Source organism: Toxorhynchites rutilus, chromosome 2 (assembly GCF_029784135.1).
Source record: "Toxorhynchites rutilus septentrionalis strain SRP chromosome 2, ASM2978413v1, whole genome shotgun sequence".
Classification (NCBI taxonomy): domain Eukaryota; kingdom Metazoa; phylum Arthropoda; class Insecta; order Diptera; family Culicidae; genus Toxorhynchites; species Toxorhynchites rutilus.
The window spans coordinates 226,517,551-226,569,115 of NC_073745.1; the positions used below are offsets into that span (position 1 = coordinate 226,517,551).

At 37.4% G+C, this 51,565-nt stretch overlaps 1 protein-coding gene across 3 annotated transcripts; it reads left to right on the forward strand.

The window, feature by feature from the left end:
* The first annotated feature begins 2,378 nt into the window (after window positions 1-2,378).
* Window positions 2,379-29,500, forward strand: LOC129768200 (protein wech). 3 transcript variants are annotated; one of them, XR_008741648.1, is made up of 6 exons: window positions 2,379-3,063; window positions 17,579-17,779; window positions 17,848-19,714; window positions 19,776-19,928; window positions 26,519-26,938; window positions 27,176-29,500. XR_008741648.1 is itself a non-coding variant. In XM_055769676.1 (6 exons), exons 3-6 carry the CDS (start codon window positions 17,586-17,588, stop codon window positions 26,687-26,689), a joined length of 2,385 nt encoding a protein of 794 aa, XP_055625651.1. In that variant the 5' UTR covers window positions 2,379-2,680; window positions 2,836-3,063; window positions 17,579-17,585; the 3' UTR covers window positions 26,690-29,500. The 3 variants fall into 3 exon arrangements, 2 of the variants coding, with proteins under 2 accessions (XP_055625651.1, XP_055625650.1); XM_055769676.1 differs by having other exon boundaries at window positions 2,379-2,680; window positions 2,836-3,063; window positions 26,519-29,500; XM_055769675.1 differs by having other exon boundaries at window positions 26,519-29,500.
* Window positions 29,501-51,565: the final 22,065 nt, after the last annotated feature.

Here is a 51,565-nt window from a genome sequence, read left to right on the forward strand (position 1 = left end):
TACTGGTCTTTTATCGAAGAGAAGAATGTATGACGACCTTCTGAATAATTACCAGATGGTAAAGGTTCTGGAATATAAAGTTTGCATATTTCTAATATTCTTTGTTTCTGTTTTCTTAGTAAACCAAGAATTAATGCCTTTTTTAGATGGGGCATAAAAAGATGATATAAAAAGATTTCTAGGAACTTCATTTTCTTTTTCTTGTTTTCTTGTCGATATTGTCCATTATAAAAAAAAACCCCGAAACTATAACTGTTAAAAGATGCCATAAGCTACCGATTAGTTTATAGTTCACTGTTTACAATTCTTCCACAAGTGAAATTTTTTGTGTGTATTTATACATGAGGGGCTTAGAATGAAAGGGGTGTAAGTGATTTGATCGATTTCGCTACATCGACTCTCTCTTTTTTGGATATAACTTAGCTGCAAATACATTCCAAGCTGTATTTGACATTGTGGAAGATAGGTCAGAACCTCATCTATCGGATTCTCTAGCAAACTCAAATTAGAACGTTTTTGCAGTTGAGTTATTAACTAAAGACAAAGTTGATGAAGAGAAATCAATCAAGTCACTTACACCCCTTGCATTCTAAGTCCCTCACATTTCATTCAACAATATACTAGAATATAAAAAATGGCACTTGTCCAAAAAAGTTACTCCTATACTCGCGTCGGTGTGTCAGACCGAAAGTGTTAAAAAAGTGGCACACGTCCCCATTGTACCAACACATGCGATACGCTAAACGATGACGAACGACGAATAACGAAGCTAGAGAGAATCGCAAAATCGTAGTGTTGATATTTTCTGAGAAATGAACGAATTATTGATTTCTCGGTCTGACAGACCAATGCGCGAGTATAGGAGTGTTAACTAAAGAGAATGTCGATGAAGAGAATCGATCAATGTAGATAAGTCCTTTTCAAAAGTTATGCGAGAATTGATCGGTCAGAGCGTAATGCATCCTCGACATCGGAATAATAGAGAAGGGATCGACGAAACCAGAATTGCGTGTGACCGATTGTGCCAGTATTATGCGGGCGCTACACAATTCGTCCAACGTTTCACTCGAATGTTGGATTCAAACATTTGACTCGGTGAATCGACAAATGTTGAGACGAATGTGCTGTTACACGGTGAAATGAATGTTCGATTCAATGCAATCGGTCAAACAATCGGCGAGTATCTGGATCGAATGTTTATTGTTTTTATTTACCATCAAGAACGTTTGGAAACTTAATGATGATGCGAGTATTGAAATTACTGCCGTAGCAACTGTACTGATATCGGGCTGTAAATCAAAAATACTTGAAATCAACATTATTAAACTGCAATATTTTGCCGAATATTTTGAATTTTATGAATCAATTTTATAGTTCCATCATCAATTTTATAGTTCCATAATCATCTATAGTTCCATCATCTTCCATCTTGTAAACAAAACAAACTGTCAATGATAGATTCGGACGAATTGTGTAGCGGTGTATCGAATGTCATCAAGTGTCGAATCAACGAATGACGAAAATCCTTTGACTCGTGCCACTCGCGTTGGAAGGTAATCCGTTCGTTGTGGATTACCTTCCAACGCGAATATTCGACGCTCGACATTGGAGGTTCGTAGCTCGTTCATCGACTACACGATGCGTCAAACCATCGAGCGTCCAACATTCGGGGTTGTTCGTAGCATCGTATAGCGCCAGCATTAGGACCATAAACTCTGTTCGCATTTACTGCCGCTTGGATTGCGTTTTCGGCTTTATCGAAGTAAAACTGTGAGATTTGGCGCATTTTCTCGTTCTCTCTCTCTCTCTCTCTCTCTCTCCATTTTTTTTGTATTTGGCAATTTTCAAATTCCCGGTCCATTGATAATTAATGTGCATACAACAAAATCAAGCACCTTAAACTGATTTGGAAGCTACCGAATAGGTATTTCAAGTGACGCGTAGGTCATTGATAAACATTAGGTGGTGCCATCTGGTGTACAAATCCGATTATAAACTTAAACTGCGAATAGTTAATATTAGCAGGGACGTGGAGTTCCCAAACTCGGCGGTGCCGAGCTCTTAGTTGCAATGCTCAATTGGGTAGATTTCATTCATTCTGTCATCTAACATTTGCACTTTGCTTTTTTTTAATGTATACGTTTTCACGAAAGACAAAACATAAAAGGATCAAGAATTGATGCTCGGGGAATGTTCTTTTTTTCCGTTCAAACTTGAAATTGTGGGCACACTATCCACAGATCTGTACAGTATTGCCCCCACATCAAGCTAGCGCAGATGCTCCGGGCGGTATGAGTCAGTCCCTTTGCCTGCGTACAATGCGTAGAAAACCCTAGATGATAGAACCAAAACAAAGTTTGGCCGTGTGAGTGCAGTCAGCATGAATCCAACCAAACTTTTTCGCTAAGAGAAAGTGAATCAAATGGGAAGCAGAAGAGATGAAAAGCGGTTCTCTACCGACCGAGGTACGAAACCGGGACAGAGACCGCTATCGAGTTAGTATTTCTTTTCGTTCCGATCTGAGCAGACAATTGGGTTTTCGCGTGCACCAGGCGGGTGGTTCACAATTTAGTTTGCTTCCATTGTGATTGTTATTCGTTGTATATAAATGTGTGTGTTGGTCGAAACACAGGACTGCGAACGGTAGAAGTCAAAGGAAGATTACTGACAAAAGAGCTAGGTAAAAGCAAAAAGGGATTGATACTTGGTGATTCGTATCTCCAATGGGTCGGTGTATGTCATAACCATTTTAGCAGTACATAAGTTAACAGTCCCTATTCCGAATTCTATTGAACCGTAGGTTGTTTTGCTGTTTTTTTTTGTATCCGTTTCCAGTTACAATGTTCTGTATTCTGTGAGTTTTGTTTTTATTAAGTGTTACCCGGGCTAGAACAATATTTTACTTACTATGATACAGTACTGCTTAAAATATAACTAGAAACTGGCTTATAAAGTTTGTGAAGAAGTTTGTATAACAGACACAATTACAAGGTGAAAGTGGCTGCTGTTCACATTGGATAAAATACAAGTGTAGCACTTATCAGTATTTTGGAGGGCGATAAGGTGAGTTATTTTTTGAAAACATCTCATTGAAATGAACCTATCTTTGGGTTAATCGTAATCTCGAAGAAGAAGAAATTGAACAAGTTTACTATTCACATTCTTTGTTTTTTTTATCTTTACCCTTTCTCTCTTGTCTGTATGTTTAGTCACATATATGCTATTCTTTCATATGAGCGCACGGTTTGTCTCGTACTCACGATTCACTTTCCGTTGTTGTACACAAAACTACATTTTCCTCCGTTCGTAGCACTTTGCCAGGGATTTTCCTCTCCCTCGCATTGCATTCATCGCAGCGCACATACACACTCACACACGCATCGCATACTGATTAAGTAAATTAAACATGGCCGAGGGGAAAGCATATACACGAACGGCAGAAATAAGAGTCAGGAAAATTTCGAGACAGGGTAGATAATTGTGGGATGCGTTTAGTAGCATATGAAATGAAACCCCTCGAACTCCGGAAAATTTTGCAATCATCCTCTGGGCAAGCTATCATCTCACTGTCATTCTAAAACAATGCAAGTAGCTCGAAGAAAATGTTCAAACATAGAATAATATCACCTGTTATTTTCAATTCAGAAACACATCCTTTCTATACAATGTAATATCCTCATATCTTGAAACAGGATCGCTTCGTCTACCAATTGAATAAACTGGAAAAAAGGAAACACTGAGCAGTCATTCCAGCATGAGAATGAATGCCTTTTGAAACTTTCTTGAACCCGGTGGAACTCGGTCATATTTGAACTTTGCAACGAATGAACAGTACCAGAAACAAATGAGATATTTTTGCTCGCTATTGGATGCAGAAAGAAGGAAATGGACGATAGAAGAAAGAGTGTAAATAACAGATGGTGTGTAACATTTATCCGGTGGTGAAGTATTTTCACCAACCTTTTTTTGCTCTTTCTTTCATCTTATGTTTTATTATAACATTTTTCTTCCGAACCCCACAACTTGGGGTGTTTTCGCAGTAAAACGATAATTTCACATCAGCATAAACTGTTACGAATAAAAAGCAACCTTCGGAGTATTTTTTTTGGGTAGGCCCTAGGTAAAGAATCAGATAAGTAAAGGACTAAAGAATAGAATGGAATTGTGTTGATATAGATTCGTAATTTTCAGAAAGGAAGAACATCACGATCTGATTTTGTTTCCAAACATAAAATTAAACAATGTGCAATTTCAGATAATCTGAATAGCTACTTATATTCGTGATCAACGAGCTCGGACCTTACACTCTGTGAAATTCCGTTCATTTACGATAGATAACATTAGATCCAGATATATTCAACTGTTAAGATAGATAGAATATTAAAGCTTTGATACAAAAATTGCTCTAGTTCGTAACGCACTGAACTTCTCAAAAATCATTGAGTTGAACTAGATTGAACTAGTGACTCAATTATTACGAACAATTAAATGAGTGCATATTTTCACGGAAAATCACCTCGAATTCGGTGCTTTCCAGAATTGTATCATTTTTCCAAAGAGTCATCCTCAAAATTTTCCATTGGTAGTAAAATTCGGTAGTGGCGCATGTTTCGCATTATTGGTTGTTTATATCCTTCAGATTTTTGAAGGGAAACACGGGCCAGAATGGGTGAAGGTGCGACGCATGCGCTTCTTATCAGCCGAAGGTTCTTGAACTCTGTTGAATACCAACAGATTTAGGATTCAATGACCCCGAATATTACGTGGTTGCTGTTTTTGTTGTTATTTTGCTTGGTATAACGTTCTGTGCGCCTTGGCAGAAGAAGCAAATGTTTTTTCTGCCATCTGACGGTTACTGTTTACCGTCCCCTTCTTGCAATGAGTGTACCTTTCTTCCCTTCAAGAAGGGCCGATTTTCGCCGGTATTTGTGTCTTATGACACCCCAAACATAGTGTTGAGCAATTTAGAACTGTATATTCAAGGCTTTCGTCACGTTCTTGCGACCAGTCTTTGTAACCGGAAAAACTAATGCCCATATTTTCGTAGAAGGAAAGGGTTCTACTTTCTTGTACTTTATCCAAGCACAAGTGAAACTGAGGCATCGAATATGGCAGGTCGGAGACGATTTTAAATTTATTAGTTACTTTTTTTTTCACGATAATCGTTTGTCCCAGCTGATACTTCATTTGAAGAAATGCATTAAATTTATTCGGTTAGGGATGTGTTGTTTATTCCGCTTTGCTGTTTCGAGACGCAAAATGAAGGGACGGACAATCAGACTCATAAAAAGGAATAAAATGCGAGAATAACCAGAACGCAGCAGCAGATGGTCCCATGGAGGTTGCCGTGGAAGTGGATAGATGGATGATGATAATAGTTCTTTTCCATACAGATGCATGCCACGAACCTTTGAAAACATCTTTGCACCGTTGCCTCACTTATGCATGTGTAGTTGTTTATCAACATTTTACGTTTTACGAAGAACTGCCGTTTCTCGAACCGTATCCTTTAGTGGGCAGAATCGATCCACATAAGATGAGGAAAAACCTTTCCCCATTCTTGAGCGAGCATCAGTTTTCTATTGAAAAGAAAAAGTGTATGAAAATGTTTGAGAGTGAGAAATCAAACTTTGTAGGGGAATTCCAATCGTCGAAGTAAAACATATTTTCAGAATCTCATTTGAAATATTGGTGCTAAAATGGTTTGTGACTCGATATGAAAGAAGAATGGTAAGCATCATTGTTGTTTTAAAACATTAAAACTTCGTGAAATAATTTGAATATATACATGGTCATTTGCTATCAAGGGCAAGTATTTTTTTTCACGTTGGATGAACCTTTCTATGAAAATATTGCAAGCTATTGTTTGTTGAAGAATGCTGAGACGAACTACGAGCCTTGTACACTTGTACACGTTCGATATTAACACGATTCTTCTTATTATTTTGCTTTTCATTTATTGAAACGTGATAAATATTTTTAGAACGAGGTTTCAACACTGAACACTGACCATTCCAAGGTACCGAGTCCGGCGTCAAGCCTTGAATTGGTTTAGTAAACTTTTTTGTGATGAATGGGGATCTTCTAAGAGTGAAATTAGTCAGTTTTCGGAGTCAGTCTTACATCTTTTTCTTTAGTTTTTTTATATCCGAAATAAACTGAAAAAGGGATAAAAGTTAAATAAGTTATCGTGAAGTTTCGTTTTTTTTATTAATATGTTTTTCCATTTAATGAGAAATTATAAACTTACCTATAAACTTATTATTATAAACGAAAGATCGAACGGAATCTCAAACGAAGTCATTCTGGAATCCAAAAATTCAAGGCCATTCTGGAAGTTTAGGAATTCGAAACGAAAGGAGGCCTTCCAACTACCTTACTGCCGTTCTACGCATAGTTGCCCATGTTCCAAAATCAGCAACTGAGAAAAACGCAAAGTTTTCTAGCATATTTGTCTACCAGAAGCTTTAAGTACTTCGGTTTAACAACATATTGGGTTTTTTATAAGCAAAAAACTAATGTTCAATGAAATGTGAAAAGATCCCCTCATTTGAATCAATCAATCTTGGTTACGAGCTTACAGACTCATGGTGGGACAGTTATGCCTAGAATATCAACATGGGACAATTGAACTTGATGTTGTTTTTTGAAATACTGGGAACAAACGATAACTGTTTTTGTGTTTTTCTAAAAGATTAGGCATAAAAACATCGTTTTATGAAGAAAATTGTCAAAAAGTAACATGGGACAACTATGCGTAGAACGGCAGCTTATCCATTAATCAAAAAGAAACGGACATTAGTTTGGAGAAATGCGAGGTGTGTTGAAAACTCATTCAAAGAGCTTTTCAAACCTATTAAGATACCGAAACCGTCGAATAGTTTCGGCTCAGATGGAATTACTGCATGTGTTAAAAATATGTTTGTCCAACTTATGAAGCCACTGTTGCGTATATTCAATTTAATTATGTCCTTGGTACAAGTTTGCGTTCCAGAAGAAGGGAAGCAAAATTTATGTCAGATATTACCGTGGAATCACGCGAAATTTGTGCATGTTCGAAATTGCTTGCGATAATTGTCTCCAACGTTATATTTAACAGAACATTTCTAATTTAACAGGTCCCATTTCTACAAGCCTACAAATCATGCTTTCTAATAATATCCTTAAATAATCCTTAAATTATGCTATGCAGCACCTTTTGCAAAACGGAAACAGAAAATCCGAAATTAATAGTATTGTGGTTGTTATAGCAACCGCAGTTGAACTAATTTACACCTTCAGTTTCCAACCGAAGAACACGGCTCTGATTGCTGGAAAATATCTTTTTCCCATACGGCTTTCAATGTGTTGTACCCTAAAACCACTACTGACACAATGCATGACTTTGCGAAAATTGAATGATCGACAGGAAAATCACCAACCCCCAATAATCCTAAAAACATTTCTTTGGCTAGAAAATACAGGTATGCCCACGTCTGTATCTTCTCAGATAGCCAAGCGATTCTTCATACAGTAAAAGCATACACTTGTCAGTCAAAGCTAGTTTGGGAATGTATTCTATCCTCAAAACAACTAGGAACTTCATAAAGGAAGTTATACCTTCGTGGGAGGGATATGCAAAGTCCTGGTGCGACTATCACTTATTCCCTGAGTGATCGAACGAACTGACACTGCATACATAGCAAACTGGAGTGCACTACAATAGATCAAACTAAGTGTCGCAGTGGTACAATGTTCCTACAGAAGAAGAAGAAGAAGCTCAAAAACATTCTTAATTCACACAAAAAATGCGGCCTTGAAAAAAGTTTTTGCACAGCATTGTCGTATGTGACCCATTTCCCATTTCTAGTCACCATCCGTTTAAGAAATGGGTCGATTTCATTCCGTTTGCCCAAGGCTTCGCAGATGGGAATTCGATCCATCATGTTTTTTGGTGTTAATTGGTGTGGCACCCGAACATGAAGCTTGTATAGATTGTTAAAATGACAACAAACTATACAACAAAACGGGGTATATTTCACCCAAACCGGACAATCCGAAACATCTTGTATGAAGTTTAGAATTTCACGCGAAAATAATGGATTGTACTTTCCCCAACCTAATTTTTGAACCGCCATATTACATTGACAAACTGCTAGAAGTGGAAAAGGAGTACAACAGTAGAAATTCATAGGGGTGCTCATACACTGTTTGGCCGAAGCCAAATATTTAACTTTTTTTTGACATATAAAATTTGAACAACGTGTACTGATCAAATATACCGTTCTGAATCATATTTGGGACGCTTAAGGCATATGATGCAGAAAACAGATCTAAACTTTATGCACATGTATTATTTGGTTGATATTTTTAATAAATAAGTTCAATATGCTTTTAAGCTTTCTACTTTGGTACCTATTTGATTGAAAACATAAAAAAAATCGTCGAATAAAATGCTTTTCAAATGAAGCGAATAAAAATCAAACTTCGGAGACTAAATCAAATTGTGGACAGATTGAATTCAAATTTCGGACACTTTATTTTGTATTTTTTGGGACGAAAATTGCATTACACTTGATTATATTTTATAGTCAACTGCGAAACACTTACCAAGCAATCAAAGTAAACTGTTAATGATGATGAAAAATGATGAAACACGACAGAAATTTAAATATCGATGAAGGGGTAAATACTACGGGCTCACGCTAAACGAACGTCAAGCACAAACGATAATAAGTAGTGTTGTAAGATTTCTGCCGATTATGTTATAATTCAAATGTAGTTCTTATGTGAAATGATAGTGTAACCAAGGGATTACTCTATAGAAGAAATTGTGATATAAATTTGATAGTTATATCATCAGTGCATTAAGCTTTTCGAGATATTAGAACAAAGTAAAGAACGAAATTTGATTCAGAACGGTACACTGGATTACACTTTTTTACGCGTTTTTTTACGTGGTTTTATTTTACTTTTACTTTTTTACGTGATTTTCTTGAAATTACGCCATTTGGCACTGCCTACCGCCGCTTCATTGGGAAGAGAAAGAGAAGAAAAGAAATTTTGCAAGAGCGTGTGCGAGTGTGGCTGTGTCTTGTGATGGCATTTTCACTGAAATAATACACCCGCGCGCGGGTTTTATGCCTAAACTGAGGATACGGTCATCACTCACGAGAGAGAAACCATGCGCTTTTTCCTTCCACCGGCGAATATATAAAACGCCATTGTGCGCTAGTTGGGAGAAATCTTGGTGTGAGTGAGTAACACTTTCTTACACTCTCTTTACTCTTGGGAGTTCGAGTGTGCGAAAACCGGTGTCCAGCACTGAAGTGCGCTGATCCGCACTCTGCCACACTGAGGAGTACATTGAAGAGTACACTGGAGAGTAAACTGAAGAGTGAAATCTCATTCGACATATAATCCACACGCATGTTTCACCTCGGTTCACCACAGCGTTAAGTTTATTGGAAGCCACTTCTGTTCTTTCACATGTGTGTATACTCCGGAGCGCACAGATAAAAGCTCATAAGAGTGTACTCTCCAGTGAATTTATCCTCTACACTGTAAGAGAGTTTGTGCGCTCTCTTTCCACACTTTAGCGCGACCGAGTGTTGAGTAAAAAAACTGATCTCTCATCATTTTGCGCTCACACATATCTAGAACTATGGTGGTTAAAGACCAAAGAGGAGTAGGGGAAAAGGGGGGAATTTGGACCACCTAAGCAAATCGCCTAATATTTCGAAACCAATACGGTCTAAATAAAAAATGTCACATTGTATACTGAGCTACACTTGTTTTCTCTCAATAAATAATGTTTAATCATTATATAAAGCTTCAATCTACCAAATATACCATAAAATGAAAAAGATGATTTTTGGACATTAAAATTTGATGCGGGGTGATGTGGACCGTCTGTGGGTGATTTGGTCCAGTGTGTGTTTCATCGAAAAAAACATACTTATGTTTATGTAAAGTATTTTGGGATAATGTTACAATCAGTAACAATGTTTTGGGATCGATACCAGGTGTCTTGGCCAGATTCCGGAACCAGAAAAGTTGAATTGACACCATCTCGAATTCTGCATGAATCTTTTCACTGTTGGTCGAGCATTTTCAAACACTTTTGCTGCTTGGTAAAAGAAAATCCTACGTTGCTCTTTCAAGCTCCTCCTTCTTCCAACGTTGTCTGTCCATCCTCTTTTTGTATTTCAGCGGCATCTGGAATCAATTAGACCAAAGAAAAGTATCAAACCTGTAGGACCAATTCACCCCACAGAAACGTGTTCATGTCACGCCACATAACACGCAAAAATTAAAATGCAATTAATTTCATTTATTGTTATTAAACTTACAGTTTCGCTACATCAAATTGTTACTCTTCTGTAGGCGAACATAACTTTACTGCACAATACACGAAAAGTTTGTTTAATTAGCGGGGACAACCACGATCGGAAAACTCACATTTTTTGACGATCTAAGTGCTTGCTGTGTTCATGCTACCGTTTCCCTCTAGTTGTGAAGTTTTACCAAAGTTTTTTACTTTAGCTACACACGGTTCAACAATAGAAGGAAATGACATTATAAAAAAATCTGAGTTGAGCCGTAATTTTTGAGATAAAGGGGTGGTCCAAATCACCCCATATGACCAAATCACCCCGTGTTACCCTACTCTCGTTGAGGACGACGGAGTAGGTGGATGAATTTAAATTTCTCTTCGCAACACAGAGGACAGGACAGGTATCATTTAAAATTCGCACAAACAAAATATATTCTCACAAATCGAGTTTTTATCCGATTATCACCAAATTTTCAGGGAGTAGAAATAAACAATAAAAATTATTTCTGGCATCATTCATAAAATTTATTTCGCCTTTAAATCCGAATGCGCGAACATTGGCCTCGACCCTAGCCATCAGATTTTGCACGACCAATAATGTATTATAGACTACGTTTGTGAGTACTTTATTATGCTTCGATATAACGTTAGATTCGACACAACGTACAATTTTGAAAGTGAAATGTACGTTATATCGAAGTTTACCTGTAGTGTGGTTTCGTTCGATGAACATGTTCTGTAGTATGAGAAAAATACGATATCATTCCTAGATGGATTAAATAAATTTTTCAACATTTAACTAACATTCGAAGTGATTAAATTATTCCTCTTGCGAGCGATAAACTTTTTCGATTCGTATATTGCACTAGCTGACCCGGCAAACTTCGTCCCGCTCAAAATTTATGTTTTGTTATCAATACCTCCAAACATTCACGTTTTCTTACTTACGATCATTGGTCCAATCGCAGAACTCGTCATTATAAAATCAGATTATTTTCAGACACAATTCTCGTTCAAGATTTTTCAATTACTTGCAAATAACATGTTTCTTCGTTACATGGAGTAAATGTTCGATACACAAAATACGTTAGAATTGAGATAGCCCTAAATCGGATAATTCCTTCTTCGAGTTTTGCTCTTATCAACACATTCGGCAATCCATTTCTGTTTATAGATGAAGATATAGGAGTGCGTTTTATCCATTTCCACTTTCGAACAAAAATCAATTTCGTTGGCGCAAACAACAAATGGACCAATAACGCTTGTCACTATGTAATTATAGAACATATGGGAATTGAATTTTCCGAATTTTCCGAAAATTTTCAATTGTCATATTTGGTTGAAATATGTGTAATATTGTTATGGAACCCCTTCACCATTCCAGAAGAGGGAGGGGTGTAATACCATCATAGAAACATTTCTCGTACTCAAAAACCCTCACATCTCAATTTTTTTTTCCGTTTTCTTGATTGATTCTCGAGTTACCCGAGTCTCGAACCACTATAGAAACATTATTGCCCCTTATGTTATTATAATTCGTTGATTCTCGAGTTGTGCAGCATCCCCCCTTGTTAATTCTCGAGTTATGTTGAAATTTGTGTTTCATTTGCATGTCAGCCTAATTTTGTGTTGTTGCCGTTTGGCGAATTTGGCTGTCTGTGTTTTCCCCAGTTCCCATTCTCCTGATTTCATTTGAAGGGGTGTAAGTGACATCGTAGATTTCTCTACGTCGATTCTCTCTTTTGGTCATAACTTAGCTGCAAGAACATTCCCAGCTGTATTTGACAATGTGGAAGATGTGTCAGAATCTCATCTATCGGACTCTATAGCAAACTCAAATTGGAATGTTTTTACAGTTTAGTTATTAACTAAAGAAAAAGTTGATCAAGAGACATCGATCATATCATTTACACCCCTTTCCTTCTGAGCCCCTCATTTGATTTTGAACCCTAATTTCTCTTGCTATTTTATGTTTTGATTACTTTATGGAGGATATGCAAAAATTTGTACGATTCTGAAAGCGTTGTTTTTAAACGTACAAATAAAAATGTATGAGAAATAATCCCATTTTTTGACAAATTTCAACTCATTAAAATCAATATTATTATTATTATTATTATTCATCCTGATTAGAGAAATTTAAACTCATGCAAAGTATGAATAATATACCTTACATAAATTTCATAAAACCCAATTGCCTTGTCCATGGTTTCATTTCTCCACCTAATGCATAAATTGCGTTTTTTTGTGATTTTGATAAATATTTCGAAGTGCTTTCGAGGAATAATATTATATCGAATGTGTTGTCAATTAATACAGTTCATCTCCGCAAATTCCTTGAACTCAAGTTGTGTTTTTGTTTATAATGTTTAATAAACTTTATAATCATACTTTCTATATGGTGGTTTCTTTTTTTGAAACAGGTTATCTTGGTACTGTCAGTTTTCATGCGAAAATTAAAATTGACAGATTCTCAGCATTGTATGTATGGGCAAAATTAGCAAAATTAAATTAGTTACAAAATTACTGCCAAAGTGGATTCTGTGTTGATACCGTTTAAAGAGGAATGGAAACACCGTTAAACGTTTTTAATAGAAAAAACTACATTTTACGCTTAACTATGTAATATTATTGCATTAATATGACTGCTATTCATTCATATGTCAAGGTCATAACATATTTTTTTAAAGTAGAAATTGTGTTTGTTTCCACAAACAATGAACGAATTCCGTCGTAAAAAAACTGAAAGCTTGCTTTCAGCTGACATCAAATTAAATGAAAAATGTTCGATATACTGGTTACATTGCTCCATATTAGGATGTAACCTACTAGTTTATTATAGTGTGAGAAAAAAGCCGCTTGCATGTTTGTTTCCAAAGAGAAAGATATTTCCAGGTATATGATTGTGATCTTTAACCGTGCTCATTGCGAACAGTTGCCCCATTTACTGCGCAGAATTTTGCCTGGTTGTCGAACTTTCTTCACAGATACCGATGATCGCTATGTTTTTCCTGCATGCCAAATGTTTGGCGAGACGATGGTACACACACAAAGGTAAACCCGATCTGGAGCCAACTTGGAATTGAGGGTGGAAAAATCGAGCGATCGGAAAAGGAAAGCCGAAAACATGAAACCAAAATGTTGAGGCAGTCTCTGCATTATTTTGGTCCCTCTTTTTTTATCTTTCTGCATCGTGCGTTCTTCCTCTCGGCATGTTTCGGTTCGCAGTGCGAGTCTCAAATTTCATTTAATGCGCCTCGGAATGGTCCCGTTTTTACGCTAAGCTACTACAATTGTATGCTGTTGTAGTTTCTGTTTGAGAGGAAACCATAAACAAGAGGTAGAAGAATATGGCAGAGGAGAACCATGAAGATGATTAATGCATATGTGTGCAATCGCAATGAATGAATGCTTCCATCCACATTCATGTTTGGCTCGATTTCTCCTAGAATTGTATGTTGAAAGCAGGCAGCAGCACTGTCTTGTTGATAATATTTCGTACTTTGCTATCCTTGTAGCAATGAAATGAATTTAACAAAATGGCTCACTAGAACGAACTTATGTTGGAAAATTTATTGCAATTTCGATACTTTTGTGTGGTGAAATCATGAGTGGCCGTTACACGATCGTTTATAATGACATTATTTTATCAGAATTGCCTCAATTATGCTCGCTTATAGTTGAAATGCTGGGCAATAATGATGTGAGTCGGATTTTCTGGTCTCGGCACAACATTACTGTAAAAATTATGTCATTATTAATGTCTACTGGTAATATTATTATTGATGAACGTGTTAGGGCCACTTTAAGGTTTAAGGAAAGGAGCAGGATTATTATGTCGAAAAAAGTTGTTCGCGGTATTGAAGAAGGATATTCATTTTGCTGGGAAAATGTGGCTCCTTCACCTCAATTGAATGCATAACAGAGAAGATGTTGAAATGTTAGAAATGGGAAACAAATGAAATAGAGGATCGTAAAAATGTGCGGGTTTCCAAAATTCATTGCCTGCGTCGTTCCACCGGATCTCTTCGTATTAAATGAGAATGGTGCATCTGGATATGGGCTATTACACACAGCAGCAACCGGAAAAAGGTGTTTACCACCAGGAAGTAGTATCGTGCTACATCTGATAAATTCATGCAACACATACTATTACATATTAGGTCCTGTTTTGCTTCTTTCTTCTTTCTAGCATTGCAATGTGTAAATGTGCCACCTAAAATATATGTTCATATGATTAGTGAATGCAGAGAATTGCATTGATGCGCCACTAATACAATCAGTCCCAAGACCTATAATAGATGCTTTGCTAATTTCTTACAAAATGGTTCGCTGTTTCTTAATTTGAAAATCAATATTATAAGCTATATAACACTAACGTAAAATGAATTGAAGATGAGAGTAGCAATATGATATTTCATTAATCAGTCTGGAACATTATTTTTAACTTGTTCATAGAATTTACGAATACTCTGTACTTCGTCAGAGAGAGATATTTTTAGAAAAATACGTTTGTGAAAAGATATACGTTCCTCTGGAAAAATATATGTTAGCGCTACTTTCTTCTTATTTTTATTCTTATGAGTTAACGGCGCAATGACTCTTTCTGACTTGAGTTGGTTTGTTGGATTCAAATGGTACATCTGTTCAAAAGTAATGAATTTAAATGGGTATATGGGGGGTCTTCGTAGCCCTATTGGTTGCGCGTTCGCTTACTAAGTGATCGATCGTGAGTTCAAAACTCAGGGTCCCCAATTGACCATCTTTGTGTTGCTATATAATAACTACATTCACGCAACAATCACCAGCGATGCAGACCAATCCACGGTCGAATGAAGATCGATTCATCCACACAACTGCCTTGCTCTGCAAGAAAGATCGGGCTGTTGCGCTATGAATAACACAACAACGATCATATCAACTGTCTCCGCTGTCCGGTGGTCTAACTGAACAATGGAAGAACAGAATGAATACGTTTTGGAATTTTGTAAATTCAAAACAAAACGAGAGTGGTCTGCCAATCTTCTTATCCCAGAATTAAAAAGTTGCAAACACTAGTTTGAAGAATGGTTAGCTTTTCGCTGGATTCTTCCGCCCTGTTTTTGAAGTTACATCGCGACTTGACTCCACTCTAAATTACGTGGTTGAGCTGGATACGTTCGAGGTCTCATCTAAAGGGTTCGTTGGAGCTGTAAAGAAAGACATTCACCCGAATCACAAATACCTGAATGTAACAAATACCCGAATGTAACTGGTACCAGAATGGAACATCTACCTGAATGAACATTCACCCGAATGCGAAATTTATCCGAATGCAACAAATACCCGAATGCCACATATACCCGAATGCGACATTTACCCGAATGCAATATTTTCCCGAAAGTAGATGGTGCGTTAGAAGGAGACAAAAAACAATATTATAACACGACGAGATTTTAGAGCATTTACGAGAAACGTGGTCACTTGAATACCATCTATATAGATAGAACGTTTAACGCCACCACAACGCACCTTTTTATGTTTATTTTTTCGTAATGAAATTTATTCTGAGGCCAATGTAATGGGGATAAAGTTTCCATTCAGCGTGGATAAGGAATCGAGGTAGGCCCAAGCCAACGAAGTGATGCAATCCAATTCGGGCACTGACCCGCTGACCGCAAGCGTCGGACGACATACGTTTGCCTGGTGCATTACATTTGCCCGGTAAATTTCTGCAATTAAATATAAAGATATATCTCAAAGAAAAATCAACCGGGCAAACGTGATGCACCAGGTAATCGTCCTAACTAAATGATCGTCTCCTATGTTTCAATCTAACCGGGCAATCATTGGAACAAAGGTTTGCTTGCGAGAGGCCGCCGCTTCCGACGGCGGGTCGGCGACTGACTCGGATTGCTCCACCTTGGCGGCTTGGGGCCGCCTCGGTTACTTATCCTCGATAAATGGGGATTTCGCCCCCATTACATTGACCTAAAAATAGATTTCATCACGAAATAATAAATTAATGATAAGCATTGCGCTGCGATGGCGTAAATACGTAAGAACCATTTTTTTCTTAACAATTATTTTCACGCTTTCATGGCATTTATGCTTTATATTTTGTTAAAATTACCTGCTTAATTTTGGAAATATTCCATAGCCCGTGCTCAGTGTTTTTGCGGGGAGTGTTCCTTTATTACTTCAATATGAAGAAAAAACAGCGGAAAGTCATCGTATTTAGGTGAAAGTTTCTGGTGACTTTGCTCCAACTAAGCGAACGTGTCAGACGTGGTTTGCACGGTTTAAAGGGGGTAATTTTGGCTTGGAAGACGAATAATGTTCCGGACCGCCAAAAAAGCTTGAAGATGAAGAATTGGAGGCTATACTCGATCAAGATCCGTCAGAAACGCAACAAGAACTTGCATATACACTTGGAGTAGCTCAGCAAATCATATAACCATATCCAATAGATTAAAAGCAATGGGAATGATCCGAAAGATGGGACATTGGGTGTCGTATGAATTGAAGCCACGAGACGTCGCACGGCTTTTTTTTTCACGTGCGAACAACTGCTCCAACGGCGTAAAAGAAATGGTTTTTTTTTGCATCGAATCGTTACTGGAGATGAAAAGTGGGTCCATTACGACAATCCTAAAAGTCGGGCAGCGTATGGATACCCTGGCCATGCATCGATGGCCGCGCGGAATATTCACGGCCAGAAGGTTATGCTGTCTATTTGGTGAGACATACTTGGAAACGCTGAAATGGGAGGTCCTATCTCACCCTCTGTATTCTCCAGACATTGCACATTACTACCTTTTACCTACCATTTTCGATCGATGCAACATGGCCTGGTTGACCAGCACTCCAATTTTGATGAAATCAAAAATTGGATCAATTCGTGGTTAGCCGACAAACCGTCCAATTATTTCCGCAAAGGGATCCGTGAATTTCCAGGAAGATGGGAAAAAGTTGTGACTAGCGATGGGCAATACTTTGAATATCAAATTTGTAACCATTTTTGCAGAATAAAGCATTAATTTTTGGAAAAAAAACAAGAAACTTACTGATAATCCTATTAAGTTTTTTAAAATATTTAAAGCTTTGTTCATAACAACATACATTTGTCACTTTAAATTGGAGAGTCGCTGGTGAGAGTTTAAAAAAAATTAAAAATGAAGTCTGAATCATAAACTTATGATTTACGTATTTCCGTTGATGTTATTTTCTTCTTATTTTCTGTTTTTAATAATAAGTATATCCTAATCTTTTCTAACATTTCAGAGCCGCTATGGCACTGTTATCGAATGGTGCTCCACCGATGCAGATGACTCCACAGTCCGGTTCTTCAGGACAGTCCAGCAATGAGAGTAATGCAGATTACGAATCGAATGATCATATTTTTCTCTCGAACCTACTCAGTTCTCTGCCACGTTTCGATGCTCCAGCTAAGATTGGAACCATGCCCAATGGCGGTCAACAAAGGTATTTTCAGAACAGATGATCGTTTTACATGAATTTGAAGCTAATATTTGTTTTCCATTTTCTTCCAGTACGAGTTCGTTCGTTGCCAATCCTACGCTAGAGAGAGGTGGTGCAGGCATTTCGGAAGACCTTACGTACTCGAACGCTCTGGGTGCAATTGGGAGTGGAAGTGCTCCAAATAGTGAAATTCTCGGTGCAATAGGGGCACAACTGACTCCAAGTGCATCACCGCAAACTAACTCATCCGGAAGTCCTCACTGCACGTCTTCGTTGGGTGCGGTTTGTGGGCGTTGTAACAGCCAAGCTATCTGTCGTTGTTTAGATTGTAACGATGTGCTTTGTCAAGAGTGTACTCATAAACATAGTAGAACATCTTTCTCTAGAGATCACTGTGTCATCTCTATTCACGCAATCTCATCGATTGGGTCCGTCAATGGTGCTAATTATAACCCTATGGGAAATGAGCCGTTCTGTGATATTCACGGTGAAGCATTACGCTATTTGTGCGAGACATGTAGAAAAATTGTTTGTCAAGAATGTACCTTTTGGGACCATAAGGATCATTCGTGTATTCCAGTAGCTAACATAATGCATGGAGCAAAGGAAAAGATTTTATCTATCATCGAAAGCGGAAAGTTGGGCACTAAATACATTAAAGCTAGTATTGATCTCGCTCTCAAGTACTCACAAGCAGTTGAAAGAGATGCATTGGACGCATCGGGTAAAATTCGTAAATCTATGAGACATTTTATTCAAGCCGCTGAAGATCGTGAAAGGACTCTTTTAGAACGGGTCGATAAATTTCGCCAGCAGAAACTTAATTCTCTTGCGGATCAAATGGCTGGACTGCGATCAGCACTAGCTGGCTTGGCTAGCACCTCTGATATGCTGTCCAAAGCGCTAGAAAGTGTTGGTTCCATGAATAACATGGATATAGCACGAACATTAACAACTGGCGAAAGTCAAATTGAACAATATGCTGCTATGTTCAAGAACTTGCAGCCGAAGGAAGAGTTCATCACATTTGTCACGCCGAATTTTGATCTCGTTCATGATATCCGTATGCAGGGCGATGTGATATTTATGAATCAACGCAGTAATTCGGTATCGAATGGTCCTAATGCATACATTCAACCACCTTGTGGGAATATACTTACTCGTCGCCCAATCATACGAAACATAGTTCCATTTCAACAGCAACGTAACAATTTAGCCTCATGTTGGGAGCATATGCCGTCATCAAGAAATGAGCGCAGCACTTCGCCAATTACGACAGCTCCGATTCCTGGAATGCCAATATTAGGGCAAAGTGTGCCCGGATGTCCGACCCATGTGTCTGCCCGACCTTCTGTCGGGCTTAGTGTAACGTTCGGATACGATGGACATAATGATGGTCAGGTTTCTCGTCCATGGGGTATTGCTGTAGATAAAGATGGTCACATTATAGTGGCTGACCGTCGCAACAACAGAGTTCAAGTGTTTTATCCGAACGGTGCATACAAATTGAAATTCGGTTCAAAAGGAACTGCAAACGGACAGTTTGATCTCCCGGCTGGCATATGCACCGACGCACAGAACCGTATAATTGTGGTTGATAAGGATAACCACCGCGTGCAGGTCTTTTCGCCTAACGGAATGTTTCTGCTGAAGTTTGGTACTTACGGGAAGGATTGTGGACAGTTTCAATATCCGTGGGACGTAGCTGTCAATATTAGGGGGGAAATGTTAGTTACGGATTCAAGAAATCATCGCATTCAACTTTTCAGTTCAGAAGGACAATTTATTTCACGCTTCAGCTTTGACGGTGTTCACCATAATCGTTATTTGAAGGGTCTTACCACACCGCGTGGTATATGCTTTACGCCCCAAGGCGACATCATAGTGACGGACTTTGAAAATCATCGTCTGTTGCTCGTTGACGCGTCTATGACAAAGGTATATAGATATATTTGCAATTCGTTCTCGCAAGAGTTCATGATAATGTGTCTATTCCTAGATTATCGCCCATAAAGGCCACGAAGGATCTGCAGTGCATGAATTTAGTCGTCCGTCAGGAGTGTGCTGCGATGATGATGGCCGGGTCATTGTAGCTGACTCCAAGAATCAGAGAGTCATGGTTTACTCTCCTCTACTAGATTTCCTCTGGGCAGTAAGTATTTATTTGTATTCATTTGTTTCTTATTTTCTGAGAAAAACAAAAAAATCTTTGATTTATGATATCTGTAGATACCAGTGTATTTGTATTTTAGGGAAAATGTTTAGAAAAAAAAACTCGCAGTTCAATCAAAACAATATTTTATTATCTTCCGCTTCTAAAGGTAGCCGGACACTGTTTGTCCGGAAGTCAAATATTTGACACTTCTTGAAAGATAAACCCCTTTATTCCGCGCGGCGAATGACGGAAGGTAGCAAAGTTCCATGCTCCATCTTCCATGAGGAAGCCACCTTACTTTTCAACACCTTTCAACGCCATTCACCCACGGGATCAACGTGACTTGAGCCATCTTCGTCGCGCAGAATAAAGGGGAATGTTTCGTTTGAAATTTGTACAAACATTATGTTGTTTGCCACTCTTCAATTATCATCAGTGGCAAACAATGGCAAACAACAAACATCGAACATGGGAAAAATTCGACTGAATATATAAAGTAACCTAGTCATGTACCGACAGGTTCGAAGAACGGACCGAAAAAATATTTTAGGCATCCAATAACTGACTATTTGCTTGTCATGTTTTGTGTCGAATATATTTGAGCAGTACACGTTGATCAAATTTTATCTGTCAAAAACAATCAAATATTTGGCTTCAGTCAAACAGTGTATGAGCACCCTAAGAGCATTTCCTTTCCCTTATCCGTTCTCGCTCAAACAGAATACAAAGCTTAACACATTAAGGACCGCACGTTTTGGGGCGTCGACTTTTTTTGGGGGTCGACGAGGTCTAAAAATCGACCCCTATTAATTACAACAAGTTCTCGTTTGAAACATTCAAGATACTGTATAAGTTGTTGAACCTTCTTGTTATAAGAATGGCTAATATTTTAGTAGAAAATATTATTGTTGTAGTTTGTATTAATAATTACAATATTATTGTTGAGAAAATGATGTCAAATTTACTCACTTAACAACCAACCGCAATGTTTTTGAATTGGTAGGTATTTTGTATGAATGAGATGAAGATAATATTTTTAAAATAATTTGGTTATTGGTAGACTGACCAAATAGTTCAGGAATAAAAACGGAACACGTAGGCCCAAAAAATCGAAAACTCATATTTTTTATGAAGAATTTGTATTCAGCAAATAAACCGACAATAAAACCAATCAATCAAACATTCTTAGATGCATGTGATGTTTTAAATGAAATCTTAGGGCAAGTATCTAATACAATATAATACTGTTATGTTTCTCTTAGACTAGCCTTCCATTTTTCAATGTACTCCAACGCAGTATCGTAAAAATTTTCCATGATTTTAAGACATGTTGCCTCCTATATTTCACCTAAATCAACTATTTTTGACGTAGGGCTACCTTCTTCTAAATCAGAAAATCTTACCAAATCAGAAAACTTGTTACGATTTTATGAAATAGTTTCAAAGTTGATAACTATTTTTGTTGCGAAATGAGTTGGAAATTCTCGGAGAATTTTTTGATAATTTATACATTACGATTCTCTAATCCTTAAATGGTTTGAATTATTAAAAATTGGAATATTCTATTCCGAGGAATGGGTGTAGCCGTGAGGTATAATTAGGCGTGCGTAAATCGCTCGCTAGAAATGTAAATGCAACTTTCTTTTGTACGGACACTGTGGAGAGAAGAGATATTGCAAATTAACTCCATCCGTTTTTAATTTTTTAGATTCAAATAAGCCGTTTGCGATTTCTAATACTTAGTCTGGCTCTAACTAGCGATCATTCAGCAGTCTCACCTAACGTTGATGTAACCCACAACGGGTTTGCTCGATACAAACTTCAAAAGCAAAATCGTTCCGCTGAATCGGTCTCAGATGCTCAAACAGTTCCAAATCTTTATACTGTAACCTTTGGAGAGTGTAAATATAATACATTGGGTTTCTTTGGATTGGCAGCCACCAAATACAGAAAGACTGTCAGACCGTCTCAATGACTGCTCAATTGTAACTAATACTCGTTACACATTTTCAGGTGATCTCCAACTCCTATGCATTTCAATTGTGCCGCCAGAATTGCGCTTTTTGTATCAATCATATAGTTTAAACTCGTTCTAATTGCTTTACGAATCCGGGACCGGTTCTGAGCGAGAAATGTCACAATGTCTCTTTGTTTCTCAATCACTGATAGTTTTGATAAAAAGGCGGATCTAACGAACCCCTAATGTTCAATCGACTAAACTATTGCAGTGATTAAAAATGAAATCACAGGACAGCATGGTACCGGTCTTTCTACCCCCTCTGCAGCTGAAATGGTAAACAAGCGTAATCCGTAGTCTTGCATCAACAATGTAATATTTTCTTGTACACAACCCTCTATATTTTTTAAGAATACTTTGGACTTCACTGGTTGAAAATACTTGATCTCTTTTATGTTGAGGAATTCTAATAAAATCATCAGAATTAACAGCAACATTAGAGGCAGATACATCGTCTCTTTCAACAAGGCGGATAAATGTTCGAAAGATCACTAACTAATAGTAGTACAACAGGACATTATTTTAAATATTTTTTATCTATGCTCAAAATACGGTACAAATTGATAAAAAGACGGGACAATTCAAAATGGTCGAAAAAACGGTACTTTTGGCCAGCCTAGCTATAGGGGTCGATGGTATCACCTCATTCTGGAAAAGGGGTCCCTTGGCCAACATAGTTTGAGAATCCCTGATATAGATGAAAGATATAGGAGAACGTTATTTCACCTAAAAATCCATTTTCACTTTCGAAAAAAGAATAATTTCGATAGCGCAAATATCGAATGGACCGACAACGATTATCACGGTGTAATTGTAATATTAGGCTGTCAAAAAAGTCCTGCGGTATTTTTTTTGAATTTTCATTTGTTCATAAAATTAGTTACAATCATCTGTTTTAAGTCAAATATGCGCTGTTTTGTTCGATGACTTGTCCCAACGAGATGCCAACTTCATAATACCCCTGTTATAGAAGCTCGCTTCCTTATTGGCAAAAAACTCGGATAGCCAATTTTCACAGGCCTCTTTTGTGGCTAACTTCTGACTACCTATCTCGTTCGCCATGGACAAAAACAGGTGGTAGTCACTTGGTGCAAGGTCCGGACTATACGGCGGATGCAAAAGAACCTCCCATCCGAGCTCCCGGAGCTTCTGGCGCGTCACCAAAGAAGTGTGTGGCCTGGCGTTGTCCTGATGGAAGACAATGCGGCCTCTGTTTATCAAAGATGGCCTCTTCTTCATGAGTGCTACCTTCAAGCGGTCCAGTTGTTGGCAGTACAGGTCCGAATTGAGCGTTTCGCCATAGGGAAGCAGCTCATAATAGATTATTCCTTGACAATCCCACCAAACACACAGCAGAACCTTCCTGGCCGTTAATGAGGGCTTGGCCACCGTCTGAGCCGCTTCAGCGGGCTTCGACCACGACCGTTTGCGCTTCACGTTGTCGAAAGTGATCCACTTTTCATTGTCAGTCACCATCCGCTTCAGAAACCGGTCGATTTTGTTGCGATTCAGCAGCGATTCACATGCGTCGATCAGTCAAAGATGTTTTTTTTGCGTCAACGTGTGTGGCACCCATACATCGAGCTTCTTTGTGAATCCAAGCTTCTTCAAATGGTTAAAAACGGTTTGATGACTTATCCCCAGCTCTTGGTCGATGCTACGGCTGCTACTATGCTGGTCTTTCTCGGCTAATTCAGCGATTTTGTCGCAATTTTCGACGACAGGCCTTCCGAAGCGTGGCGCATCTTCGACGACCTCAACACCAGAACGAAAACGTTGAAACCATCGTTGTGCGGTGGAAATGGAAACTGTATCGGGTCCATAAACTGCACAAATTTTATTGGCAGCTTGAGATGCATTTTTGCCTTTGTCATAGTAGTACTGTAAAATATGTCGGATTTTCTCTTTATTTTGCTCCATATTTGCGACACTATAACTCACGAACGACTTAACCAAACAAAACACTGTCAAGGACTATTATAGACTATTATATATATTATAGCGCGCAAAAATACCTTTCCAACAAGCTATCATATGCCTCGATACAATGAATACAACTAGAACTACGCGCTTACAACGACACCTCGCGGAAATACTGCAGGATTTTTTTGACAGCCTAGTATATGTGGGAATTTAATTTTGCGGATTTTCCCATTTTTCTGCAGTTTTTCGAAAAATTTTCGATTTTTCTCTCCATAACATTGATTTATGGGCAGAGACGAATACAACAAACTAAATAAAGACGGTTCAAATTGGACGATTCCTCGGGTTCCGTGCTTAGCAACGCATTTGGCGATCTTTTTTTTAAATTTATATAGAGCAATTCCAAATGTAATCGACAAATGATTGTGCACCCGTGGCCGAGTAGTTAGCGTCTCACATTATCATGCCGGATGTTCGGGTTCAATTCCCGTTCTGGCCGGGGGATTTTTCGTCAGAGAAATTTCCTTCGACTCACACTGTGCTCAAGCGTATTCTAGAGCTTGCCCCTCGGAATACATTCAAGGTGTGTTATTTGGCTTAAGAAATCTCAACTAAATATTAATGAATGACGCTAGTTAATGCATATGTTGAGACGGCAAATAATCCACAGGGAACGTTAGCGCCAGTCAAGAAGAAGAAGAAGAATCGACAAATGACAAAACATGAGTATTTTTGATTCGAATGAAAGTTCGTATTCCGTTTGGGTTGGAGTAAATATGAGTTTTCCGCAGCATTTGCAAATTTTTTAAAAAAAATTCACGTTTTAACATCAATACTCTATAACTCTTTCTAAGACGGTATTTGGATACAACTCATAGTTCTTGAGATATAAATTATCAAAGATTTCTCTTACTAAAATCGATACGCCCTTTTCAAAGGTTACACTTAAGTAAAAAAAAAAAATGCTGTGGAAAACTCGATTTTCCTCCAACCCAAACGGAATACAAACTTTCGTTCGAATCGAAAATACAAGTTTTTAAAATTGGCATTTTTAGTTCGATTTCACCTGGTAAACTTCGTCCCGCTCAAAATGGATTTTTTTAGTAATATTTTCAAACATTCACGTTTTTTTGACCAAGCTAACGTTCATTAGTCCAATCGCCGAACTATTCATTAATTGATCTTCTAATTGACCCTTTACAATTTTCTTTAACTATAAATTTCCTTGTACTTTTACCAAAACTGGTCATTATAATAAAAAAATGTTTTCAGACACAATTCACAGACAAAGTTTTTTCAATCACTTGCATATAACATGGTGTTCTTTAACATGGAATACATGTTTGATACAGAAAATATAATAAAATAATGACAACTCAAATTGGACTATTCCGTTCCTTCCTCGAATTTTGCGCTTTCCCTTTTGGTTGATTAGTTCTCAGGATATGCAGATATTTGTATTTCATTTGGATGACAAAAACAAACTAGACAGGGGGTAGGAGCAGTGGCGTCGTCTGGAGGGTGGGGACCGTCCCCGGGTACATGATTGTAGGGGTTCAAAAAGACCCTCAAATTCACAAATACTTCATCATTCGGCATATGTCATACACAAATAGCGAGAGGGAGGGTGTGCAACCAGACACTTGCGCCCCGGATGCGAAAGCTCCACTCGACGTCACTGGGTAGGAGTCTCGAGCCACCATAGAAACATTTATTGCCCCCTAAATCTTTCACTTGCCAAATTTAGTTCCATTTGCTTAATTAGTTCTCGAGTATTCATCCCCAATAAAAACATTCCGTGCCCCCTAAAACCTCCACATTCCTAATTTGGTTCAGTTTGATTGGTTAGTTTTCGAGTTATGAAGACATTTGTGATTTATTTGTATGACAGCTTCTCTTAGAGAGGGGGAGGAGTGTCGTATCACAATAAAATTATTTCGTGACCCTTATGGCGGGTTTACATTAGGGAGATCTATAGCTATAGATGGATTTATTCACGTGAAAATAGGTGTAAACAGGTGAGGATAAATATGATACACTTATTCGAGGTATATATAACTTGAATAAATTCAGCATATGTAAACCCTTGTGAATTTCTCACTGTTGAGAAATCACTAAAGTTGGATGCAGTTCTACTTCAGGTGAATAAATTCACCTAAGATATGAGTATATTCATTATAGAAGTTCACGCTAGTGTAAACGGTTGATATGATTTCTATAAATCTCATCATATTTCTTCACTTGAATATATCACTAGTCCAAACCCACCCTTAAACCTCCACATCCCAAATTTTGTTCCGTTAGCTTGATTAGTTCTCGAGTTATGCATAAATTTGTGTTTCATTTGTATGGTAGACCCCCCTCCCCTGAGAGAGTGAGGAGGGGTCTCGAACTATCATAAAAACCTTCCCCGGCCCCAAAAACCCTACATACAAATTTTCATGCCGATCGGTTCAATAATTTCCAAGTCCATAAGAATCAGACAGAAAGACAGACAGAAATCCATTTTTATTTACAGTAGAAACCCGATTATCCGCGGAATAGTCTGGCAATCTCACCACGGATAATCTGCTCTCGGGTAATCGGGGTTCTACTGTAAAAAGATGACAGTTTTGAATTCATACTTAATTTATGTTAAAACTTTCAGGTCGACATTCGTCCTTCAACCAATAGTCCGCTGGCTATTCCAACGGATGAAAAGGACCGCCCCAGTGACGTTACGTTACTCCCTGACGGTCGTCTTGTTGTAATGGTCGAGACATCGCCGGATGCTCGTGATCAATGTAGTCCTCAGAAGACTTTCATTCAAGTTTACTAGAGAAATACTTGTGTTTTATGTATACTGTTTTATAGTTTTCCTTGACGCTTGCTTATGTTCGTATTCGAACGAGATTGTTTTCATTTTAATCTGTTTCATATATTAACTAGAGAAAATTTACACGACACATGAACATTGCTACCTCCTGCAGAAGTGTAACTTTTTTCGTAGAATATTTTACAAACTGAAATTGTAAGCTGAAAAAGGAAATTTAGGCTGAACAACTTGAGTACAAGCATACGAGCAATGGTGAGTAAATTGTAGTACAAGTTAGGATAAAATGTTGTGGCGAATTATGGCATGGAGAAGTTTATGGTACATGCAGTAATGCATCAAAATCATGGCAAATTATCCTGACAAGCATATGAAGGTTCGCATACCTTCCGAAAAAAAGAAAAAGACTAAGCTCAAAAGACTGATAAGGCAATATAACGTGGTTTTATTATCTAAGCAAATTTTTCTTGTTTTATCTCAATTTTCTTACAGTTGTTTCTGTTCCAAAATTCCTAAATCTATAAACAAGGTACCAGTTTCAAAGAGACAACAATTGATTTATAGCAATCTCTATTTTTGAATACATCATTTCCAAGAAACAGGAATTCATTTGCGTGGAATGCACGAATTTAAATTTAATTTTAAAGTTACTCAGTAGATTTTAGATCTTTGTTTTGGAAAGTCAAAAGCATGATGCCGTTCACATGAATTGTATGTTTTGTAGCGAGTGAACTCAAAAATGATGATTCAAGTATTATGTGAAGCAGTGTGGTGATGTAATTTGAAAATTGAATTACCAGAAATTTTTACCAAGTAAAACATCCTAAAAACACATGTATAAGAAAATGTTTCAGTCAAAATTCAAACAATATTTTTTAGGTTCGTGAGCATTATAAATGACCAGTTTTCGATTATATCTCAGATGAATCGATCTAAGATAGTACGAGGATAATCCTCACCAACAAAAGCATCAACACTTTAAAAAAATGGCGAAGCAAAATACAAAAAAAAAGATACAGTAGAGTAGAAATGAGGATGTACAACCGGAAGAAACAAACAAAGGCGTTTTAGAAAAACCGCCCTGTACTTGTGATTGTGTACGCGAAACAAAGTGGAGCAGACAGTTTAAATAAAATAAAACACGCTTACCATAAGCGACATTGGTCATGGATCTAGTGCCAGTAAACTGTAGGAGTGACCAGTTTCTTTTAAAGGAAGGATAGTATTTCGATTTATAATCGATTTGAAGGCTGCACGAAGATTGATTTAGAACGAATCCAATTCGCTAAAAAAATCAAACATGCAAGTGTTGCCATAAAACTCAAAGAAGGAAGACATTTAATGGAAATAATATATCAAAGAAAATAAGCAACGTTTTTACTACATAACAGTGAAAATTGAAGGGGAATAAAAATAGCAGAATTCATAATTCAACAACAAAAAAGAAAGAGAAAAAGTCCAGTAAGTTCCTCTAATTGAATGAAAACGGTGAAATTTCTGTCAAAGCCAGATGGCCCAAGATTTTTACGGTTATTATTTAGAGCAAAAACAAACAATACATTATTTCTTGGCTTAAATTATATTCGACTTGAAAATCACTATGATAACTACTATTCGGCATGCTTATTCAAAATATATGTGTTGTCGTGTTATGGATGTATTTTTTTTTTTCTAAATTTCTATGCTATACGCAGATCTATTATATTAAGCAAATCCAGTTCAATTAAGAGCAAACGAAAAATATTGTGTGTATTGAAAAAAGCTTTCTACTAATAAATAAGATATTGCTTGTACGAGTCGATCAGCAGATTTTGACAAAAATAACTGAAAATGCAATTGAAATGCAATTTAGGATAAGTATATTCAACGAGCATTTTTATGAAAATATATTACGGAAAACTGAGCAAAACACAAGTTAACCAAAACAAATGAAACATACAATATTAGTTTTAAGCTGACTGATCGAAACCAGTAAGACTGAGCTGTTCGACTGAGGATAGAGACGGATGATACAAAAGTAAATGAAATATACCCTCGTTTTCTAGCGTCAAATATTTAGACAAATTGAATGTTGATCTGAGTTTGATGAGGATGGCGTTTTGAAAATGGGACACAAACATAGCACACACGAGAAGCAATACTGAATTTAAAATAACAAATATAAAGATAAATTTACAGTCGATACTCGTCCAACAGGCAAACCGATTGAATATCCGCATCCTCACCGAAATAAACATTACCCACCCAAAGAGAACAAAAACAAAAATAAGTCGTAACTTATAGTATATAAACCACTCGAAACAGTTTCACCTAAATACAAGTTCCTGTACGGACTAAAAGAACGGCTAATGTATTCGTGCTACTGCTTTATTTTAAATGTTTTGTACAGCGAGATCCCAACTCTCGGGATCTTCGCTTTACTCTCGAAACGCCCGAATGTGTTCAGCGAGATATCTACAAATATACACATAATAATTTTAGATAATTTAGAACAATTTTACACAACAATGAAATGCATGATGCTAAAATATATACATACATATATGAGAAAAAAACACGAAAGTACAACATTCTTTTTATTGTCAATGATTCTAAATACCTGCAGAGATGAGTGATGATAACATATATAGTGAATTATAACGATCAAAGTTATTCTAAATAATTGCTAATAGTTACCATAAGACAAGGAAAATAACAAAAACTATTTTAAATATACAAGAACAGGCGAAATAGCAATGTTTAGACGAAAAGTAACTGTCTCACTATAAAGGCATGCGAAGAATATCCCTGCATTAATAAATATTTTATAACTTAAAACTACACGAGTTTCTATTAAATGAAAGAAAACAATTCACTGTAGTTATACGGGTCGGTTGATTAAGCAATTTAATCGGTTGATTTTTCCCAAACAGTTCTCCACGTAAAAAATGGGTGGGTTATGGGCCTTATTCCAGGAAACGAGACGAGCAATTCGTCTCGTCTCGGCTGCAGTCACTGTCGAGACGAGGAAAATATCCTATTCCAGTACACGAGTTTCATTGGAATATTTTATTTGATAGACTGGAAAGGCTTCTGACATTTTATCTCGGTATAATCAGTGATGTCAGACGTGAAGACATGTTTTTATTTTGAGAAATAAAACAAACATTTAAAAAGTTTCTCAATCGAGACTCTCTTCTCAGTGCCAAAATATTAAAATCATAATAAAGAGGAATAAGTTTCATATATCTTTTTGTGTTATTGATATTTCTTTTGACTAGTATATGGTTCATCAGTCAGACATTTTATTATTATGGTTTTATTGAGGCCAATGTTTATTCACCTAATCAACGATTTCCCGTAATATATTTCCATTAACATTTCCCTTAACAGTTGCAAAACAAAGTACTCAAGTTTTGTTCATATTCATTGCAATTTTTGAAGATAAAGGCGGAACAGAAGAACATCGATGCTTTAAATCAAGGTGCAAGGTGAAAAAATTGGCGTCTGTTTTTAGTCGAGCTCGGTTTCTGGGATATGAATACAAATGAGACGAATTTTGAGATTCGCTATCGGTCTCGGAACGTTAACCTTAAACCAAAAATGATTATGTGGATCTACACTGCCATTGTGCGGCCTAGGATAACCTATGCCTCTTTAGTATGGTGGCCAAATACTAAGGAGACAATAGCTACTAAAAAGCTAGATAAACACCAACGAATGGCATGCGTTGTTATAACTGAAGCAATGCGAAGCATACGCTCAAAGGCATTGGAGGCTATCCTTCACCTGTTACCTTTGAACCAATATGTTCAGCTAGAGTCTATGAAAAGCACTCTAAAACTTAAAAGATGATTTAATAAATTGAAAAATCACTAGTCTTTTCTTTATTTCTATTCTATTAATTGGATTATATCACGAATACTAGACGGGAAAAAAACTGGTCACTTAAGCATCCTAAATCTTTTACCCGCTGGACCAGTCTCAGAGATGAACAGTGATTGGATGGAACCTAGGACTGATTATGACATTCCATACAGAGTGATCGAACTTTCTCGTTCAGTATGGGATAAAGGTGGTCCCACTGTTCGTAATGGTTCAATCCTGTTCTATACCGATGGGTCGAAAATGGGTAACAGAACAGATGCTGGAGTGTATGGTCCCAAAATAAAAATTTCTGTAGCTATGGGAAACTGGCCAACAGTTTTCTAGGCAGAACTAGCTGCAATAATAGAATGTATAAAAGTCTACCTTAATAGGAATTATTGATATGGTAACATTTGCATCTTTTCAGACAGTCAAGCGGCACTTAAAGCCCTCACTGCTTTCAAGTACTATTCAAAAATTGTCTGGTTATGACGAATGCCATGCCAACTCGTCTTAGGATTTGGCAGCACCATCTCAGATAGCAGCGAAACGTGGTGGGACTTTGCATACTTGAAATATTCTAAAATAATTGGACTAACTAACAACAACTTTTTCATGTTTTCTTTGAAAAAAATTACAACTAATCCTAATTTTGTTTAATGTCAAGATATCAATATAATGTTTTCGACAAAATTTTAAATCTCATTAAAATATGAACTTTCGTCAAAGACGTCAACTTTCCATCTTTTATAGTTTCAGGGCATCTAGGGCATCTTGTTATGGAGAAAAAAAAATGTGTTACTCGTTACATTTTTCTGTATAAATTCTCTCTTTTTTCAAAATAGTTTTGATATTTTTGTATGAAAATTTAAACAGTTTTCTACCTTTCATTCTTTGACCCGAATTTTGTAGGTATCCTTTTTTGAGTTATAATTTTTTGAAAAGAATCAAGAACAAAAAATTGGCCCTTTTAAAAAAGTAGTCTAATTCTTTTTTTAATATTTCAAGTATGCTAAGTTGCTTAAAAGACCCATGTGTTTACACCCACAACGTTCCACTGCTATCTGAGATGGTGCTGCCAACCGCCAGTCGAGTTGGTATGAAATTCGTCAAATGCATTTGCCTTTTACGGCAACTACGAGGGCGGTCCGATAAGTACTTAGCCTCATCGCTCGATGGTGTCAGTATCGCAAGAGAGATTACTTATCGTGTAGTACATTCTCATAAACGGCTTCTGTCAAAATTTCAGCCGAATATGACTCGTAGTTTTGTTTTGACAGTTTGTGGTTGGATTAATGGAAGATGGATTAAAGAAGTTGGAGCATCGCTGGTAGAGACGTCGGTTAATCGCTCGATTAATTCAAATAATCGAATATCTGAAGTTTTATTCGAATAATTTGAAATCAAAATATGAATACATCGAATAATTGTCACTGTAATCGCGATTAATGAAAGAATGCATGGTTAATGCATTTTTAGGCTTAGAATTAGGCTATATATATTTTTTTATCCAACATCTAACATCACGCGACCAGAATGACTATGTGATACGTGGTAATTTCGAGAAATAAATATTCGTTCGATTTATCGAATATTGAAAGAGAATTATTCGAATGAATCGAATATTGAAAAATGTCCCAACAATTAATCGACAATCCAATAAATGAAAAATTTAGACATCACTAATCGCTGGGTCAAGTGTATCGAGCTAAAAGGAGACTATGTTGAGAAATAAATCGCCACTTTTCCAAAAAAAGTTTGTTTTTTTTTAAGGCTAATTACTTATCGGACTGCCCTCGTATGGCAGATCAGTTCGGTACAACTGTACTGGATTCCTGGCCATTTCAGTAAATACCATTTCAAAAACATAGGTTTAGTGCAAGATGATATTTGTCGCTTTTATAATGCCGAAAGCGAAACCTCGGAATATTTGCTCTGCATTTGCGAAGCACTAACAAGACGCATACTTCAACACCTTGATAAGGCTATTCTGGAGCCCAAGGAAGTTTGGTCTGTGTTTGGACTATAAACTTAATCAAACAGATTATCCCTGTTTGGCACCTATCTCGCTATGGCTTTCAGTCTACTTCTTCATCAATAAGCAGTAGATAAGCATGAATCGTAGTAGAAAAAAAGGGGCGTACCACAATAATTCAAAATAATGGACACAGTGGTCCACACCCTACAAGGAAAAAAATGTCTCGGTGTTATTCACTCGCTTTTTTCACGCTTACTTTATAAATCAAAGGTTTCTCGATTACATACCCTTTTTAATGATAAGTTTTATGTACAAGAAAATCTGTTTTTGTGCAGTTTTTCTTGTGCGGTTTTCTGTTCTTGTGCGATTTTTTTTGAGCGGTATAGGAAAAAAAGCAGTTATCGTCCATTTAGTTTTTTTTTTCGATGGGTTAGATGCATTTCGAAAAAAGCGAAAAAGGCATATTTGCGTTTGAATTAACCACTTCTCAAATTATTCCCATACTTTCATCAAATGCTCTATGTTCCGCATGAAATGTTTTCTAATGGCAACAAGTTTCGACACGTAATCAAAAGTACAACATAGCCACGCGCAGCCAAAAAGGCAAGCTATCCAATCGCAAAGCAGGGAAACAAAAGGAAATCGAATGGTGAGTGGAGTGGATTTGCGTTATTTTCTTGGGGAAACTTATTTTATGCGGTCCCTATCCCCCGCACAAAAAAAAGTTTGTTTGTACATGGTTTGAGCTACAACCAAAACTTTAAAGCTGAAATAAACAAATCGAGTTATTTATAGAAATTGTTTCACAAATGAGAGTCATTCATTCTATTTTTTTGCATTTGATTCCTCGAACAGTCCACCCCAATAGAACACTTTCCACAGTTCCGTTTCGGTGGAAGTATTGGGACGATGTTCACTCAATCCACGGTTTATCAATTCAATTATAATTTCTAAACTCATAAAATTTAGTTCGCTTTCGCGCAATTGTTCTTCGTTCATATTTATTGAAATAAACTTCAAAACCTCATGATAAGTTTCATGAAACGTGTTGTAGAACAATATCAATTACGTAGAATAATCTATCAAACATTGCTCAAAATTAAGTGATGAATTTATGTTTCTTTCAAGACGATAGTGAAGACAATTGAAGACATTTTTTCGTACCACCTGATTGATACTTACCTTATACTTGAGATGTTCATGACATTTGAGCCACCCTGTACTTCACTTGTACTTGGTAAAGGTTTTTCACCATTTTTTTCTAATGATGGAAAATCTACTATCAAAATTTTTATAACAAATTCCGTTTGCTATCTTGAGCAACAATAAGTCCAACTACAATATTCTTGGAAAAATGAGTATTGAAGCGGTATGTGGACGTAGGAAAAGGGCACATTCCTTAGGGTGACCACTCTGTACCCAATACCCCTAACGATTATTCGAGGAGTTACTTTTGTCTTTGATTTTTATGTAGAAAAACAAAACAATTTTCTGTGTATTTCGAGTGTGTATTCGCTGAGCTCAATAAAATTGTTATGTATAATAATCCATGATCATTCTTTTTTTAAAGAGCTAACAAACATAGGTTTATTTTCGAGCATCTGAGCCAGAAAGCTATATTTCATGCGCTTCATGTCAGGAAAAAAACCGAAACCATTAAAAGATTGCTTCATTCATCTTGTGCAACACCATTGACATTGATCTATCTGATGAAATAAATAAAACAATACAAGGAACCCGTTTCAAAAATGTGGAGGTAATAAAGCAGAAAACCACTGTAAGCACTGATGGCTAAAGCGAAAGTATTGTCCCGAAAAGCCTTCAAAGAGTTCTTGAGCCGAGGGGACAGTTTGAACTTTGAGGAATGAATTTCTGGCGATTATCATGATTGTATTGGAGTCTCGTTCTCGCACATAAACTATTTATAACAAGTCACTTTACTATGATAATTAACATCAATTCAAGTCTAGCGTTTAAAAAAAACGGATTACAAGTTACATGTTAATGGGTAAAACATGATGTTTATTGTCTAATGGACATTAAGGTAATACCGGAATTCATTGTCGTAATATCAAACATTCAAATGTGGACCTATGATGGGATTTGTTCCGATGCAAAGGGTGTAAAACTGCACAATGTTCGCGCCATTCATCATTACAGGCGTGACACTAGCGGTTGATTCTAGTTCCAGTAAAGACAACACAATTAGCGCGCCAATTCTCACAGAGAAACACGTACGTGTGAAGTATGTCTCTCGTGAATATCATCCATCGAATTAAACACTGTTGTGAGCAAACATCGTAATTAAATAATTGTGTCTGTTGTTCAGTCATTGTCGAGATAGCTTCTGATTATGCATTACCCTACAAAGACACTTAGGTAAAGTTGTGGTACAGTAGCTTTGCTAATTATGTATTATTAATGAAACACACTGTTGCAGAAATTACAATCATTATTCCATTTCAGATCATCTAGATCGTGAATTTGTTTCACAATCTATTCACCATTTTTGTCGCATGACACATGTTGTTATGAATTATCAGCGGAGTATTCTCCTGCTCAAACCACGTCTTCATAGCTTTTCTAAGTGCATTGTTTTCATTTTGTTTTAATTCCTGCATTCTGGTACAGTCAACCCTCCTATAACGCGGTGAGTGCGTACCGCGTTATATGGAAACCAAGTTATGAGAAACTCGGATTTTGCATACAAACTAGAGGTGGGCAAAACAGTTCACTTTAATGAACCGTTCAGTGACCAACCATTCACCTCAGTCAACTAGTTCTTTTGAGCAGTTCACTCACTCGTTTGTGCAATGGAGGGATATGTCAAAGTAAGTATAAAAAATGTGGGATGTTATGTAAGACTGTTCATTCATGAAATGCCGTTTTAATCATTATTCGTACGATATTGGTTAGAAATAAGTTAGCACAATAGAAAATCAAACTTTGATTTTGAAATTTTTATTTTGGTCGAGTCATTATTCATTATTTTCAGCATAAACTAGCATTGTGCTGCTTTGCTTACGATGTATTGCAATGAATGCTATAGCAAAACTGCACTCAAACCGCGAACTTCCATCTCAAAAATTATAACATAAAACAAGACTATTTATATCTTTCCGCTTTCAACTATATTTTCTAAGTGAGGTAGATTTGCATATCAACTTGCTGAAATATTTACCCTGAACACCAAAATATGAAATTAAAATTTTATTTGATAAATAATTTAACAATCTAATTTAAAACCATTGTATCCTGGAATATTGCCTTTTTATGAAAGCGACAATACCGACATATTATTTTTGTTATTTCATGGGGCTATCGTTTGTTTCCATTCGTTAATTTAAGAACTATTTACCTTGCAGCACCATTCATCTATCACTCGTTCGTTTTCTTTCCTCTTATGCACCGCTTTCCGTTCACAGTTCGTTCTGAACTGCATACACAGTTCAGCCAGCGGTCAGTTCGTTCTGAACTGCATACACAGTTCATTCGGCGGTCATCGCAAACAGTTCGTTGTGAACTGTATACACAGTTCAGTCAGCGGTCAGTTCGTTCTGAACTGTATTATCAGTTCATCGTTCACCGTACACAGTTCGTTCTGAACTGGGTATACAGTTCATATGAACTGTTGCCCATCAAAAAAGAAAGTTCGTTCACTCTTTTTGGTGGACTAGTTCTTTTGATCAGTTCATGAACTGTTTGCCCATCTCTAATACAAACCAGGCTAATCCGTAGCGCGTTGTATGGAAACCATCTACCGTATTGTATGGAAACCGCGCTATAAGAAACTCAGAATGAGTACAAATCACATCATTCGTCCGGGGAAGTATGGAGAGCAATAAGGGATAATAAAAGGAAATGATAAAAAAAAACAAAAAGTAGATGGGTCTGAGCCTAGAGGCACGGACGGAAGTTTGACGTAGGACTGTTATTGTCCAGAACAGTTGTTTTTTTAAATGTTACTGTTATTGTCCAGAACAGTTGTTTTTTTAAATGTTATTCTTTTCATTGTTCAGAAATCTGTTAGTTAATTCTTTTTGTTATCTAAGAAGCTCCAAAACACGGTTTTTTAGAGTGCTATTCCAGCAGCTTTAAAGCTGTAATTTATTAAGGCATGTTACATACATCTGATGGAGTCAAATAATAAATTTCTTACATTTTCAGTGTTTCAGCTTCTCTTCTCGACTAACTCGGTTCTAACCCTACTTCTGGGATGCAACAAAGGTGCAACGAGGTCTAAATGCAAACATATAGAAATTGAAATTTCTACCAATTTCAGATGAATATTGTTTGTTACTTACTAATCTCGTCTTAGATTTTCTTTCACAGCTCGAAAATGGCAATAAACCTTATCTACGCTAACAAAATACTTCGATCTTTGATTTAAACAATCCGACTACGCTTCCAAACGATATCTATAACCTAGGGATTGCTAAGATGGCCGCCTTTTGTAGCCAGCATAGAAAATCATGAGCATAGAAATCATAACCTAAAATTAAAAATGAAGTGCTCCGCGCGATTCTCCAGCAGTGATTTTAATTTCAAATCGCCAAGAAAGCTTCCGGATAGGTATCCAAATATCGCTTTCCAAGGGAATCTATCCAACTTAATCAAATATTAACACATATGACTGCAAACATTAAACAATACGTGACCCCTCCTAAGCGCGAGCCCGTTTTATGCTGCCTACGCTCAATTTGCATTGGTTGGGATAGGGTTGCCAGAGCCCCGTCTATAACTCACTGATTATGACTTTTTTCCATTTCCGTTACAAACGTCAGAGTGACATATTTGACCGCGCGAGGGAATGGTCAGTGGATTCACTCCGATGCAGTGTGCCCAATATCCACCGCAATACTTCTGAAACTCTAAATAGTAGCCCTGAAAAGTAGCTTTTTCGGTGGAATAATGTTTGTTTGCAGACTATCACAATCAACTCGTATTGGTTCTTCTTCTCAATCTATCATAGAAGGAATTGAGTCATTGAGAATTATGAATATGATCCATTAAGATTCATATTTCATTTCGTTTCATTTTTGTGATGCGATGTAATGCCGATCTTAATAGGTCCTCGCATGAAAATCGCTGCCATCCTTCTAGTATTGATATCATTTTTCGCTGTACTACCGGGTTGCGGCAACTTGGGCAATGCCGCAGCCCGGAAGACACTCGCTTATGGTTTCTGGTGTTCTTCTCTGATAAAAACGTTGATGATGCTGAAGTTAAAGAAGTGGCTTCGCATACTCAATCTGCATTTCTGTATCCATTTTCAAAGTATACCGATTTTTTAAAAACAAAACAAAATACGCTTGTGCACATTTGTGAACTCTACAACAGTTCATGTTGCAAACGTTTATTTTCGAATAAAATACTAGTAGCAGCTGAATACTACTTAAATAATGAGAGAGTGCAGAATTCATTCAAACTCTTGTAATCATCCTTTCTCTTTAACATTTCAGATAAACCCTCTTCCGCTTTCTGCCGTACTGTTTTCTACCGCTCCTCTAACCCAGCTTAACATATTAAGGACCGCACGTTTTGGGGCAAACTTGAACGCTTCATTTGTTCGGATTCCACGAATGAGATCGTTTCCTTCGATGTGGATGAGACGAAGGCGAGGCATTGGTAGGCCTTGTTAGATTCTTGGGAAACCAAAGATTTAACCTTCGAGTGTAGAAAACACTGGTTATTTCGTGATCCATCCGTAACAGACGGAACGCGAAACACGAGAAATCTTTTGAGCGGTCCGCAATATGTTAATAACCAAACGGGCGCACTTTTTTTTCCACAGATCTGCCTTGAACTCACCGAGTAGTTCGATAGGTTTGGCAATGACAGCTAATTTTGCAGCACATCTTGACTTGCGAATCATATCCTCTAAGCCGGAGCTTGCATGAAACCGATGTCGTAAACAACTAATTTTCTTTAATGTTTATATAAACATATTCAGTTGAAATCATGCATTGGTTGCACGAAAAGAACTGATAAGACGTGTGGTGGGGCTTACCCGTTCCTTTTCGAAGGATTTTCCACCGCCGATAAACGACGGCCCAGAAGAAGCGTTGCAATGGCGGAATACACCGACGCTGACTACCAGCGTTGAATCGTTGACTCCAACGATAATGATGCTCGGCCACTTGTACGCTGCAAGGTGTGCCTGATGCAGGTCTGTGGCACTGATCACCTGCACATGGACGAATTCCAGTGAATTCCTTCCACTGTCGAAAGACTATTAACATTCTTTTCTTGACCCATTTTGACCACGACTGAACAAGAACGAAGCAAGAGGATTGACTTCACACTCCAAAGATAAATTGCGTACTGGTTTATATTCTTACAACAGTTTCTATCCTAGCTATTTACAATGATCACTACGAGTGGACGTCGAACTTGATTGTTTTCTCCTCACACTTATCTTTCATACCGAAATTCTAGGGTGATCCTTTTAGATCAGTTTCAAATTTTATAGCATGCTTTAGATATAAGTTTAGGTAACATATGTTTAGGTTTAGGTAATATAGGAAAAAAGTTCAAATACCTTTAAGTTCATTTAGTATTAAGTTAAAATATTTAGGTTAAAATAGATTTAGTAATTAATGCATGACAATATTCATCAACGTGGTTGAACGGACACCGCGCTATAAGAGTACCGCGTTATAGGAGGGCTGTCGCAATTTCATCTCCGCGTTATATGGAAACCGCGTTCTCAGAGTACCGCGTTATAGGAAGGTTGACTGTATCTCATTAAATGGAGAGGATTAGTGATTCTACGTGCTCGACGACTAGCCAAGTCTGCCTAAGACTGAATGGCGTGATGCCATTTAAGGCACGCTCACTATCGTCACGTTTCCTCTAAAGGCGGGATTTCACAGTGGCAACTTTTATGCAAAATGATGCTTGAGGCTTTTACGCACGCTTTGCACAGTCTTCAGTGAATCCAAACTTTTTACATAATTGACGTATTGGAAAGAGTCGTCTCCTATCCGACAGTTAATGTATCGGTGCATTTAGTGCTGTAACAACGGAATCTTATTTTATGATCTTTAAGAGACCACCAGAAATACCGTGGCTCGTTTCTCTGTGTTTTCTATCAACCCAAGTAATAATATCTGGAACGCGACTTCATTGTGAAAACAATCAGTGAACAAGAGTTCATTCCATGGCTCGATTTTATTATTGTGACATCGTACGCCCTTTGAGGCTGCGTCAAATACATATACAAATTTTCTATGTCCAAAAGGGAATGAGAAAGACTACGAGTATATTATCGTGCAAATCAACATTTCGTAGCAAGTTCCAAATGAAAAATCGAGATAACTATTTTTATTGACACCCAAAACCATACTTACTAAGTCCCAGAGTGCTTAGTAAGTACGGTTTTTTTTCGAGATGACACCAGATCTCCACGTTTAATGAATTTTTAAATCATTTGGCATCGAAAAAAAAATCAATTTTTCAAATTTCCTTTCCCCCCTTGGAAGATTTTCGACGATCAAAAAATCAAAACTTTGAGCGCTTTGTGGCACCCCTAAATCATGTCCGATCGAACTGAAACTTTTCACAGATCATTTTTTGGGCCAATAAACAAAATGTACATGGTCGGATTTTGAAATTTGACATGACCATTTTCGCTGCCACCCTAATATGCATGCTGCAAGCGCCTTATTGAGTATCCTATGGCCATCAGTGCTCTCTTGAGAAGTTCGTGTAGCTGTTGTAGTGAACTGATCTCATTGGGTGCTAAGTTCTGCTTATGTATAGGAAAGAGAAAAGATAATGGGCAAATGCATCGAGGAAATGAAGCGGGCTTCTAAACAAGACATATATAAAAAACATAATATTAAGATCGCGACTACTCAAACTATCATAACCTGATATGCGTGAGTATACTCTTTCGAATTTCTAAATCAGCAGCCAGTTAAATTCATTAATTGCATTTTTTAAATAACCAAACAACATGCTCGATATTATAACATCCTGAACCACAATTACATAAATTGTTAGTGGCAAGACCTACACGATAAAAACGTGAATTAAGCCCGAATTAATTGAACTTTGGGGATAATAGAGTGAAACCATCTTTCAAGATCATCCCTCCATTGATTCTGCCAACTTATAAACGCCTGTTTGTACGAACAATAGAGAATTACTCGTGATACGAGTCAGCTCACATTGTGAGCTAACGCCGAATTGTAGGCAAAAAGATTGCTCGATGCGTCGGGGAGGAAAGCGAGTGGTTAGTGTAATCGAAAAAAAACTATTTTAATCGTCATATTCTTTAACTTTTTTACTATATCATCAGTTCGGATTTCAAGCAAAAACTTGGATAAATTTCTTGTCTAATGGTGTATTACACAACATATGTCGCAATAACGATTTTGTGTAATATGCGTTTGAAATCTTTAAATGAATCGATACATTTTTCGCAAAGTGACCCCCCTATATAGAAATCAAAGACGTAGTCCTATGTCAAAAATCATCTTTAAAAATTAATGTGAAGAACGTTTATTTTGTATGATAAGCATATTTTTTGTATTAAAGGAATGATTTTCAAATAAATCACCTTGTACCAGAGATTTATTTGTGCAACACAATTACTTGCGAATGATATAGCACGCAAGATACTCTGGGAAACTTTACAAATGACGGCACGAACCGCATGTGCTGATATTACCACTGGTTAATGAATAAAATTTCTCAGAATTTATTCCCCTTCTGGCACCCAGTGGCACCCACTATTTGTTTGATATAGGCAATCTTTTTCCTTTGAATGAAAACATGACGATCGATATGTTCAATTATTCAGATGTACACCATACAAAAAGCATAATTCGCAGAATGGACATGATTTATAATGTTAGCATTCCAATGTATTAGGTTGGGGAAAAAGTTATCCATTATTTTCTCGTCGGCTGGCTTTAGTGATCAATATCTCGCGTAATATCGATCATACAATTTTAATTGTAGGCTCGTTGTAAAGGTGGCATAAAAATCTTTTTTTTGTTTATTGTTTGTTCCAATCAGTTGTGAGTTACAGGGTGTTAACAATGGAGGTCAACAAAGAGAAAATTCGGTACATCCTGATCCATCCCATTCCCAGGCCGCTGAAATTGTGATTAATGTTTATGGTGCCGATACTGCACCAATAAAATATGTGCAATTTAATTAATTTTCAATATTTTCTCTACATTTCTCTACTGTCAACAAATCGACCGGTTGAAGCCAGCGATTGACCAGAAACGTTAAGAATTGGTGTTGTGTTTCATCAGGACAACGCAAAGCCGCACAATTCCAAGAGCCTGATGGGAATGTTTTAATGCATCCATCATATAATTCGAACCTTGAAACCAAACGATTATCACCTTTTTCTCGCATTGGAAAATTTCAGAGTGATAAGAAATTGGGATCAAGAGAAGGTTGTAAAAATCTATTGCTATGGGTTTTCGCTAATTAGAATGGCAACCATTTTTCCAACAAAACTGTGTATATTTGACCCAAATCGGACAATCCGAAGCATATTAAAAATAGTTTTGAATTTCACCCAAAAATAATGGATTACTTTTTCCCCAACCTAATATCACTGCTTAAAGTATCAATCTACATTTCAACAGTATGAACCTAAAGCGGTTTTTATTAACACGTTTCTCGCCCAATGGGATTAGGCTGAGTTTCTTGTGGGGATTAACTTGCAGATAAATTAATGAATGAAGGTCGAACTATGTTTGTAAACAATTTTTACATGATTTAGCATTTTTTTCTCAATTTGAAAATGAAAAGCATGGAAACTAACGACAAAAATACATGCCAATATTGTATAACGTGGGTTTCGAAAAAACAGTAGGATAAACCATCCGAAATATAAAATTAATAAAAAGTGTGGTATAAACATTATGTTATGAATAGATTAGATAGATTTTATATTAAAGATTCACAATACTGCGCCAAGTAATCGTATTTTTACAATGGTTCTTTTTATTGACAGGATTTTTAAGCTTGTTTTCAAATAAAACTTGACCAGTGAGAGCTTACTCATAACTTGAAACCGAAAGTGTGATCTTGGACTGCCTTGGACTGTTGTATCCTGCCGTTAGTAACACATTCCACGGGGATAACGATGAAGCAATCATAAGGGTGATGGTAAGCCTCTCCCGATCCATCTCATTTCCGTATTTCTTCACCCGAACTTCACAGTCCTATCCCTTCATCAGCTGTCATTTGTGATATTACTGTCCCCGTCGAAAGCCCGAAAACGACGGTTATGAGGAGGCGAAAAGTCCCGAGAACACGAGAGCACGTTGGCTCAACAACCTTCAATTTGAAACTGTGGGAATTTGCTGTTCTCTATCGTAGTTCCGCGAGTCCTAGCGAGAGTAACTGTGGAGAAAAGGAAGTTGGTTAATCGCTGCGGACAAACGACCCAACCGGAAGAGGTAATGGACGGACAACGAGGATAACTACCAACGAGTTATACAGTACCCACAAAACGAGGCAGTTTCCTTCAAGGCATATCCTGAATCGACAGGAGCGGTCGCTGGTGGTAAGCCTGAATCGGATGGTGAACTGAATCAGTGTCCTCACCGAGCGTGCGAGGAGTGATTAGGTGCAATCCTAGTATTTGATGGGTGAACGTTGTGTCACCGTGATACTCTCTCTCGTTTCGTTGCATACTAGGATTGGGAGATCTTGGATAGATTTTCAGAAGATCGATCTTTTCCGTTTCGATTTCCGATTTTTCTTATCTATTCCTTGTACCCGAAAAAATCGTAAAGATCGATCTTTTGACGTAGGACTACGTCTAACCGGAAGATATAGGGGGTGAAATGGAAATCTAGGCACTGAACAAGTAGGAAAAAATGCAAGATTTGGAACGCTTATAACTCGAGCATTTCTCAATAGATCGCAAAGGTTTTTGCATCAATTGATAGGAAATATATCTACGCATCTATCATAACGAATAACATTTCATTTTTCTTGAGATAAATAATTGAATAATTGTGAAATATCAAGCATTGTCCAAATGCACTATGTGCCCATTTTTGATTGGTCCATTTTGTGCTCCTCAAATCGTACCGACCAAAACGGGCAACCAGAGCAGCAGCGAAATAGAATGAAGCACGATTGGAAAGGAAAAAGAAAAAACGAAAGATTGGTCGCAGTCTCACACATGCGTAATTCTTGAGCCAGCCAGTCAGCTTAAAAATCCCCGCTCCGCTGCCGTAACGATCATTCTCATCGAAACCGTACACCACATCGTTTCGCATCACATCAGATCAACAAACCAACGCAAGCAGCCATGGTTGGACATGGCAAAGGAGGAAAAGTGAAGGGAAAGGCAAAATCCCGCTCGAACCTTGATCTGGAGTTCCCGCTCGTGTTGATCTGGAGTTCTCCGCAAGGGTAGCTAGGCCGAGCGCGTTAGTACCAGTGTACCAGTCCACCTAGCCGGCGTTATATAGTTTCGGCCGCCGGAGTGATGGAGTTAGCTGGCAAAGCTGCTCGCGACGATAAGAAAACCTGCATTCGGAACATAACACATTCGGTTCGGCGGACATCAAGACAACGGGCAGTTGCAGCGAATGGCGAGTGGCAAACGCAATCGCAAAACGGCATCAGGTAGCAGAAGAAAAAAGTTTGTTCTTTATACAAACTGCTTTGGTGGCAAATCCAGAACAAGGCGGCATCGAGGGCGTTCGAAATGGTTTTTTTCAAAACCACGAGTACTAAGTTTTCTAAATTGGAACCATTCCATAAAACAAGGCGCTTTTCAGGGCCATTAAACCTTCCAAAAAAGAGTTTAGGAAATAAAGTTCAATGCTTTCTAAAACATTATCCAAAATAATAATAAAACACAAATTGATGTTTTCATAATTTGTTTGCCAGGATTTGATGAGTATGTGAATTTGGCAGTTGTTCTGAGCTTATTGATAGTTGGGGACTTTCCTGATTATTCAATTTTCACCAATTCTTAAATTGTTTCCAGATTTAAAGTACAGTAATCTACAATTAGTTCGACATTTAGCTAATTGGACGGACATGTAAGGCGACTTATTTAGTTGGACATTTTTGTAAACATAGAGATCCAAATTATGACCCCACATTGAAAGTCGACACTGTACCACTGTCATCGCAAATGTTCAATTACAGGTTAAAATTACCTCCAATCCGGCACTGAGTGGTGGTAATGCGACGTGCCATTGAATGTAATTTACTGTAAAATATGTCACAAGCAGGATGGGAAGAAATTTTCCAACTGTGAAAGCTGTGGCGAGTGACAACAAATCGCTAAACAGGAAGGTTTAGCCGAACAAGATGGGAATATCGAGTGATAACAAAAACACAACACCAAAGGTTCTTTTCAGAACCATCAACATATTCATAAAGAGTAAACAGTAAACTAATCCATTTTTCAGGTAGATAGGTAGGTATTCACGTAGGTGAAGAAAATAAAACAATATATTTAAAATATATATTTAACAAAAGCTGTCCCCTTTGTTTAGTCCTACGTCACTCCGGTTATGTCCCCGACATTACCCACCCGTCTTTTTCTTTCGATTTTTTTTCAATGTAAGGTAAATGATTTTGGTTTGTCCAGTCGTAAATATGATTATGGTTTGTTCACTTTTTTGAATGCTCCAATTCAGCACACCTTTGACAAATCAGGTATTCGAATGTTTCAAAACATATAAATAAAATTGTCTTTTCATTATTTACAGTAGTTTTACAGTAATTTTCACGGAATCACATGTTTCTAAGGGTTATAAAATACACCATCTATTGGTGTCAATGCGCCCCTCATTCGAGCTAACTTTGAATCGATCACCGGATGATTATTTCGTCCGTATTCAGACCTTTTCTGGATTATAACCCTTACAAATATTGTAAACATCATGCTTGCATACCATTTGTATCAGATTTACATAGCTAAACCATTAAATTAACGCATTTTGATGAACTCAATTCTGATCATGAGTTGTCCAATTCAGTAATGTTGTTTTGTCCACATGATTTCTATGACATGTGGACAAAATGCCCAAGAAAATGCAATATTATGAAGAAAACCTAAAATATGAATGGATCAATATGATGACAGTAAACTCAAGCAGTGCTAAATGCAACATCTACTTGAGAATTCGAATGTTTTCATTCAAAGATGGTGATTTCTGAAGCCGGACAAACCATGATAATTTTTTGGACAAACCATGATCAGAGGTGGTCAAACCATGATCATAATTTCGCTTTGAGGAAAATCGTTAAAAACATAAAAAATTGAATAATTATAACGTCTAATGATAGTATTAGCAACTAGAGACTTGGGGCTTTTCAACAAAACCAAACTCGTATCGATTATATGTGATTTTCATGAAGAAAAACCGATTTGCATTTACTAGTTGCGTAAAAACATCACAAATCGGACAAACCAAGATCATTTACCCTACATCGATTTTAATCTCACCACCTGACAAATTTTATAAACATAATGTCAACATTTGGATAGCTTTCGAGGATGTCAAATTAGTTATAGTGAATAGGACAATTAGCTATTCTTTTTTTGGAAAAATACTATGCTCCCAAAAAAATTGGATTTCGTGCTTCGAAACTTGATTCAAATTGCATTGCATTTGCTAACGCAAAGGTTAAGGAGGTTGAGATGTGACGGATCTTTAAATCTTCAGATCGTCGGCGTAAAGCAGTATTCGTGACTTCAATCGAAAGCACAGATCGTTTACGAACAGCACGAAAATGAGTGGCCCCAGCACGATGTCCTATGGCAAACCAGAAGTGATGGGGAATGCACGAGAATGCGAACCGTTGATATTGACGTACGCCTGTCGCTCAACCACATGGAAGCGCAGCCACTCGGTGATCCAGTGAGGGAAATCCAGGTGACGAAGTTTCGTAACGACGAAGTCGTGAGGGATTTTTCGAACGCTTTGGATAAATCGAAATATATGGCGCCTATCTGGTGCTGTTCCTCGATTTCCGTTCATATGAAATTGGTGAACGCCATGAGATTTGTTGTGGTTGGCCGCTTCAAATCTATGTTGAAATTCGAAGATGGTTGCTGAAATTCGGAGATGCACGGTGGATAGATAAAATTGTGTACTAATTCCTCGAACACTTCAGCCAAGTAGCACAAAATGAAAACAGTTTTTTTTAGAGACTCAGCACACTCTTTTAGGAACCACGGTGGAAGATTGTCGGTCGCGGGTCTCTTGGAAGCGTCGAGTTTTTTCAGAGTAGTCCAAATTTCAAGTTGTGTTATGTTGAAAAGTGGTAGATGCACATCAAAAGCAGGACAGTCTCTAATGTTGACAGATGAAAATGCTGGTTAATTAGTGCAATGTACGCTTTCAAGGAAATTAGTGAATAAATTGGCTTCACAGATCGAAGAATCAGCAGTCTTATCTCTTAACGTTATCCCAGCGGGGAATTGTTTTGACGTAGGACTACGTCTTTCATTTCTGTACCAGGGTGTAACTTCAAAGTTTCGAAAACGAGAGAGTGACGCTGGAGTGCAAGGTTTTGCACGTTAATACCTCTTTACCGGCTGAATGGAGCGGTATAATAATCACTTCATCCGAAACATAAAATGTCAACGAGTTGTATGATTGCCTTATGGTTATTGCTTAATGGTCCAAAATATCGGTTCAATAGCTTAAAAATTGCTTTGAAAGCAAGCTATTGAAATTATCATTGCTCATTGATGATGATTGGTGATCCCAATGTGTTCCCGAACACGGACACCAAATCTAGGTACCTGGAGAAACCGTCATAGCGAATACCTGCAAGCTGAGACTTCTTTTGCTCGCTTGCATTAGTGTTTGGGAAAACAAAACGGACACATGCAAGGCGTGAGTACGTTTACACGCATCAGTTTCTTTTCTGCTTTTGCTTGGAACAGTCATGAAATATTGTTTGCGTGTGAATGCGTCCAAGTGAAGGAATATTCGCACCCATTTACGCATTCGACTTGGTGTTCCCGTGATGCAATCCAATTGACGAATTTACGCAATGCTGAATCGAATCATGCGACACCTACATTAGGGCTCAGAACCACAAAAGTGATGATGTTTGTTTATTCTACGCACTGAAAGTAAAGATTCGGTCGTGATTATTTATTTTATTTCTATTAAGATCCATTTCAACCATTAAATGTCGTCAGTATATGGTAAGAAAGTTAGAATTTTGTTGTGACCAAAGTCGTATATAGTCTTTGAAAACTTCAAATTTGTTAATGCATACTGGTTATGAATACTGTGAATAATGACGACGAAATCGATACCATATAAAGTTGGCTAATATCATTGATTATGTAGGGGCTCATTCGAGAAGGATTTGCAGTATGTTTAGCGCAACACATACTCATCGTTTATCTAGTTGAAAATAAAATAATGTTACAACACTGATACCATGCCATTCTTCATAATATACATCACACATTGTAAAATGATGATTTTCTAACATTTTCTGCGTGGAAAGAATACTTGAATCCGGGAAATTTTAAGGAAAATTCGGATTTTTCTAACAAATTTAAACGAATTTCATATAAAAAAACAAAACATCATCACTTTACTCGCTGCGCCATCTGGTTGTAAAACTAACGTAAATTCGTCAAAAGCATCAGTTTCTGTTCTGCTTTCGCATGAAACAGTCGTGAAAAATTGTTTGCGTGTGAATGCGTTCGAGCGAAGGAATATTCGCACCCATTTACGCGTTCGACTTGGTGTTCCCGTGATGCAATTCAATAGCATCACTTTCTGTTCTGCTTGCGCATGGAACAATCACGAAAAATTGCCAAATCACGATAAAAATCGAAATCAATATCAACGTCCGACCTCGAGCTCTCCGGAATAACGCGATGCTAAGATTGCCCGTACAACGTACGAACTACAGCATGTTTGGTGGATTTAGTGGTTTGCAAAGATTATTCAACAGAGTGACCATGTTGTACGACTTCCATTTATCCCGAACGCTTCTTCGCCGGAGGTTTAGCTCTTTTTTTTCTGAACTAGTTTAATTTACCATAGGTTTTTAGTTTCGATGTTAGTTTTACTATTGACGACCTTATGTAGTGTAACATTCATGTTTAGATATAAGTAACATCATTGGGGCCTTCACAGCCTGTTGATGAATAGACAATAAACAAAGATAAACAAATTTTATGCAAGGTTATATAGACTTTATTTCGTTTTCACCGTGAAGTGGCGCCCTCAGTTTCTATTCTGCGTATGGAGTGATCATGAAAAATCTTGTGTTATTTTCACGAAAACAAAAATGAATCATATCAAACCTCTTTAGTTGCTTTTACAAGGCCACCCAAATTCCATCATTCCATCTTTCGGGACCACCAACAAGTTCGAAAGAGTTGAATTTTATGTTAATAACAATTCCATACTTATACTCATCCAACCAACAAGAAAAAGTTTCAGCAATCTTTCAAAATATTCATTCATTCATTCATTTGGAATTGATTCAGATGCAATTTTAAATAAATGATTACCGAGCCAACGGTAGTCCTACGTCCACCTTGCGGTTAAATCACAGATATATCCCACTTCTTGTTTTTACGATTGCGTATATCGTTCAAAAGGCAGAGAGATTTCGCTTCGCGGTCATTTCCATGTGAACAATATAGCTACAAAACGATGCAATCTGGCAATAGTTGTAGAGAGTTTAAATTGAACGAAGTTTTTGCTCGGTAAAAGCGCTTTCGAGATTTTCGTATATCGTTGCGAAGGTTTTGCAGCTCGGATGTCCACCAAGGATGCTTGTTATAGCGGAAATGGCGCTGTTCAGCTTCGTGTAGTCGCATCGTCGGAAATCACAGTTGTCAGTTTTTCCAGGCTCTCAGCAAACTGCATAGTAAAGTCATCAACTTTAATACGAAAAACGATCGGCATGTGGTGGTTGTCGAGTTTGAGGAGAGCTGAATGCGGTTCAATCTATTCAATATCAATTGGTTGGTCCACGAATGCTAGATCGAGCTTCCGATCATTTGAATTTAATAGGCTGCAGATTTGATATGGACCAGAAGCAACCACAGTTTCGATCAGCACTTCTCTTGTTTAGAAGATTAGAGATGCAATCCTTTGACATCGTCGTCTCTTCCCCATATTAGACGAGGAAGATTGTAATCATCGACTACAGCGATCTTGTCAGAGTCCGTAATACGTTCGCGGAGCTATTGAATTGCTGCGGAGTGTGCAGAATACAACGACGGTTGCGAGTTGGGTCGGAGGTGAATTCTGCAAACGTAGTCCGTTGACATCAATAGATTTATGCAAACGACGGCTTGGTCGAGATTGCTGCAGTCTTCAAGAGCAACCAAGCTACAACTCAAAGAGCCTTCAACTGTAATCAAAACTTCGCCACTACGTTGACGGTCGCTGATGACAGTACTCCGATAGCATCGAAAAAAGCTGTATGTTGAAGCTAGCTCAGCGGTATTGATATCCGGGCGTAACCGTGTTTCCGTAATTACAACATCATAGTCACAGGACGATAGCTTGATCCTGCGTTTTAGTATGAATGTTTGTCTATGTTGGCGCTTGTTAATTGGCCTGGAGTTGCAATAGGTTCGAAGAGGTTGCTCTAGGATTGAGACGTTGCTTGGGTTTCCAAAAAAGCCGATTCTCTAAGTTAAATTTTTTGCGGCTAGGTGGCGAGGTCCATTGCTTTGGATTAGAGATCCTTAGGAATACTCACTTTGAAGGACACGAAAGATAGGTATGATGGCAAATTTCCTCTTGGAATCAATGGTTTTGTTGCGACATCCTCCGTTTATAAGCATTCCTTAGCGAGAAGTTTGAATGTCAAACTCAGACATTTATGGTGAAATTCTAGTTAAATACATCACCAGTCATCAGACCTCGTTGTTGATCCCTCGAAGGCGCTACCTGCGAATTGTACAGTTCGACGAAATGGGAACATAATTCCAAAGCGTAACTTGATGCAGTTAACATCTTAATTCCATCCTATGTTCGTTCTGTTCTATTCTAATAATAGGGAGTGAATGAGCTTTTTTTGCCTTCAACTTCATCATCGATCTGCAGATATCATATTATTATTGTTAGTTTACCCTTCTGAGTACATTTAAATTGCCATTAAATTTCCGCCAGGGGACAGTTCCGAAATGGTCCACTGGAAATATCTCAATACCGAAAACAAACAAAAAAAAAGTGTTTTGTAACCGCTCTAGTTTGTTTCGCGTCGGTTCGCTTTCATGTTTTTATTGTTTCTCTATCAGAATTAAATAATATTCGGATGTTGTAACCGTTGGAGTTTCAGTGAAAGTAAATTGACTTTGATCAGTTGGAGGACATTCCATGCCAAACATTATCATAAATTAGGACCTAATGGCCAAATATGCGTAACTTATATTCAAATATCTGCATACAATCTTTCAAACTACAATGAAACTTGTTTCATTCGAATATGTAATGCTGTTTTCAAGTTATCAGAATCTACTGACAGCGGAATTTCTGCAAAAGACCAGTTGCTTCAAAGTTTTGTTCCACAAGAAGCACGAAACAAAACTTTGAAGCACGACAAAAAATGTTTCATTTTTAGTTCCGTGGAGGTAGAGATACGTTTGTATACACATTCTGTGCTCTATCTAAGTTCTACAATGATGGGTGTTTTGACGACGTACACGATGGATTTAGAATTTTTTTACGAATTTACGAATTTTGTACTTGTTGAGGTCAAATCTTTGACATGGATGTCTAAAATAAATTTTTCTTTTCGGTTTCCATCGTGCAAAAAGATTGACGTGTTGGCGTGCAATCTCTCAAACGAAAACTAGTGGCATCACTATAAAAGAAACAATGATTCTGGATTCGAAGTGACTAGAGCTCTATTTCTCATCCTAAAACAATTTTTCAATTCATTCTATCGTGTTTCATTACCAAATGAGCTGTCTCTTTTATGTGGTACAAAAGTTGTTCTAAAAAAAGAAAAAGAAACAGAACAGAAACAAAATGAAGCGAAAACTTCGAACTGAATATCGAATAAGCTAGAATCACATTCCTCGAAAAAAAGAATCTGAATATATT

Excerpts from the sequence above, each read along its gene's own strand:
- LOC129768200 (XM_055769675.1), top strand. The coding sequence starts at position 17,586 with ATGGCACTGTTATCGAATGGTGCTCCACCGATGCAGATGACTCCACAG. Across the intron at positions 17,780-17,847 it reads CCCAATGGCGGTCAACAAAG|TACGAGTTCGTTCGTTGCCA; the intron begins GTATTTTCAGAA and ends ATTTTCTTCCAG. Across the intron at positions 19,715-19,775 it reads TTGACGCGTCTATGACAAAG|ATTATCGCCCATAAAGGCCA; the intron begins GTATATAGATAT and ends GTCTATTCCTAG.